Here is a 72,089-nt window from a genome sequence, read left to right on the forward strand (position 1 = left end):
CTAGCTATGTGCGGGACTTGTTCTATTAGTCCATCTATACTGACCTCCATCAGGTTGCAAACTGAATATAATTTTTTTCTGCATCTAGCTCTGAAAAAATATTTGGCCTTCTAGCAGTGTGTGGGACTTTCTCTATTAGTCCATCTATACTGACCTCCATCAGGTTGCAAATTAAAAATAATTTTTATCTGCATCTAGCTCTGAAAAAATATTTGGCCTTCTAGCAGTGTGTGGGACTTTCTCTATTAGTCCATCTATACTGACCTCCATCAGGTTGCAAATTAAAAATTATTTTTTGTCTGCATCTAGCTCTGAAAAAATATTTGGCCTTCTAGCAGTGTGTGGGACTTTCTCTATTAGTCCATCTATACTGACCTCCATCAGGTTGCAAATTCAAAATAATTTTTTGTCTGCATCTAGCTCTGAAAAAATATTTGGCCTTCTAGCAGTGTGTGGGACTTTCTCTATTAGTCCATCTATACTGACCTCCATCAGGCTGCAAATTAAAAATAATTTTTATCTGCATCTACCTCTGAAAAAATATTTGGCCTTCTAGCTGTGTGTGGGACTTGTTCTATTAGTCCATCTATGCTGGCCTCCATCAGGTTGCAAACTGAATATAATTTTTTTCTGCATCTAGCTCTGAAAAAATATTTGGCCTTCTAGCAGTGTGTGGGACTTTCTCTATTAGTCCATCTATACTGACCTCCATCAGGTTGCAAATTAAAAATAATTTTTTGTCTGCATCTAGCTCTGAAAAAATATTTGGCCTTCTAGCAGTGTGTGGGACTTTCTCTATTAGTCCATCTATACTGACCTCCATCTGGTTGCAAACTGAATATATTTTTTTTCTGCATCTAGCTCTGAAAAAATATTTGGGCTTCTAGCTGTGTGTAGGACTTGTTCTATTAGTCCATCTATACTGACCTCCATCAGGTTGCAAACTGAATACAATTTTTTTCTGCATCTACCTCTGAAAAAATATTTGGGCTTCTAGCTGTGTGTGGGACTTGTTCTATTAGTCCATCTATACTGACCTCCATCAGGTTGCAAATTGAATATAATTTTTTTCTGCATCTAACCCAGCCAATAGTTTTGGCCTAATACCACAGTTTGGCCACTCAGCTCTGCTCGGTTCCCATCCATTGTTTTTTTGTGCAAACAACTCCAGAGTTGTGAATTAGTTAACCACCAAAATGAGTGGAAAAAGGCCTGCTGCTGGTGGAAAGGGGAATAGGCGTGTTGGGAAGGGGAAAAAGGTTGTGTCCGTGGGGTAGGTGTTAAAGCAACAGTAACATCTGCAGAAGAAAGACCATCTTCCAGCCAAACTAAAATGTCTACTTCTTTTAGCGGACAACGTGATAAGAACCCTTTCTTACGGCCACGCCAATCGCTACAAATTCCAGATGAGGCACAAAAACAGCAGGTGCTTCAACGGATATCAAGTGCTCCTTTAAGTGGGCTCTCCTCCACATCAACTTCAACATCACAAATACTCCAGTCCTCAAAGGTGTCACCCCAATCGCACTTGCTTCCTCACAGCTCCCAAATCTCCAGCTGCCCGTCTGAGTATGAGGTAGAACAGATGGTTGAGTCTGCAGAGCTGTTTACTCATACTATAGCCTGGGAATCAGAGGTCGACTCCAGCGCTTCTGTGAATCCAGACGAGGAAATGATCTGCACTGATGCCCAGAATCTTTATGAGTCGGATCCAGGACCAGACGCAGAAGGTTCTGATCATAATGTAGACCCTCATTCCCAAACTGTAACTCCTGTTGGTGGAGACAATGAGGAAGACGATGATGAGACTCAAATACCTGATTGGAGCGACAACTTTAGTTTTTTGTCAGGGCAGGAACAGTTTGGCTCTGAGGACGACGGGTGTGATAACGCACAGGGTGATGATGATGAGGTTGGAGATCCCACTTACTGTCAACCCACAGTTAGCCAAGAGATGAGGTCAGCAGAGGAGGTGGAGGAAGATGCTAGTGACGACGAGGTCAGGTTGCGCCTTCCTGGACAGAGACGTAGTACTGGAAGCACGTCAACAACTGCATCCTCAAACACAACTCTGCCTCTCACCACAAGTCGTGGTGGCTCTTCAGGTCGCATGGGTGCTAAGCCTTGCATAGCCTGGGCATTTTTTCAGATCGATAAAGATGACCCAACTCGTGTTATCTGTAACATTTGTCAGCAAAAGCTAAGTAGAGGCCAAAAAATACATAGTTTGAGTACTTCATGCAAGAACCGGCACATGGACATGAAGCATAAGTTGCAGTGGGAAGCTCAGTGTGCTACAATGCGGCCTAGCCGGCCGGGCCAACCACCGTCTGCCATATCTTGTGCATCCGCGGCCTCTTCATCCTCTGTGACTGGGGGGACAGCAGTCACACCTGTTTTTGGGCGCAGACCTGCCACCTCTTTACCCGCAACAGCCAGCGTGATTGGCAGGTCATCATTTTCTTTGGAGGTGGGAACACCAGCTGGTGTTGAGCGCTGTCCGACATCGATAGCACCACCTTTGGATGAAGGCAACCTAACATGTCCGCCTGCATCTTCCTCACAGACCGGCAGTTTGCCGGGGACACCCTTATCAACCCCGTCTAAGCACAATAGCCAGCCCTCGGTCCCTCAGATGTGGACAAGTAAAAGACCATTTCCTCCTAGCCATGAGAAAGCTAAGAGGTTGAATTTCACCATCTGCAAGCTCTTGGCTACAGAAATGCTGCCTTTCCGCCTGGTGGACACAGAGGATTTTCGAGACCTTATGTCCGTCGCAGTGCCCCAGTACCAGATGCCCAGTCGGCACTACTTCTCAAAGAAAGGTGTGCCTGCGCTCCACCAGCATGTCGCACACAACATCACCGCTTCTTTGAGAAACTCTGTGTGTGACAGGGTGCATTTCACCACAGACACTTGGACGAGTAGGCATGGACAGGGGCGTTACATGTCGCTGACTGGGCACTGGGTAACTATGGTGACAGCAGGACAAGGGGCTGCTGTCCAAGTCTTGCCGTCCCCACGAGTTGTGCGTCAATCCTCTTTATGTCAAAGTTCCTCCACTGCTTCTGCCTCCTCAGCCTCCTCTCGGTCTTCCACCTGCACCCAAAGCCTGTCTGGTCATGCCACAAGCTTTCTAACTGCGCAGAAGGGATCCTGCACACCTCCTTACTATGCTGGCAGTAGGGCTCAACGTCATCAGGCGGTTTTTACTTTGAAATGTCTGGGAAATGTGAGTCACACAGCTGAGGAGTTGTGGTCAGCTCTGGAGAACCAATTTCATGAATGGTTGTCTCCACTGGACCTGAAACCAGGGAAGGCCGTGTGCGACAATGCTGCAAACCTGGGTGCGGCCCTTCGCCGGGGCAATGTCACACACGTGCCTTGTATGGCTCACGTGTTGAACCTGTCCAGCAATTTTTAGCCCACTATCCCAGACTAGATGGCCTTCTGCAGAGGGCACGGTCGCTGTGTGCTCACTTCCGCCGTTCGCATCCCGCAGCTCAGCGACTTACATCTCTACAGAAGTCGTTGGGCCTGCCACTTCACCGGCTAAAATGCGATGTGCCTACCCGGTGGAATTCAACTCTGCACATGTTGGAGCGACTGTGGCAGCACCGACAAGCCCTGGTGCAATACGTTCTGACGTATAGCCTGGGCCAACGAGATCCAGAGGTGGGGCAAATCACGCTGGAGGAGTGGTCTCAGATCAGGGACCTATGCACCCTTCTGCACAGTTTTGAAATGGCGACGAAGATGTTTAGTGCTGACGATGCCATTATCAGCATGACTATTCCGGTGATTTACATGCTGGAGCACATGTTAAACAGAATTCGGAGTCAGGTGGTGGCACAAGAGGAGGTGGAGGAAGTAGAGGAGGAGGAGTTGTATGCGGAAGGGCTAACATCTGCAAGGTCCAGACGGTCGGCAGCACCAAGGCGGCAGGCATGTGAGGGTGGGGGAGATGGTTTTACCAGGGCGCATGGTAGCAGCCAAACTAGTGAGGAAGGTGCAGGAGCCCAGGAAGAAGTGGAGGACGAACTGATGGAAGACTCATCAGATGAGGGAGACCTTGATCACATTTCTGTTGTGCGAGGTTGGGGGGAGAGGACAGAGGAAGGAAGCATGATTGTTACCTCGCCACCAACACAACAGGGACTTGGTGCTCCTGGATGCGCAACACACATGAGTGCCTTCTTGCTGCACTACCTGCAACATGACCCTCGAATTGTGAGAATTAGAAATAATCCTGACTACTGGGTTGCCACACTGTTAGATCCCCGGTACAAAAGTAAATTTGCCGAAATTATTCCTGCCATAGAAAGGGATGCACGCATGCAGGAGTATCAGCAGAGACTGTTGCAGAATCTTACATGTGCTTTTCCACAAAACACCAGTGGTGCACGCAGTGAATCTCACAGTTCCAACTTGCCAACCGTGGGACCGTCAAGTGTTCAGCACTCAAACCGTAACTGAACCACAGTATCTGCTGGTAACATCAATTTTGCGGAATCATTTCACCACTTTTTTAGCCCATCCACAGGAGACAAGAAGTCTGACACATAGTCAACGCCTAGAGACGATGGTACAGGAGTATCTCCAAGTAAACATTGAAGCCATGACTGTGTCACTGGACCCTTGCTCTTTTTGGGCTTCCAATCTGGATAAATGGCCGGAGCTAGCCACTTACGCCTTGGAGATCTTGTCATGCCCCGCAGCCAGCGTTCTGTCTGAATGTGTGTTCAGCGGTGCTGGTGGTGTGCTGACAGATAAGAGCACGCGGCTCTCCACTGATAATGTAGACAGACTCACGTTCATAAAGATGAACAAATCATGGATCCGAAATGACTTTTCTACCCCTGTGTCATCCTGGGGAGAGTAAAAGCTTGATGATTGGTTAAAATCACCCTACCAACCGTTTTAAGCTTTCAAATTACTAATCATGTTTATCTGTATCTTGGCTGGAAAATAATTTGGGCTTTGTAGCAGTGTGCAGCACTGATTCTATTAGGCCATCTATAATAAGCTCCACCAGATTTAAAATTACTAATCATGTTTATCTGTATCTTGACTGGAAAATAATTTGGGCTTTGTAGCAGTGTGCAGCACTGATCCTATTAGGCCATCTATACTAAGCTCCACCAGATTTAAAATTAATAATAATTTTTAGCTGCATCTAGCCCGGAAAATAATTTTGGGGCTCCGAGATGCGCCTTCTTGCTGCACTACCTGCAACATGACCCTCATATTGTCAGAATTCGAAGTAATCATGACTACTGGGTTGCCACACTCTTAGATCCCCCAAACTTTTTGATCAACCTTTTCATTTTAATAAAGACCAAAAAAATGGTCATTTTTGAAATTATAAGCATTAGCAGGTTATTAGAAACTGAAATCAAACAGTTTTCAACTCAAAACTTTATTCTAGGTGATGTTACATTTTCACATAGGACCCCTTGTTCGAAAGGAGCTTCTGAACTCTCTCGTCCATTGAATTTGTCAGGTTTTGGATGGTTTCTGCTTCAATTGTTTTGCATGAGGACAGAATACCCTCCCAGAGCTGTTGCTTAGATGTGAACTGCCTCCCGCCATCATAGACACTCCTTTTGATGATGCTCCAGAGGTTCTGAATGGGGTAGAGGTCAGGGGAGCATGGGGGTCACACCATAAGTTTGTCCCCTTTTATGCCCATATCAGCCAGAGATGCAGATGTTTTATGTGCAGCATGAGATGGTGCATTATCATGCAAAAAAATGATCTTGCTGTGAAATACACGGTTCTTCTTCTTGAACCATGGCAGGAAGTGCTGTTTGAGAAAATCCACATACATTATGGAGTTCATCTTTAGCGCCTTCAGGGATCCTAAAGGGGCCGACAATCTCTCTCCCCATGATTCCAGCCCAAAACATTACTCCACCTCCTCCTTGTTGGCGCTGTAGCCGTGTTTGCGTGGGGTGTCCATCAACCAGCCATCCTCCACTCCATCCATCTGGACCATCGAGCGCTGCACGGCACTCATCCGTGAACAAAACAGTTTTGAAATCAGTCTTCATGTAATGTTTGGCCCACTGGAGCCATTTCTGCTTGTGTGAAGTGGATAGAGGAGGTCGACAGGATGGCGTATGCACAGCTGCAAACCTCTGAAGGACCCTGCATCTTGTTGTTCGGGGGACGTTGGAGGCACCAGCAGCTTCAAAAACTTGTCTGCTGCTATGACAAGGCTTTTTTGCCACTGCTCTTTTAACCTGACGTAATTGCCTGTAGGAAAGAGTCCTCAATTTGCCCTTATCAGCACGCACACGTGTGTACTGTGAATCAGCTACATACTTCTTGATTGCCAAGACACTTCATCCTGATCATCGCACAATGTTGATTGTAGTCATGCCTTGACCTAAACACTCCACAATTTGTTGCTTCTCAGCAGCCGACACATCCTTTTTCTTTCCCATTTTGGCAGAAAATGTAGGCTGCTTAATAATGTGAGAGAGCCTTCTTAAGTAGTCTTGCCTTTCATTGGACACACCTGCCAAACTAATTAGCACAGGTGTCTGCAATTGCTTACAGTGATATAAAGAGCCCTGACACACATCACCATCAATGAGTTTAATTGACAAACAAACAAATTCTTCCCTTATCACTCCTAAACACTTTTTGCATAATAATTTGGAACACAGTGTACATGTGCTTTTCCACAAAACACCAGTGGTTCACGTAGTGAATCTTACAGTTCTAACTTGCCAACCGTGGTCTGAATGGAGTTGTTCAATAAAGGGCCCAAAATTAAGATAACATAGATGGGAGAGGTCTCTATGAATAGGAATTCCTAAGTATTTGATACCCTGTGAGGGCCAGGCAAAGGGAAAGTTGGACTGGATGGAATCCTATATGGATTTGGGGAGGGAGACATCGAGGGCCTCAGACTTCGCTGCATTGATTTTAAAATTTGACCATGTAACAAAGTGATCTATTTCAGCCATAACAGCATGGATGGATATATGTGATTGAGTGATATATACTAGGACATCATCAGCAAATAGAGAGCACTTGTACTCGGTGCCTCCCACCTCAATCCACCTAATATTGGGGTTATGGCGAATTGATGTGAGCAGGTGCTCCGTCACTAGGATGTATAAGAGAGGGGACAGAGGACATCCCTGCCTTGTCCCATTGGTGATTGTGAAAGGTGATGAAAATGTTCTGATGCACCCCCTGGGCCTTGGGACACCCGGAGCCGGACCCTTTTTGGTGGATGCTGGTGGTTGTAGTCTTCGTGGCGGCGACCCGGTTCCGTGGCTCAGGGTGGTCAAACCAGTGGTGGAACTATTTATGTGGTTTTGATGTTTAAATGTCCGACTACGCCACTCGTGGATTGCGGTCAGAGTGAACCGCCGCTGCAGGGCAGACCGCTGAGGCTGGTGTTGTGGGTGCAGCAGAGCGTAGCATAACTCCCCACGGGAGGAGTATAGCCTCAGGGCAGTGTATGCGGAGGATGGGGGTGATGGTGCAGGGCAGCAGCAGTAACGACACGGAGTCAGTGATGCAGTCCAGGGCCTTTACTCACAGTTCTTATTATCCAGACCACGTCTGCAGGTAACGGCTGCCCACGTCGTACTGTGCTCACCAGGTGAGGGGCTCAGACAACTCCCAGATAACTTTGGAGCGCTTCACAGGACCCCCTTTGTGTGTCCTTTGTCTGGCCTTTCTTACCAACCCTTCTGTCCGGCTGCCTCGGGCCTCCTCTTGGTAAACTTGGCGCCAGTTTCCCTGACCCTATGTGGTGCCTTCCTAGCGGGTGTAGCGAGGGGCTGCGCCACATAAAATGTCACAGCCTCCGGTTTCTAGCTGAGGGTCGTTTCCTGCCTCCACTAGTTTCGGGGACCGGTCTCCCCCTTTGGCCTGACCCCTCCACGCAGGTGGATTCGGGCGTGCGGTGGCGACTCGCCCGTCCGCACCCCTGGGATCCCTTCATTCCTCGTTCCTGGAGCCTTCTCCGCTCCTCTTCCTTCCTTCTCCCTCTTCCAGGCCTGGGCCTCTGTTACTAGGCCCGCCTCCGGAGCAGAGCTCATGCAGAGCCCCTGCTCCCTGCCACTTCTGCTCAGACTTCTCTGCACTGAACTAAGATGGTGCCCACCTTTTATACTCCCTTCTCAGTGCACCCAGGAACTGCTTCCTCCCTGCTCCTGCACTACAGGGTTCCCCTTCCTCAGTGTTCCCTCCCCCCACTCCAGCCAGGGACAGGGACTGTCGTGCCCATCTCAGAGGCATATTGGTCACCCTGCCCCACGGCAATGTGGTGTAATGCATGCAGGTGTCGGGTCCTGATCCACACTCCATCCTTACCTGAGAGTGAGATATCACACCTCTGGGTGAGGTGCAATACCTCTGTAGCAACCGAGCCCTCAGGGTGCTACAGTTCCATTTATCTTCAGCCTAGGTGACGTATTGTGATACAGGGCCGTGATTTTGGCTATAAAAGGGTCCCCTAGACCCCTACCCCAAGCTTTTTAAGAGAATCATATATGGCGTGCCAGGAGACTCTATGGAATGCTTTCTCAGCATCCAACGAGAGTATCTAATTACAAATTTTTAACTGCATCTAGCCCAGGAAATACTTTGTGCCTAGTAGCAGTGTCTGCTAGTCAGCGGATTATCCCGGCTGTTAAGCAAGCTACACCACCTGTAGTTTGGACACTTAATTTTTTCAAAGGAAATGCTTCGGGACCACGGGATACTCAGTGAAGAGCATCAGGAGGCACCCCAAGGCATAGGGGCTGGGACTGGCAGTAGGATGCCTTGCGGTGGACAGCCGAGCTCGATCCTTATAAAAGCTTTTTAACTGCAGCAGCTTTAGTGGACGCTACTGGAGCTGGAATTACGCGGCTGCTGGCATGAGACTTGCCCTCCAATAGATCCTTGTAAATGGATTTAAAGTGTATTCATTCAAATTAGAGAGACAATTTAAATTAAAAAGCTTAGAGCTGCCTCCACCACAGGGGGGCTCGCTCGACCCACCAGCGGACAGGCACCAGTATTGGGAGAGGGGGGCTGGCCGTCAGGGTTCACCGCGGCTCTGGCACAAACCCGGCGACACGGAGGTGACACGGGCAGGAGCGGACTGAACGTGTCGGCTTCTCACTTTTTGGATTTTAGAAGGGCATGACATGCCTATATCTGTGTCTCCCCCTCCTTTTACTCCTCCACCTCTTTTCTTTTCGCATGACTATATGTACTTGTCACTTTTCCATGTGTTAGTTGTGTCTTCTGAGCAGTTTGTCAGCTTTTGGACACCTTTGAAGGTGTTTTCTATGTGTTTCTATGTGTTTTTGTTTGCCTGCCATTGGTTTTAACGGTGTTCGAAGGTGTTTGACGAACAGTTCGACGAACAGTTCGGCGAACACACGGGTGTTCGACGAACCGAACCGAACTCGAACACTACGGGGGTGGCTCAACACTAATGGCCACGTCCCAACTTTTTTGAGTGCCTTGCTGCCATCAATTTCTCAAATTAAATGAAAAAATGTCTGACTTTTCTGTTCTGTGTCTTATGTTCGGCTGTGAATAAAATATATCTATAAGAGATTTCCAAATTACTGCATTCATGTTTTATTTTACAATTGACACCATGTCTAATTTTTTTGGAATTGGGGTTGTACTTCTAACAATAAATCAATTATTGTACTTGTCCATGCTCATGCTTGGCATTAGCTATGACCTAGCAAGTTACACAGGACAGCAGAATACAGTGAGGGATGACAACAGGTCAATGTGAAGATACTCACTACTTCCCTGTACACTACTTAAAGGGGTACTCCCATCTCCAAGATCCTATCCCAATATGTAGTAGATGTAATAGTAATAATATTAGCAAATACCTCCAATTAGAAATGTAGTATAGTATTTTGGATTCGCTATTTCTCTTTCCTCATGTGCAGGCATTGCAGGACCTTAGGTATCCATGGTTACGTCCGCTGATATAGTGACAGCTAGTTGCCAGAGGTCGTAACCGTGGATACCTAAGGTCCTGTATTGCCTGCACATGAGGTAAGTGGCATAGCGAATCAAAAATACTATACTACATTTCTAATTGTAGGTATTTGCTAATATTATTATTACATCTACTACATACTGGGATAGGATCTTGGGAGATGGGAATACCCCTTTAACGGCTCACCAGCACTGCTCATCCCTGATGATCAACTATAGGCACCGTGCACAGGCTCTTATTCTTCCGCGAATCTTCTCCTACAATTGAGCAAGGACTCAGGAGCTTCTAGCAGGTCGCACAGAGGACTTTCCTCTATTTTTTCACATATAAACGCAGTAGGCGGCAGGTCAGTAATTAAATATTTCTCCTGTTCATGAAAAGGAATGGCACCTACAGGGGCAATGAATGGAAAATATACATAGTTTTTATTTGCCATTTCCTATTATTGCCTTTCTGTTCCATGCCCTTTGTGAGGAGCTTGCCTTTTTCTAAAGACTATTGGACCGCGATATCCGCGGCTCTAAGAGCTGCAGACTTTTTCCAGCTCGGAACACCAGTTACGTTGATCTTATTGTTGTGTTTTATTAGAGATTTCCTTGCTGTGTTTTATTAGAGATTTGCTTGCTCGTCAGTTCAGCCTCAGGAATCAATATTTCCATTCAGTGACAGTAAGCAGAGGAAGATGTGAGGGCTGAATCTTATGTATACATAAGGCCAGACCCAAGATTGGTAATCAGGTGAAGTAATCATTCCACTACTCTGATTAGTGTCTCAGGGGCCTCAAGCCATTGTTATCCCAGTTACTAGTCCCACTGTGTGGATGGGGATAGTAGACCCAGTAGAGGTGTCACCACAGGGTGTCTCACATGCAGTCCCAGGTGATGGGGCTCGGCCTGTGGAAAATACCTCCACCAATGCACAGTTAGCTTTGGGGAGGGGGGTGTTTTCCTAGGGCTGGGCTCAATTTCGGGGGGTGGCTTGGAGTATTTAGGATACTGATTGGGAGATGGAGGTTTAGTTGGTGGCTGGAGTGGGGTACACGTGCTGCGGTCATGATATTCGTCGTCTGGAGGAACATAAGCTGTGACCACCAGCAGGAGATACCAAAAGCTTTGGGCCAACCAAAAGTTGGGAGACAGTGGGTATCACCTGGTACGGGGGCAATGGAACTACTGATCCGGATGGAGATCTTGCGGACTGAGGGCATTGTATTTTGGCCATCTACCTGGAGTTGCTGTATGACCGTGGACGGAAGAAAATAAAACTAATTGCATCATTAACCAGCCTAGGTGATTATTAAAGCCCACAACCTCAGATCTTCACACCGTCCCTTTACCCATTTGCCATTCATTGCTACTTTCATACCCTTCTTTTCTATAATTTTGTGGATTTCAATTTTTAAGTAAACAAATTAAATGCAGTATCATGGCATGCCAGCAAACCCTTAACACGTTGCAACTCACATCTCAACCTTTGAGTGGCCAGGTAGTCACACATAAGTAGGAACCCTGAGATACAAGGGGCTGCTTATGGACCCCTCCCCCCCCTCCTTTATATTGTGGACCTGATCATGAATGATGTTATAATTTGACCTGCTGAAGTGAATGCTCTGCAAATATTAGTGCCCCTAGAAACTGCAAGTCACTGGGGACTACTTTCATCCTAAAGTATGTATCTTTAGTAGGTCATACATCAAACTGCCATGGTTGAGAATGTAAACTAAAATAGGGAAGGATAGCCAGCTAAACACTGGCTGTAGTATGTGCTCAGAGACTGTTCCTGTTGTTAAAATGTAACTACCAATCTCTTTGCCTCAAATCTGAGATGTAACTAACAAGCTCTGCGCCTCAATACTGACATGTAACAGACAAGTTCTGCGCCTAAACTCTGCTGTGTAACTAACAAACTCTGTGCCTCTATGTTGACATGTAAAAGACAAGCTCTGTGCCTCAACCCCTATGTGTAACCGACAAGTTGTGTGCTTCATATCTGACAAGTAACCCACAAACTGTGTTCCTCTACTCTGATGTGTAACCATCAAGCCTTGTGCCTCAAGTTTGGCATTTAACTGACAAGCTCTTAGACTCAAACTGTCACAGCGTTAGATATCATGCCTCCTCAGCGCCGCCCTTCTCACCGGCTTCTCCTTGTGTCAGGCCAGCTCACTGAGTTTTGCCTTTGCAGCACTCCTGAGCACTGCACTGCTGCGTCTAATAATAATAATTTTTTTTTATATAGCCCCAACATATTCCATAGCACTTTACAATTAAGCGGGGACATATACAGACAATAAATTCAATACAGGGTAAGTCTAATGTGTTTGCATTTGGCATTAGGGGACTAGCTCGGTCTCTGCAGGAGTTTAACCCTGTTGTGTCCTTCAGAGATTAGGCTCCCCGGCTTATCCTGTGCCGGCTAGCTTTTTATTAAGCAGCTTTTCCCACCACTCCTGACCCGAACATTGGTTCCTAGTCAGTTTGCTCTGTTAGTTCCCTGTTGGTGCTTGTGTGTTTTCTTTCTCCCATTGTTGACCCGGCTCATGTACCTGTCCTGTCTGACCTCTCCGCTCCTGACCTCGGCTAAGTATCCTGAACTGGTGCTGCCTGCTCCGACAACGGACAGTCTGAACTCGCCTTTGTCATTGTCCTCCTGTACTTGGTACCAGCGCCTCGGACCCTCTGGTCAGCTGCTGCAGTCCCGGGGACTGCCATTGAGTGGTACCAGCTGCCCAGCCCAACCTATCCTCACCACCAGAGACTCTAGTGAAGCCCCGGTAGACACCCAGTCATGCACCTCCAGGGTAGGCCCGGTCCATGACTCATTGGGGTCCACACCAACCAGCGTCACACAGTCACTGTGTATCACTATTACACAAAAGTGATGTGTAATCGGCAATATTGTACCCTCATTAATAGACTGTAACTACTACACTGGTTTCCTCATATTCAGTAAATGCCTTCAGTTGAACCTTGCTGAGTCAATGTGATTCACTGCACCGTCCTCGAATGGGATACACACAATAAAGTGATTCTATCAAGTCAAACATACAATCATATCTATGCACAGCAGACTTTACAGCCAAAGGAATTGAAATGATTAATCTAGAGGCATATCAGGAACATTGTGATAAAATGAAATAACTTCCATTTAGTCAACGTCCATTGTTCCATCTTAGAAACACATAGGTTTTTATTATTCTAAAATATAATTTTGGACATTTAAAAGTGCAACAGTTAACGCATCTGTGGAGTACATCACAGTCAAAACACATATAACAAAGGCAGTGATACAGCTTAACATAATTGTTTTGGCAGTATTTAAGGACTATATTGTAATAAAATATACAGATTGATGTATAACATCACATTAGCTTACGTCCTTCATAACAGAGTAGGACTTTTTGACGCAAAACCCATTCAAAAGTATCGATTCTTGTTTCCTGGAGCATATGGGATTGCATTTTCCATGATAAAACAATATGGCAGTACTTTTTTCCATTACTACAACAAATAACGTTATAATAGCTGGTGGAATGTACGACGAAGTCACAATCCGAACACTGATAAATAAAAATACATTTGGTCCTCTTTTAACAGGTTCCTTGAACCATTTTCCAGTTTCTATTGTATATCAGCTGGATTGTGTTATAAGAACATGTATTCACATGTGGTTAATGGTTAGAAGGAACTATTTAATAAACTGCAAAAACGTATACAATTGATCGTATATGACATACCCATATGTGCAAAATGTGTATCACTGCTCCTCTTTATGGTCATTTTAAGGCAACACAATTTTTTTTTTTATACAGTAAAATTCATTTATTCTAGCAACCTGGTGCCCTGAAAATCTGGCAAAGAACTGCAAAACAATCTGGTAACAGTAGAATTGGTAACCAATTGTGAGACTCTCCTAAAAAAATGTAGCTGTTTTATGTCTGCATTGCACTATGACCAGTCTTGTTGGAGATTGTCTGCAAATATATGTAAGATTTATGCATGTATTGATGACTAGCTCAATAACCAAAATCAGGTCTGATTAATACTAGACTAAAGGAATTTTACTAAAGGTTCCTTATAGAGTAGATAGAAAAAAGTATAAAAAATAATACTGAAAACTGTCCTGCTGTATTTTTAAGAACCACAATAAAATTTTCAAAATATTCTCACATTTTAAAACACAAATTCTGGACATTTTTTGTTTTTTCAATAACCCCTTACTAATAGAACTATAAAGGTTCATATAATGCATTCATCATATTCATCAATTGACCTAGGATTTTTTTAAGTACCCATTAGGGTCATAAAGATTGGAGGTCTCAAACCTTTATAGTCAATGTTCCTATCTGTTGCTATACTAGCTATAGATTCCCAAACAATTGATGTAGAATAATACAGTCCACCTTAAAAAATTACATATATCTATGTAGTTAAGGGTTTAAAACACTATGCTAGAACAAATCACGATCTATTTCCGCTGTTTTTTCTACGGAGGGGGTCAATACTTTTCTGCTAAATCAAAAGTCAGTTCTGTTACATATTATTCTGCTTTAACCATTATTTAATCTGTAAGAAGTACCATATTAAGACACAAAAAACATCCACAGCTTCCCGTTAGTTAAGGTAGTCCTTAAAGTCAGTTTGATTAGAAATAATAGTATTGATGATTTCCAAAAATCATCGAGTATTAATACTGATATTTGTGTTACTTGCACAAAACAACATCAAGGATGGTGCCAATGGTGATTGGGGCATAGACTCGCCCTATTCTGCTAATATTTGCCTGTTTGAAGAAATGCATATATTCTGAGATGTCTTTTAGTCCCTTTAAGTGGTTTGAAAAGTCTTTGACAATTGTATAACAGCAGCTTCCTGGTACAAAATATAGCACATAGAAATCCCGAGTGGTCTCATGTAGTCAATCCAAATAACATGTCCATTTCTTCATTATTTACAAACATACATTGATGAAATTAAGCTGCAGTTTGGTGTCTGTTGGAATCAAGAATGCCCTTGAAGTACAAAGCCTCTGCTCTCAAGTCCGTCCACAAATGTAAAAAAAATATATATAGGAAAAATATATTGAGATGCTATGATGTACCGTTTGATAAAATGCACTGGGAAGAGTCGAGAAATGCGGCTTCTGAAACAGGCAATATGTCCTTGCTGGTACCTGTGCTCTTGATGAATGGTTGGCAAGGCAAACTGCCCAATCTCATGTTGTTCATTGCAACAAAGTGGTTTTTTTTTTAGTAAAAAAATAGAATCCCTGGACTTCACAGTCTTTTCTGTATCATTTCATGATGCGATTAGTAAAATGACTTCAGAGACATGTATCTTAAAGGAAACTGTCCTCAACTAGATCTGATGAATCTATACCAATGTCGTCCATCATCTCAATGTCTTCAATGGTCTCGTCCTCTCTCTTGACAAATGTGGAGCTGCTGGATCCTGTCTCAATTGCACTTTCATCAGATGTTTGGGAGCTGGAAAATAAAAAGAAATAAAAATAAATACTGAAATGTTTAATAAATGAACGTGATAAATCAGTTTATACATGCAACTTTATGAATCTCGATGTGTGCCTTATATGTATCTTCAAAATTCACATTTGGAATATCAGTTTGTATAAAACTTCTAGACACGTGATATATATGGCTGAATTTACCTATAAGCATAGTGGGTCTGTGCTTATGGGCGGCCCTGTGGGATTACCACTGCTGGAAATGTATATACAAAGACTATGATCAGGGTGTAGTCCTATATGATGAGAGCTAATTAGGCACTAGCTTTGGCTGCAATGCTAACACGTCTTGTGTTTTATTTTGTAAGAGCAGACAAGCATTAAAAAATCATACATGAGTTAAAGCCGCTCTTTCACCAGATTTCATATTACAAACTACATACATTACTAAATAGAGCGCTTAGACCTGATGAGGCTGATGTACTTAATTTGAAAATTCATGGTAGAATGGCTGTATTGACTGTATAATCCTCAAATTAACAAATTAAAATGCTCATTTTAATATCTGGCAGGGAAAATTTCATAAAATACCATGCAGCAGTTCTAACACTGACAATCTATGTCTACAGGCTCCAGTACTTTTGATATTGTAACATTAATCACATTTTTCTTACACAGAGGATGCATTTACTGATATGTCACACACTGCATCATTTTTAGTACATTGCACTAAGGGTATCTGATTTTTAGAACTAAAGATAATTAACAAGCGTTAGTTATGTCACTTGCTTCTTATCTTCAAATAATTGCCATAAAGAAAATATCCATCTTGAGGTGTTCTCCAACAAAATATCTGCATTATTACTAATAATAGCAAATTCTGTTATAAAATATAATATTAGTGATATTACAAGGACTGTAGGTTTGTATGTTGACTCCTACTGACACCACTATCACTGATACATGAGCTATAGCATTTTATGTGTGTATTGCACTGGTAATAGTAGATTCTGTTTGACACTATAGCAACATTTTATTCCAGTTACATATAAACTTGCATTACATCTAAATGTCTATATGTTTAAAATCAGCCACAAAATCATCCAATAACTATAGGTAAATTACCTGTGCCTGTTTCTCTTTCCGGATTCATCTTCTGAAACTGGGTCAATGTCTGGCAGGGGAATGATGTAGCCACTATCAGCACTAAGTCTCTGCTCATCAAAGCCGCTTTCTCTGTCCTTCATTTTGTGCTCATTCTTATAGGTCACTCCGATATACGAATTGTCACTGTCACTTCTCATACGAGTGACAGCAGGATGGTCACTTTTTAAGAAGTCATGAAGAACTTTCTCGTAACACTATAAAGGGTAAAAACACACAGATTACGAAGCTGCATTTTTAATGTATACAAAATTAACCTCTAACATCAAATCCTATACCACTCAACCAGTAAGCCTTGTATCTTCTTCTTAGCATCTTTCCAGTAGCGTAGCCACCAATTGACAGAGAGGTGGGTTGCACTAGGACCACTCACATGGTGGGGCCCAACCTGAATGACCGCCACTCATGACATGCCAATACAGTTAATCTCTGTGGTGGAGCAGGGAGCCATGGTCTCCCTGCTCCAACACTCTCCATTCTGTAGTTCACAGGTCACTTTAAGCTTTCTGCCTAAAAATTAGCAGGAGCAAACACCAGATGTCAAAGTCCCAGCACGGGTAGTGTGATGACTGCACCGGGATACAGACTGCGCTGGCAGACTCTCCGGGATCCAGAGTTAGGTAAGAATATAGTGTAATTTTTTTTTATTCTATCAGTCAATAATTGTAAGGCGTTGTAAGTTCATCACACTGTTTGGGGGAATTATACTGTGTTAGGTGCTGTGGGGCAATTATTCTCTGTGGTGGGGACTACTATGGGGCCATTAAAATGTGTGCATGGGGGAGTGTGGTGACATCATACTGTATGGGACCATTATACTGTGTATATGTTGGTCTGTTGGGGTACCATATTGTGAGTAGAGGGCTGTGGGGGGCATCTTATTGTGTCTGTTGGGATTGTGAGGGCCATCATACTGTATGTGAGTTGCTGTCATGGCCATCATACTGTGTGTGGGACTGTGTGATGTTCTAACTATATGTGCAGGAACTTAAGACATTATTTTAGTTTGTGGCGTACCTCGTGGGTACTATTACTGCATGTGTGGGGGCATCAGTGGATATTATAGACATTAATAAATCTATATATATCATCTAGACTGAATAGACATTATTACTGTATGTAGGAGGGATCAGGTAATGTTATAACTATATGTGTAAGAACTCAGGACATTTTGACAGTATGTGGGGAAACTCAGGGGGGCATCATTACTGTTTGCAGGAGGGAATCAGGGATCAGCATTACTTTTTTGGGGCACTCAGCTGATAATATTAAAAGTTAAGTGGGTACTAAAGAGGCATTATTACATTATGTAGCGCTGGCGTCCCTGCCCTCTGCTAGGCAGGGACGCTGCTCCCCTCACCGCTCTGCTCCGTGCCCGGCGTCCTCTCCCCGCTCTGCTGTCAGCGCGCGCTCCTTCCCGGCGTCCTCCTCCCGCTCTGCTCTCAGCGCGCGCTCCTTCCCGGCCCCTGTGCTTAGGGCGCGCGCGCGCGCGCTCCCCTCCTCTTAAAGGGGCCGCGCGCGCCGTCCTAAGGAGTCCCCGGCCAATGGCCGGAGGACTTCATCATATATAAGGCACCTCCTCCAAAATGGAGGTGCCCGAGCAATGTTGTTTGCACCTGTGTCTCACCTGTGCTTCAGCCCTCAGGTCCCGTTGCCAATTACCTGCCAGTTTCCTGCCAGTTTCCTGCTAGTTACCTGCCAGTTACCTGCCTGAGTCCTGCCTGAATACTTGTTACCTGCCTGCTTGCCTGAGGTCCGACGGTCTGCCTTACTACTCCGGTCAGTCTGTCTATGGACCAGCTTGCCCGCTCACCTGGGAGCGCTTCTCCGTTATCTGCCTGCTTGCCAGCCCGGAGGTCCCGTTGTCACGTGCGGTGACCACCAGCTATTCCAGAGACTATTGCCCGCTCACCTGGGAGCGCTTCTCCGTTACCTACCTGCCTGCCAGCCCGGAGGTTCCGCCGTCACGTGCCGTGACCACCTGCTATTCCAGAGACTCTCGCTTGCTCACCTGGGAGCACACGTCTACCATCTGCCTGCTAGCCTACCCGGAGGTTCTGCCATCACAGGTCGTACCTACCCCCTACCCAGAGACTGCCCTGATCACTTGCCGTAACTCCCTGTCCGTTCACCCAGAGACTGCCACCCGCTCCCTTACAAGGGCCGCCCCCTTGTATAGTAGCTCAGAGGTTCCGCCTCCCGGACCCGTTACAGTTTGCTCGGGCCATGGAACCCGGTGGCACCCAAGCTCCCTCGCTCACGGACCTGTGTCATGAACTGTCCCGTCAAAGGTCCCAACAGGAGTCCATCCTGGGTCACCTGCGGAATGTCAAGACTCGCCTGGACACTCTGACTGCACCACCTGCAGCCACTGCCAGTACCATGACTCGCAACCCGGCAGCTCCGCTACCCACTAATACCATGGTAACCTATCCCGGTCCCCGGCTGTCTGCACCTCCTCGCTTCGGAGGCGACTCCGTCCAGGCTCGGGGCTTCATAAATCAGTGCACCCTGCACTTTGAACTTTTGTCCCATCAGTTTAATTCCGACCGGGCCAAAATTGCCTTTATCATGTCCCATCTCACCGGGGAGGCCCTGGCCTGGCTAAATCCTCTATGGGAGAGAGGAGACCCCCTGGTGTCCAACTTGCCTGCTTTTCTCTCGGCTTTCCGGAAAGTCTTCGACGAACCCGGACGGAAGACCTCATCCGCATCCTCTCTGCTACGCCTCCGTCAGGAGGGTCTCACCGTGGGCCAATATGCCATACGGTTCCGCACTCTTGCCTCGGAGCTGGCCTGGGATAACGACGCTCTGGTATCCGTCTTCTGGGAGGGTCTGTCCGGTCGTATTAAAGATGAACTTGCTGGTCGGGACATTCCTACCTCTCTCGATGATCTAATAACCCTTGCCACCCGGATTGACCTACGGTTCCAGGAGCGTGCCAAAGAGGTCACCCGTGAGAGAAGGATTCCACGTTTAGCTCCTACTTCCCAGAAACCCGTCATTCCCTCCATCTCTCCCCAGGTACACTCTCCTGAGCCTATGCAGGTCGACCAGACCAAGATGGTCAAAACCCGTCAGGACTCACGCCGTGCTGAGGGGAGCTGCTTCTACTGTGGTAGTAAGGAGCACCGGATCCGTGCCTGCCCGGAGAGGTCGGGAAACGCCTGTGTCTAGGTTCGCTCAGAGAGGTCCACCTAGACAAGAATAAATCCTCTCCATCCCTGCTGTTGTCTGTTTCGATCATCTACGGGGAGAACCGTTATTTCGAACTAGCCCAACTTGACTCTGGAGCAGCCGGGAACTTTATTTCACAGTCCCTGGTTGAGAAATACCGCATCCCCACCAAACCTCTGGCTGTACCCTTGTCTGTCGCTGCCGTGGATGGGGGCCTCTTACCTCGCCTCATTCAACTCATCACCGAATCCATTACCCTGCAGGTGGGAATGCTGCATTCTGAAAGTATCTCCTTTCATGTTCTGCCTGGACTCTCTCACGCCCTCTTGCTAGGTCTGCCCTGGCTCCAGAGACATGCACCCGTGTTAGACTGGCAAACCGGAGAGGTCCTTCGCTGGGGACAAGACTGTCATAAAACCTGCCTTGTTCCCGTCCATCCCGTCCGTCCCTCTCCTACCCCAGCTAATCTACCTGGACTTCCGATTCCTTATTGGTCTTATGCAGATGTCTTTAATAAAAAGGAGGCAGAGACATTACCACCACATAGACCATACGACTGTCCCATCGATCTGCTACTCGGTACTACTCCTCCCCGTGGGCGTATCTATCCTTTATCCGCTGCTGAGACCCGGTCAATGTCCGAATATATTGAGGAGAATCTGGCCAGAGGATTCATCCGGAAATCTACCTCCCCGGCGGGAGCAGGCTTCTTTTTTGTCAAAAAGAAGGACGGCTCTCTCCGTCCCTGTATAGACTATAGAGGCCTAAACCTGATCACGGTGAAGAATAAGTACCCCCTTCCGCTCATTCCAGAATTATTTGATCGTCTGAGGGGGGCTAGGATCTTCACCAAATTGGACCTTCGTGGGGCGTACAACCTGGTTCGTATTCGTCAGGGGGATGAATGGAAGACGGCATTCAACACCCGGGACGGCCACTATGAATACCTGGTAATGCCCTTTGGTCTCTGTAACGCTCCTGCCGTCTTTCAAGAGTTGGTCAATGACATCTTCCGGGACCTTCTCTACTCCTGCGTAGTGGTGTACCTGGACGACATCTTGGTCTTCTCTCCGGATCTCCAGACTCACCGGAGGGACGTTCGTCAGGTCCTGCTCAGGCTAAGGCAGAACCATCTCTACGCTAAATTTGAGAAGTGCCTCTTTGAGCAGACCTCGCTTCCGTTTCTGGGCTACATTATCTCTCAGACCGGCCTACAAATGGATCCTGAGAAACTGTCTGCCATCGAGAAATGGCCCCGACCGGAGGGGTTGAAGGCCATTCAGCGATTCCTGGGCTTCGCCAACTACTACCGCCTCTTCATACCACACTTCTCTTCCCGGACGGCCCCAATTTCTGCGCTCACCCGTAAAGGTACTAATCCCAAAGAGTGGCCACCCGAAGCAGAGGAGGCCTTTCTTTCTCTTAAACAGGCCTTCTCTTCCGCCTCGGTGCTGCATCGCCCAGATGGCAACAAACAGTTCTTCCTGGAAGTTGACGCCTCCTCCTCTGGAGCCGGAGCGGTACTTACTCAAAAATCATCTTCCGGGAGGATGGTAACTTGTGGCTTCTTCTCTAAACTCTTCTCCTCCTCTGAGCGCAACTATTCCATAGGAGACCGAGAGTTATTGGCCATCAAACTGGCATTGGAGGAGTGGCGTTACCTGCTCGAGGGGGCTCTTCACCCGGTAATAATTTACACTGACCACAAGAACTTGGCTTACCTTCAGCATGCCCAGAGACTTAACCCGCGCCAAGCCCGGTGGTCCCTGTTTTTTGCTCGTTTTGATTTTGTCCTTCATTTTCGCCCGGCTGACAAAAACGTCAAGGCGGACGCCTTGTCTCGGTCCTTTCTGGTGTCTGATCTCGAGGAGGATCCGAAACATATCATCGATCCCGCCAGAGTAATGCAGGTGGCTCCCGTGAGTCTAAATCGTCTTCCTCCTGGTAAGACGTTCGTACCAGTACCTGATCGGGAGAAGATCCTACACTGGGGTCATTCGTCTAAACTAGCTGGCCACGCCGGTCAGAAAAAGACCCTCCAGCTTATTACCCGGCACTACTGGTGGCCTAACTTGCACAAGGATGTAATAGACTTTGTTTCTGCCTGTGTGTCCTGCGCCCGCAACAAAGTTCCGAGACACCTGCCGGCCGGCCGCCTCCTACCTCTGCCAGTACCTGCTGCCCCCTGGCAGCATATAGCGATGGACTTCATTACTGATCTACCCGTCTCTGCCGGTTGTACGGTCATTTGGGTGGTCGCTGACCGCTTCTCCAAGATGGCTCACTTCATTCCACTGCCAGGTCTTCCGTCTGCACCCGAGCTGGCTAAAGACTTTATCCGCCACATCTTCCGTCTTCATGGCCTGCCCCGTCACATCGTGTCGGATCGTGGGGTACAGTTCACTTCCCGTTTCTGGAGAGCCACTTGTAAATTGCTGGACGTCACCCTGGACTTCTCCTCCGCTTACCACCCACAGTCTAATGGTCAAGTGGAGCGGATCAATCAGAACCTGACCAGTTACCTTCGGCACTTCGTTAATGCCCACCATTCTGACTGGGTGGATCTCCTGCCATGGGCCGAATTCTCGTACAACAATCACGAGAGCGAGTCTTCCTCCAAATCCCCGTTTTTTGTAGTCTACGGTCAGCATCCTCGGATCCCGTTTCCCGTCTCCACCTCGGCGGACAATCCGGCTGCGGAATCTCTTGTTAACAAATTTTCCTCCATATGGGAGAGTACCCGGTCCGCACTCCTTCTGTCATCCGAGCGTATGAAAAGACACGCTGACAAAAAACGTCTGGACCCTCCTCAATTCCGCCCTGGGGATAAAGTCTGGCTCTCGTCCAAATATGTCCGGCTCAAGATCCCTTCCTATAAGTTAGGGCCTCGGTTCATCGGCCCACTGGAGGTCATCAGTCAGATCAACCCGGTGGCCTATAAATTGAAACTCCCGGCCAACTTACGGATCCCTAACTCCTTCCATGTGTCTCTCCTCAAACCTGTGGTGCTTAACTCTTTTTCCAAGTCTACAGGTACGCCTCCTGCTCCGGTTTCTGCTGAGGACGAGTTTGAGGTAGAGAACATTCTTGCCACCAAAAGGGTAAGAGGAAAGACCTTTTTTCTGGTAGATTGGAAGGGGTTTGGTCCTGAGGAGAGAACGTGGGAGCCCCGGGAGAACATCCATGCCCCTCTCATCCTAGCTAAATTTCTGTCTGGCCTAAAAAAGGGGGGGCCTAAAGGGGGGGGTACTGTAGCGCTGGCGTCCCTGCCCTCTGCTAGGCAGGGACGCTGCTCCCCTCACCGCTCTGCTCCGTGCCCGGCGTCCTCTCCCCGCTCTGCTGTCAGCGCGCGCTCCTTCCCGGCGTCCTCCTCCCGCTCTGCTCTCAGCGCGCGCTCCTTCCCGGCCCCTGTGCTTAGGGCGCGCGCGCGCGCGCTCCCCTCCTCTTAAAGGGGCCGCGCGCGCCGTCCTAAGGAGTCCCCGGCCAATGGCCGGAGGACTTCATCATATATAAGGCACCTCCTCCAAAATGGAGGTGCCCGAGCAATGTTGTTTGCACCTGTGTCTCACCTGTGCTTCAGCCCTCAGGTCCCGTTGCCAATTACCTGCCAGTTTCCTGCCAGTTTCCTGCTAGTTACCTGCCAGTTACCTGCCTGAGTCCTGCCTGAATACTTGTTACCTGCCTGCTTGCCTGAGGTCCGACGGTCTGCCTTACTACTCCGGTCAGTCTGTCTATGGACCAGCTTGCCCGCTCACCTGGGAGCGCTTCTCCGTTATCTGCCTGCTTGCCAGCCCGGAGGTCCCGTTGTCACGTGCGGTGACCACCAGCTATTCCAGAGACTATTGCCCGCTCACCTGGGAGCGCTTCTCCGTTATCTACCTGCCTGCCAGCCCGGAGGTTCCGCCGTCACGTGCCGTGACCACCTGCTATTCCAGAGACTCTCGCTTGCTCACCTGGGAGCACACGTCTACCATCTGCCTGCTAGCCTTCCCGGAGGTTCTGCCATCACAGGTCGTACCTACCCCCTACCCAGAGACTGCCCTGATCACTTGCCGTAACTCCCTGTCCGTTCACCCAGAGACTGCCACCCGCTCCCTTACAAGGGCCGCCCCCTTGTATAGTAGCTCAGAGGTTCCGCCTCCCGGACCCGTTACACATTATAGTATTGTAACTGTCAAAGAGCCACACAGGAGGCATTATTACATTGTAGGGGGCAAAATGCAAGCACTATTACTTTCTAGAGAACTCATAGAGGGCATTAATATATTCTAGGAAGCAATTTTACCTTTCAGAAGGCACAAAGGGGGCGTTTTACAATGTAAGGGGCACAGCGATGTGCATTACTATGTCAGGCACTAGGAGAAGTACTGTTGCCATGCCAGATAGCAAGTCTAGTAATAGGAACAAATACCAAAGCAGCGGCTCAGCATTGGGGTGATAGAAAGATGGAGTGTTCGTGTTGATTGGGAATAGATGGAGATGGTGATGGAAATATGAGAAGGCAAATGTGTCTTTATTGTAAACTCTTCAATGAGTCATGACTGGACAAAATTATCATGTTGGTCTGGGCCAGAAGGAAAAGACAGGAAGGTGAACAATTCCATCATAACGAACATCACCTGTAGGTTACTATCTATAACTAGACATTGGTAGATTGATCTTATTAATGTAGGTTATTCAGGCCAAGCTATTATGTTTGATTTGTATCATATGCTACACTAAGATGCATACCAAATCTCGGACAATACATTAGTTCGGGAAAACATAAAAAGTATTATGTAACACTATGTAATATACATATTTTGTAACACTATAATATGTACCTTTAGTCATCATCCAGTCCCAGCCTAATGAAAGGATCAGGTGTAATATGGGCTGGCCAAATTGCCCCAAGGTTCCCAATGTCTATAGCCAGATTATGAAGTTATTTTTCCTAGTTTAGCTTACCAAACATCATTTACAGAGTAGCATACCTCAAAAATTCTCGAATTGCACATTCACAACATATGTCAATGACATAGAAATGATGAAACCCCAGGCCCAATAGTCGTCCAAGCACTACATTTGCTTTGCCTTTGATTGGTGTAAAGGACAATATAAAAACATTATCCATGGGATATATTATTACCTTTTTGTATTCCCCAGGGAGGAGACTTTCAACTATTTCACTCAAATGATAAAAAGAGGGTCTCTTCTCGGGCTCACTGTTCCAGCACTTCACCATAATTTCATACCTACAGATACAGAAGAACCTTATTGTAGAGACTTATAATCATCACAGGACTATGAGCGGCCAGCCTGGTATTCGGTGGAAGCCTCTACTTACACTTCATGAGTAGCGTGATCAGGTTTTGTCATTCTGTAGCCACTTTTAATCTTGTTATAGAAAGTGGAGTCTACAACCATCCCTGGGTATGGTGTGCCACCTATAAGTAAAGGGCATTGTAAAGGCTTTTATGCAAGTGTGTGATCAGTTGTAAAACATATTTAGAAAAGCTTCACTGAAGAAAAAGTCACACAATGAGATGTAGGTCACTTTGGATAAATTTGCCCCAACAACTTATCATACCGTGGCATAAACAAGCAAAAACACAATCTTCTTACATGTATCATCACTATTTACTCACCAAGAGAGAATATTTCCCAAAGCAGAATACCAAATGACCACACGTCACTCAGAGTTGTGTAAAGGTTATCGAAAATACTTTCTGGTGCCATCCATTTCACCGGGAGGAAAGTCTGTGCAGGAGAAGACATCATGAACTTAATGTCACACAGAGAACACCAACTGTTTGTACACAAATATTTCAGTTTTATGACCAGATCCTATAAACTTTGGGAGTGGTTCTGTACAAGAGTTTTAATGCCATGAATGATTTAGGGTCTGCAGATGAATGACATGTAATTTACTGTACTTTGAACTATATATACCCATCATTTCTGCTCTAAAATGAAATGTGGTCATAGTAATGATACTGTTCCCTCTATGTTACATCGTAAATGATGGGTAGACATGATACATACACTGCCCTTTGATACATAATTGGAATCATGCATGATGTCTCTGGCTAGACCAAAGTCACAGATCTTCACAATTTTCCCTTGTGCCAGCAGTACGTTGCGAGCTGCCAAGTCACGATGTACGCACTGCGGAGGCATAAGCAACATACAGCGAGATTAAGGACTTTATATTACAAGGTACATAGAGGATTTCACTCTGTGCACTGTACTTACATTCTTAGATGCTAAAAACTCCATCCCGCGGGCAACTTGGTATGTGAAACTGAGTAAATCCAGAAGAGTCAGGCCCTCGAATCCATCATCCGACAGGAGGTTTTTCACTTCTATAGAAAGGAAAGATAAAGGTGGTGAACACAATTTTTGTAGAGTGAAGCTTTTTAATCTGTCACTCTTACATCTATCTATCCATCTATCACTCACTTATATCTATGTATCTATCTATATTTGTCACTTTCTCATATCAGTATCTATCAATCTCTTTATCTATCTTTTCTGTTACTCTCTTATATCTATCTATCAATCTATTTGTCACTTTCAAATCTATCATCTATCTATTATCTATCTATCGTCTATCAATCTATCCATTACCTATCTATTATCTATCTATCATCTATTTATTATTTATCTATCATCTATCTATCATCTATCTATATATCATCTATCACCTATTTATTATCTATCTATCTATCTATTATCTATGTATTATCTATCACCTATTTATCATCTATCTATTATCTATCTATCATCTATCTATCTATTCATTATCTATCTAATATCTATCATCTATATATTATCTATCTATTATCAATCTATTATCTTTCTATCTATTATCTATCTATTATATATCTATCACCTATTTATCATCTATTATCTATCTATTATCTATCGATCATCTATCTGTCTATCATCTATTATCTATCTATCTATCTTCCTTTTTTATCTGTAATTCTCTCATATTTATGTAACCAAAAAAGGAGGGCTTATGCACATGTTGATTATCTATCTATCTATCTATCTATCTATCACCTATTTATCATCTATCTATCTATTATCTATGTATTATCTATCCCCTATTTATCACCTATCTATTATCTATCTATTATCTATTATCTATCATCTGTCTATCTATTCATTATCTATCTATTATTTATCATCTATCTATTATCTATCTATCACCTATTTATCATCTATCTATTATCTATTTATTATCTATCATCTGTCTGTCTATTCATTATCTATCTATTATTTATCATCTATCTATTATCTATCTATTACCTATCTATCATCTATCTATCACCTATTTATCATCTATCTATTATCTATCTATTATCTATCATCTGTCTGTCTATTCATTATCTATCTATTATCTATCATCTATCTATTATCTATCTATTATCTATTGTCTATATATCTATTCATTATCTATCTATTATCTATCTATTATCTATCTATCACCTATTTATCATCTATCTATTATCTATTTATTATCTATCTATCTATTATCTATCTATCATTTACCTATCTGTCATCTATTATCTATCTATCTTCCTTTTTTTTCTGTAATTCTCTCATATTTATGTAACCAAAAAAGGAGGGCTTATGCACATGTTGCATTGCACTTTATGGGCTACCAAAGAGTCTGTCTTTTTGTACATTAACTTTTGGAGTGCACCCCTCCTTTTTTTGGTTAGTTATTTATGTTTTTTTGGCAATCTTCTAAAGGTGTGCATTAGGCAACATATTACTAATGCTGCTTCATTTTTTCTATTTTTATGTATCTATCTATCTATCTATCTAGAAAAAAGAGACAAAAAGCAGCACTAGCAAGCAGTTAACAAAGTATGGGTGCCAAGTCCTCCAGGCATATACCAATCCTCAACATAGAATAAAAAATGAAGACAGTACTCCTCTTTAGAAAAATATAAATGGTGATTTAATAGCCCATGTGGGCTTTAGGCAATGTTTCAGCTCCAAGTGTGAGCCTTTCTCAAGCTTTTATCTATCTATCTATCTATCTATCTATCTATCTATCTATCTATCTTTCTATCTATCTTCTTCAAAATATAAAACATATACATTTATGTTCATCTCTATAGAGTTTACCTGAGATAGGTTTCTTCTTGTAAGATGCAGGCCGATCATACAGAGATCTTTGAATGTCAGAATATTTGGAAGCCTCGTTCATCTCTAACATGGGCACATATTGGGTGGTGTCCGCCTGCTTCATGTCCATATAGTCCCCATTGTTTTCAAAAGATAAAATCACATAGCTAAAATGTAAAGAAATGATTTAATATACTTTTGAGATGCTCACCAGTATTGAAGGGCTCATACAGAGATATTGCATAGAACAAGAGGAGTCAATTCCTATCTATCAGGTCCCAGATTTCCCGTTTTCACTGACTTAACATTTAATGTTGGGAGAAATCTGAGAAGCCACAATGTAGTGAAAAATGCTCACAGTGAAGCCAACATATATTAATAGGGTTCGGCTCATATCTTACCTCCTTGTGCTCTCATCAACAGGGTTCAAACTAAAGATATCAAGATCTTTCTTTGGCTTTTCTGGGTGTATAGTTTGGAAATTATCCCGATTCTTGTGCAGGTAATTCACCAGATCTCCATAAAAGCAGTATTCAGTAATGATGTAAATAGGTCCTGTAATATAATGAGTCACATGCTATAAATATTACTTGTATTAGAACATTAGCTATTATGGAAGATAACACACCGATAATTGTATCACTACATCAACATTCATGGGAGTTTTGTTTCTGTCTTCGTAACAAGGCAACAGTCAATGGACAGCATTGGGGACCTAGAGGGACTAATACAGGGGGAGACATGGGAGAAGGCAATGGTGGGATGGTAGGGCAATAAAGGAAATGTAAGAAGTTCTTTCCATCTGGCCAATGACCGGTTGGGAGGACAAGATTTTAAAACAGGGGAGCAAGACCTAGATCAGCCTTCCTCCCATGTCTACTATGAGAAGTTACCACCTGCATGTACAGTACAGACCAAAAGTTTAGACACACCTTCTCATTTAAAGATTTTTCTGTATTTTCATGACTATGAAAATTGTACATTCACACTGAAGGCATCAAAACTATGAATTAACACATGTGGAATTATATACTTAACAAAAAAGTGTGAAACAACTGAAAATATGCCTTATATTCTAGGTTCTTCAAAGTAGCCACCTTATGCTTTGATGACTGCTTTGCACACTCTTGGCATTCTCTTGATGAGCTTCAAGAGGTAGTCACCGGAAATGGTCTTCCAACAATCTTGAAGGAGTTCCCAGAGATGCTTAGCACTTGTTGGCCCTTTTGCCTTCACTATGCGGTCCAGCTCACCCCAAACCATCTCGATTGGATTCAGGTCTGGTGACTATGGAGGCCAGGTCATCTGGCGTAGCACCCCATCACTCTACTTCTTGGTCAAATAGCCCTTACACAGCCTGAAGGTGTGTTTGGGGTCATTGTCCTGTTGAAAAATAAATGATGGTCCAACTAAACGCAAACCGGATGGAATAGCATGCCGCTGCAAGATGCTGTGGTAGCCATGCTGGTTCAGTATGCCTTCAATTTTGAATAAATCCCCAACAGTGTCAACAGCAAAGCACCCCCACACCATCACACCTCCTCCTCCATGCTTCACGGTGGGAACCAGGCATGTAGAGTTCATCTGTTCACCTTTTCTGCGTCGCACAAAGACACGGTGGTTAGAACCAAAGATCTCAAATTTGGACTCATCAGACCAAAGCACAGATTTCCACTGGTCTAATGTCCATTCCTTGTGTTCTTTAGCCCAAACAAGTTTCTTCTGCTTGGTGCCTGTCCTTAGCAGTGGTTTCCTAACTGCTATTTTACCATGAAGGCCTGCTGCACAAAGTCTCCTCTTAACAGTTGTTGTAGAGATGTGTCTGCTGCTAGAACTCTGTGTGGCATTGACCTGGTCTCTAATCTGAGCTGCTATTAACCTGCGATTTCTGAGGCTGGTGACTCGGATAAACTTATCCTCAGAAGCAGAGGTGACTCTTGGTCTTCCTTTCCTGGGGCGGTCCTCATGTGAGCCAGTTTCTTTGTAGCGCTTGTTGGTTTTTGCAACTGCACTTGGGGACACTGTCAAAGTTTTCCCAATTTTTCAGACTGACTGACCTTCATTTCTTAAAGTAATGATGGCCACTCGTTTTTCTTTACTTAGCTGCTTTTTTCTTGCCATAATACAAATTCTAACAGTCTATTCAGTAGGACTATCAGCTGTGTATCCACCAGACTTGTGCATAACACAACTGATGGTCCCAACCCCATTTATAAGGCAAGAAATCCCACTTATTAAACCTGACAGGGCACACCTGCGAAGTGAAAACCATTTCGGTGACTACCTCTTGAAGCTCATCAAGAGAATGCCAAGAGTGTGCAAAGCAGTCATCAAAGCAAAAGGTGGCTACTTTGAAGAACCTAGAATATAAGACATATTTCAGTTGTTTCACACTTTTTTTGTTAAGTATATAATTCCACATGTGTTAATTCATAGTTTTGTTGCCTTCAGTGTGAATGTACAATTTTCATAGTCATGAAAATACAGAAAAATCATTAAATGAGAAGGTGTGTCCAAACTTTTGGTCTGTACTGTATGTGTCATGACCCAGACGTCAGAAATTGGAGTTGATGTGAATCAATTTGCAGTTCCCGGTTAGATTACTGACATGGTCCTTGGACAGGAACCCTATGAACCGCCTCTTACTTTAAGGCATCCACATCTCTTCTTTTAATTAGCGGTTAATCTAGAGAGCATAGGATGACATCAGGTAAGAGGCGGTTCTCAGGGCTCCATCCAGCGACCACGGACGTGACCACTGGTTTGGGTCCTGTGATTCGATTTGCACCAAGTGAACTAGCCATAAAAAATGTTGGCGGTAAATGTATCAAGGCTGTATCAAGGCTTTTGCTCTACTTTTCTGTTGTCAAAAAGTTGCAAATTATGCCTCACTCCAGTTTTGCAAGAAAAATTACGAGTTTTAGCTTATTTTCCACCACTCTTGGCATATTTGAAAAGTGAGAGTGGTTAGCGATGCCAATAAGCTGTAAGCCAAATTCTTGATTTGCAACTTTAAAAAAAATCCCAAAAAAGGTCACAACTCTCATTCCAGTAGGGTGTAGTGAGTAAAGAAGCACCAAATTAATTTTGTGATACTTTGATAAATTTGGCGCAAATAAAAGCAACGCAGCCCCAAGCAAAACTGATTTTTATAATTATTCTCATGATGAAACTCCTCCATGAAGAGTTTATGCAGGCGGTACCGTCATTACTTACCTGACTTAGTACAAGCTCCCAACAAGTTCACTATGTTCAGATGAGCGCCGAGATGTGTCATAATCTTGAGTTCAGACATAAGAGCTTGCTTCTCACTTGATCTAGCAGTCGCTGTTGAGAAAAGTAGAAATCAATAAAGTTAAACTAACTCCAAAATAATTTGGCTAACGACCCTATTTCTCAAACTGAGCCTGATAGGCATAAATGAGGCTGTGAGGTTACATTCGGGAAACCTGCGGAGATGTAAATCCATTCTAATATGAATAGTAAAATAGAAAGATAGATAGATAGATAGATAGATAGATAGATAGATAGATAGATAGATAGATAGATATGGAATAGATAGATACTAGATAGATAGATAGATAGATAGATAGATAGATAGATAGATAGATAGATATGGAATAGATAGATAATAGATAGATACTAGATAGATATTGTAGATAGATACTAGATAGATACTGTAGATAGATAATAGATAGATAGATAGATAATAGATAGATAGACAGACAGATAGATATGGAAAAGATAGATAGATAGCTAGATAGATATTGTAGATAGATAATAGATACTAGATAGATATTGTAGATAGATAATAGATACTAGATAGATATTGTAGATAGATAATAGATAGATACTGTAGATAGATAATAGATAGAAAGATAGATAGATAGGTAGATAGATAGATAGATAGATAATAGGTAGATAGATAATAGATAGATTGACAGACAGATAGATAGATAGATAGATGGATCAGTAGATAGATAATAGATAGACAGATTAATGGATCAATAGATAGATAGTTAATAGATAGATGGATAGGTAGATAATAGATGGATCAATAGATATTACTGTAGATAGATTAATATTAGATAAATTGATGTGACATAGAGTTGATAAATATACAATGTACACATACGTTTCAGCATTTTAACAGCTACTTTCATCACAGGCTGTGAACGGCTAAGTCCATATGCAGTGCCTTCTACTACTTTGCCAAAGGCACCAGATCCGAGGATTCGGCCTGCATAAGATTAAATCATGTACGTTAATTCACACTAGAAAATCACATGTAAAGCTACTGATGGTAAAATTTAATTTCATTATTAAAAAATTCTTTCTTACCGAGAACAAGTCCATCTCTTTGAAATTCCCATCGGGAATCATAGGGAAGCTGCATTGGGTCTACATATATATATTCATGACCATCAGGGCTTATTGACTCTATGACTCTCCATCTAATTTCATACCTTGGTTTCTGAAAAATAAAACATTTTATGTTTAATATCTAATAATACCAACTGCACAATAGACAGATAGATAGATAATATAGATAGATAATAGATAGAATTATAGATAGATAGATACTTTAGATATGTAGATAGATAGATAATAGATAGATAAATACTGTAGATAGATAGAATTATAGATAGATTGATAGATAGATAGATAGATAGATAGATAGATAGATAGATACTGTAGATATATAGATAGATAATGGATAGATAGATAGATAATAGATAGAATTATTGATAGATATGAGATAGATAGATAGATAGATAGATAGATAGATAGATAGATAGATAGATAGATAGATATGAGATAGATAGATAGATAATGGATAGATAGATAGATCGAAAGATAGATAGATAGATAGACCGATCTGTTATGATATTGTAGCCAAACACGTGTCTCTTACCTGTTTCCATATAATGACAAGGACTATGAGTGAGATGATGACTATCACCAGCAATACCAGCACTGCAGCAGCTACAGTAAGTTCTGATCGCAAAGCTTCAAAGCAAATAAATAATAGATTAACCTGCAATTCAGTTCAATAGACAAAATTAAAGTAGAAACTAAAACCAACATAGTAAAGAAATTTAAAGGAGATCGGTCTCCAATACAGCTTCATACTTTGATAAATATATTTAACACCTGATGAACCTGGTGTACTTAGTTGGAAAATCCACGCCAGAAATAATTTAAAATTCTTTCCAGCAAAACTGTTAGAGAGCTCATGAGTCCAAGTGTATTCAGTCTGCACCTACATAGTCTGACTGACAGCTGTAGCACGAACTGAGCAGCGTGAGATCTCAGCAGCAGGAGGGACACACAATCAGACCATGTGTGTGGAGATTCAATACACTTGGGACTCCCCAACTTTTCGTTCTTGCTGGACCCTAAGATTACAAAGCCATTCTGGCATTGATTTTTCATAGTAAGTACTCCAGCCTCTTTGGGTCTAAGGTATAATTAATAATATAGCATTATAGTAGTATTATCTAGCTGTGTGACCATTTTTAGGACCCGGTCCTGCTCAGTCCTTATTCACATAGGACATCACTATGACGCAGGGTAAGCTTTTAATAATAGAGGTTAGGACCATTCCGAACTTGGGTACACCTTGACATTGGTGTGATGGATTTTACACTTTTTTTTTAAATCAAAAACTGTGTTTACTAAGTACCCAATGTTATTTATACGCACTATTGCTTTTACTTATTTACTTACAGCAGGGTATTTATTTATTTATTTATTTTGTTTCTCTCTTGGGTTTTGTCTATTATAGTAGTATTGTAACGGTGAATAACTCATGTCAAGCCTTCTTTTTTTTCTTTTATATTGTATAACATGTCTGGAGGTAAGGATACGTTACTCATACTGTATATGATTTATACCACAGTGAGTATAAGACAGAAATTTGTATAAAATACTATTTACAAAACAGAGTAATTGGTAAATGACTTACAGGGTGCAACCAACTTCAGCTCCCTTGCAACAGCAGCGAGTTCATTCTTTGCTGTGCACCGGATTGCCACTGTTTCCTCCACTTTCTTGAAGTTCACTTGGCTTTTGACTAAGTTGTCATTGTCCTGATGAGTCTCCATTGTGATCTCCGAACCATTGGTTACCAGAATGGACCAAAAGGAATCATTATTGCACCTGTAATACATAATATATTGTTACAAATGTACAGTTCCCCATAATATAAATATCATTGGCTTAATCTATAAAAATCTGAATATTTACTTTTTTATGTCTTTGCAAACCAACCATTCCACATCAGGAACAGGCATTCCCTTAGCCAGACATTCTACAGCCTGGTGACCCGTTGATCCGTGGTGATCATCCGCCAACTGCAATATCAATGCTGGAACTAGAACATTTGGAAATAAGAAAGTTTAAAAGTTTCAGTTTTATTTTTTTTTTTTTACTCTAAGATTTTCTATTTTTAAAAAATTCACCTTTAATCTGCAATTCAAACGAGTGAGTTTTAATTTCGGCATCATTTTGAGCCACAAGTGTGTAAAGCCCGCTGTCTTCTTCCTTGGCACGTATGAGTTGTAACATGGTTATGTATCTGTGTAAAATAAGAATTAGATTGAATTGTAATCATTTACTTATAGTTTTATCATGTCCGTTTTGAGCCTAAGGATAGTTTCATACAGAAAAGTGCACTTGGCAACATACAACTACAGTAGAAGACTTTGGCCTATCCATCATCGTAAGATATTTCAATGGCACTCACCATAATTTTTTAGGTTCTTTATTTTAATTCAGCATATACAGGTACGAATAAGGACCTCCGCTTCAGCTTGGCACACAATGTTTCGCATACATGAATGCTTTCTCAAGGCCTCATGAGGGAGCTGGGAGCGCCGGTCCTCTTTTGTACCTGAACATGCTGAATTGAAATAAACAATCTAAAAGTTTATGGTGAATGCAACTAAAATATCTTTTGATGATGGATGTATGGATTATCATATGAGCGGAGAACCACAAGAGAGAGCGTGATACAAATGCAGGCGGATAATTCCTGGGGTATCACACTAATATATGCTGATTATGAACCACGGAGCGGAGGCGCTGGTCAGATTCTAACTAATTAAGAAGACTCTACCTTATTTTTGGGATCCTCTTGGAAATGGAGAACTGGATCAGGAGCGGACACAAACAGAAGAGGCTCATTTACAAGAACAATATATGGGCCCTTTGCAGTCCAATAACTCATCATAATGCAGAATTCCACCTACTTTGGAGGTGAAATGGGCCCCTTTACCTCTTGGGCCCCGCTTCAGCCTCATAGATTACACCAATTGCATGTCTTTTCCAGAACTGGATGACTTCCTAGTTTGCTAGTTGCCACAAAAACTATCCCTATCTAAGTTCTATATAATGTCATGGTTGCAGCTCTGCAGATGCTGCAAAACAACAACTCCCAGAAAGTTGTGAGTTGCAGTTTTGCAACATTTGTTGAGCCATAAGTGAGGAAAAAATTGATATAATGTATGTCAATTAGGAACCTCCTTATTAGAATAAATACATTACATGTGTTGCATTGTGTAAAGCAGAGTAATCAGGTCAGTACATAAAAATCTCTAAACTTACTGGGCTTCCTCTGTGGGCATTGTGCTGGTGGTGATCTCTGTCAGACTCTTATTAAGTGTTATGTTGTCTTTTAACCAGTATATTTTGGGGATTGGATAAGCATGAACATCCACCGAGAAACTTTTCACTTCATGAAGGTTGACGAATTCCAATAATCCAAAATTGGGGTTCAGGTCTATAAAACCTTTATCTGGAATTGCAGAAAATAAAATCAATGTTATATCATTTACAATAGCCAATATTCCCCAAAAATAATAATAAATTCCATTGTAGAATAAAAAATATTTCTTTCAACATCCAAATCATGAGGACTATAATAATTATTGGCTCGTAGAAAAGCATCAAAAAAATCAATAATGAAGGATAAAAGTGTACTTCAGCAAAATTGATCAAAATGTATGGTGCACACCTTAAACTTTTCACTAAACTTTAATCCGTAGATATTACCATATTCATCCAACATTCAGTTGAGAATGATGACATGTATATGATTATTGGATTGATTACAATGTTTGTCAGTTTCATCCAATCATTTATCGCTGGTTTAACAAATTGTTACAGAATTTATCACAGATAAGCATTGCTTTCTTTTGCTCAAGGATATTATCACCTCTTACTTACCATGAACCGTGATGTTGACTTTTTTCACCTCTATAATGTCCTCATCTATAGCACTGGTGACCACGCACTCGTATTCCCCAGAATCCATGACTGTTGCATTTTGTATGGTAAGAGTATATTCCAGCCTCACCTCAGGAATCTTGGTTTCTTCAACTTTCTTTATACCAACTCCTCGCTGCAATCGCAGGAAACATTAATTAATTTATACCTTTTAGCCTTATTTTTTACATAGATATCCAAATGCCCTGCTGAAGAAAATGATAAAACTCTGTCTACCTGCAGTCATCACTAGGAGGCACTCACTGTATTTAGAAATACCCAGCTACTATTGAGCTCAACAGAACAGAAATCGTAAAAACCATAGTGGTGTCAATGGGAAAATTGGAATCAGGGAGCAATACCTATCCTTTAAAGGGAACCTGTCATGTAAAACAATGCTATTAACATGCAGATATGGGGTTAATCTGCAGGTTAATAGCGCTCTGACATCGTGCGGTGCCGGCACTGACAGACCCGGTGCCAGGAGGAAATGATCTTTATTCTCCCTGGCAGCATTCGGCTTCCAGCTATAGGGATGGCGCCGTCACCATTCTGTGTATAGAGAGTTTCAGCTGTAACTGCGCCCCCGGCACTGACTGGCAGCCAGCTCTAATGACTGGCTATCAGTCAGTGCCGGGGGCGCGGTTACAGCCGCTGCTCTCTGTACACATAGCGCTGATTAAAACTGTGCCAGCACTGCCTCAGTGACTGAAAGAGCAAGCAAGGCCGCTGGTGGGAATAAAGTTCATTTCCTCCTGGCAGCGGGGCTCTCAGTGTCAGCATCACACGGTGTACGAACGCTACTAAGCTGCAGATTAACCCGATATCTGCAGGTAACAAGTGTTATTTTACATGACAGGTTCCATTTAAGCTCCAGTATGAAAGACTCCCCTAACCTTACATCATGACTTACCTGCTGTCCTGGATAGTTCCACTGGAATTCAACAACTTCATTTTCTAGGACAACACAGGAAACAATGATGGTTTCTCCTGATCTGAACACTCTCTTTGTTGCCTGCATTTCCACACTTAGGTTTTCATTTACTGTAAGAAAACAAGAATAACCTTATTATACTTCAGCAATAAAGAGACAAACTATGAACATTTCTTTCTTCTTCCATTATCTGCAGATAAATAGCCAAGGAGTGAAAAAGTTTTTCCAATTATAGTATGTAATGATGAAAAGGGTCCAAACCATAGGAGAGACCTTATCGATTATCCTCCGACTTATATTTTATTATGGAGACCAAGGACATAGTTTATACCTGCTTTGTCCCTTGCTTTGAGACTATAACTTGTCTGGCTGCTTATAGGTCTTTCAATTTCATATTTAGAATATAGACAGTACCTGGAAACATAGTATCTAATAAGAGGGGAAGGTTACTTTTTCTGCAGCCCTAAAACTATTCCGCTCTTTTGGGGTAAATCACTCCCAGTCCATTCACATTCCAAAAAATGATCTGGGACATACATCTTGTACATGAGACCAGACATTAAGTATTACGTCTCTGGCATTGACAACAATTTTTAAAAAGTAGCAGAATCTTTTATATATCTCTTTTTTTTTTTTAACAACTTGAATTGGAGGAGAAGTGTCTTTAAAAGCTGTAGGAGACATTGTAATGTTAAGCTATACTTTAGTACACAAGGAAAATTAAACACTTTGCCCACAAAAATCATTTTTTATAAATTGTGTACATTGTAACAGTGTTTAAAGTTAATTATTTACATTTCGATTATATGTTTGAGTTCCGATCCCTCGTGTCAGAAAAGAAATGAGCAAATCTTCCAAACTTTGTTTCAGGCAGATTCTTCCAAAATTAGTTTTGGGCAGATTCGCTCAATTCAGCTTTCAGAATTGATTCAGTCCAAATCTAAAGTACTTCAATTGCCATGAAAAGATGTTTACTATGCTCTGAATGTTGCTCAACACCCTCAAAGTATAATAAAGGGAGGCAAGGGAAGGGCATAAAAACTAACATGGCTTCTTACACCACCTCAGCTCCCCAGTCTTCCTCTCTTGTCTTTGGCACTTTCTGCTTGGAGGACAGATGACTTGTGTCATCCTCAACTTGACCGTGCAAGGCCAGTCATTGGCCTCAGCCTTGGAAAAATTGAAGACTGAAGCAAAGGATCAAGGAGCAGTAGCAGCAGTGAAAACAGTGTAAGGAGTCAGGTGAGGCATAGGACAGGTGAGTTTAAAATGTTTTTTTTATTTAACCCCTTCCTGGGCCTTAAAAGTATTCAGCAAAATGGTTACCATGAGAGTCAAATTCCAAAAATTTGGGGTTCTGAAGAACCTGATATTTTTGGGAAATTCCAAGCTAATGCAATTTGTTACACATCAATTTGCTCATCTCCATGACAGATCATATGATTATAGTCCATATAGCTCCAAAAGTTCTCTTAAGGGCTGCGGTCGACATATCTACTATTTATTTAGTGGATTTTATGCAAGTATAAGTACGTTTGTAGATGCTGTATATACCTTTCCAGGTCTGCACTATAAAGTCTTCGGTTTTGATGAATGTGCCATTGATTGTTGTCTCACAGACATAGGCACCCGATGGGAAGAACCCCAGAAAGCCTTGCTTGCTATCATAGACAGCATTTACAATCTTGTTTTCATCTGTGTTCCTCAAAGTCACTTGGACATTGGGATCGGTGATCCGGCATGCAATAGTTGCAATTTCACCTTCTGGTACAAAAATGAAGTGGTCCAACATGCCAGATCGGACAAAGGGCACTGCAGGATCTGTAAAAACACAAGCAGATTAGTACATTGCATACTGGCTGTCTGAGCCAGGTCTGCCCCTTATACACATTTCTGTTTTTCCTCATTTTGGAGAATAAACCAACCTGGAACATAAACATATAAGTCTGTGCCCTGGTTCTCTTCAGCTTGGACGTCAGTATAATAACAGGTGTAGTTTCCAGTATGATGGGCGGAAGCGTTCTTCACTTCTAGCACAGACACAAATAAGCCACTGTTGTTTTCTTCGCTGTGAATTTCCACATCCTCCGAGACGGGATATTCCCAGCTTAATTCACTGTCCCCAGTGCACTTTATGGAGAAGGAATCACCCAACCGTATGACTGATATGTTAGTTGATGTTGAGATTGCAGGTAAGGAAAGTTGACCACAGATAAGCCACGGACCTAAAATACAAACCAAGAAATGGTAAGTTTAACCCTCAAGATTCAATTTATGGGTAATCTATGACAAAAAAGCAAACACAAAGCTGTAATATATGAAAAGTGAATCCTAATCACGGCTTCATTTCCTTTAGTATAGATGTAGTGGAGATGAATTTATTCTAATTGTATTTGTGAATTGTAAAAAATGCAGTAAGTTTACAAAATAGAAGACATATAGGTATATACAGCACTTACCGATAATTAGGACACATCCCAAAATAAGGGACGTCCTTGTGGCTGATGCCATTATTTTTGGAAACTGCAATAAATGAAAAGAAAAAGATGATAAGTACATGTGATTGCATCGACCTGTAATATATATTTAAAGGGGTTGTCCGGCCTAAGGGTACAAGTCTGAAGTCACTCCAAGTGACTTATCACCACCTGCTGTGAGGATTTTCCAGCGCCAGCATTGGCAACTGCAAGTATGTGATTTGCATATATGCGGTCACGTGCCGACTAGACATGTATGCAACCTGTAAGTGTATTGAGCAAGGCCTGACAGAGTCTAGTTGGAATGTGGCCGGTGAGTATGCAAATTGCATGCTTGTGGTCAAATGACTGCCTGCTCCCGACGTCAGTGACGCGCCCCCTGGGCCATATTCTTTATGGGAATATCCGGAGCCGGATCAGATGGGAGTTGTAGTCTTCCGAGTGGCTATGACCCGGTCCGTGCCCAGGGTGTCAAACTCAGTTGTATGTGGCAGTCCTACAGATGTTATTAAGTTCTTAATGTCGACTACGCCACCCGTTGTATTGCGGTCACTATGGCCGCCGCTGCAGCAGGGTCCGCTGAGGCTGATGGTATTGGTGCAGCTTTTGATAGTATAACCCCCAACGGGTGGGGTATAGCCTCAGGGGGTCAGGTGCAGAGGATGGGGGTTGTGGTGGTGCAGCATAGGTGTTAAAGGAAGACAGAGTCGGGTTATGCAGTTAAGGGTATTTACTCACTGCTGATGTTCCGGTCACTCCAGCTTCAAGTGACCTCCCGAGCCGTGCTGCATCCACCAGGTCCTGGATCCAGCCAACCCCCAAGCGAGTCCGGAGCGTGACCCTGAGCTCTCCTTCTGTCCTTTCTCTGGCCGTCCCCACTATTGATCCACCCAGGTCCAGCTCCCTCGGGCCTTCTGTTGGGAGACCCTTGGCCTTGGGTTCCCTGACCCTCCACGTGGTATGCCTTCGTGGTGGATATGGTGGGTGGCCGTGGCAGACGCTGCCCACGGCCTCCGGTCTCTGGCTGGGGTGTGTTTTTGCCCCCACCAGCTTGGGTTCCGGTACCCTGATGCCGACTCTTCACCCGTTGATTGGATTTGGGTTCTTAGAGTCCTTTCTTCTGTTTCCCCCTCTGGGTCTCTCTTTCTTCTCCTCTCTCACTCTGGCTCAGGCTGCTCTGCTCCTCTGCTTCTTACTTCTCTGCAAAGACTGACTGACTGACCCTGTTCTTTGATGGTGCCCACCTTATATACACCCTCTATGTGTGAGCTCAGGTGACCAGCACCCAATGAGCTCCTATCTTTACCCAGGCTGCTCCCCCTATCTGCCCCTACACTACTTGGGATGTACCACCCCCCTCCCACTCCAGCCAGGAACAGACTCGGTCGTACCTGCACATTTCTAAGTGGGAGTACCGTCGGTCTGCTCCTCGGAAATGGGATGTGTGTAGTGCATGCAGCCTACCGAGCTCAGATCCACACTCCATCCTTACCCGGGAGTGGAATATCACACCTCTGGGTTGAGGTGCAATACCCCTGTAGCAGCCGAATCCTCAGGGTGCTACATTCCCCCCTGGTAAATCACAGCACGTCCTCGGGCTGTAAGACATAACACCAAAACATACAAATTTTTGCATAACATATAAAACATATAAAACAATATATATATATATATCAATATAAAACATTCTCGTCGCCTCTGGCTCCTCCTCCGGTCACTGTGCAACGTGTGACCGGGTAAAGTGCGACAGTCTCTCTGGAAAACTGGTTTTCCTATAAAACCGGTAGGGGGCGCTTTAGGACGCGCAACTATATACAGGGGATATGGCCGCTCTCAGTCCTCGGCCAGGTATTAGGGAGGAATGACCGCTCTCAGTCCTCGGTCAGTGGGATTAAGGGAAAAACGGGTAACAGTTCACACATGCTGGTCCCAACGGGGACTATATTAGCAACAGTTACAGTTTCAGTTTCAGTTTACGGTTTCAGTTTCAGTTTCAGTTTACGGTGCCCCGACGGGCAACTATATACAGCTTCTGCTTCGCTGTCCTTAGCGACGGCGTCCTCCTGCTCTTGCTTTTTGGTTACCTTTGGCTCTAGTTTCAGATTCAGACCCGTCCGGGCACGTATGCTGGGCGAACAGGTCTTCTCCCAGATGCGGCACTCTTGGTCTTATGGGCGCGGTGGTGGTGGCGCCCGGGATGCCCGGGCCTTGCGGCCAGGCCTGGGGTATCTGGAAGGTAAAGGGCACCGTAAGGACGGCGGCGCCCTGGGCTACTTGGCCCTGCGACCAGGCCGGGGGCTCCGCGGAGGTAGGGGGCGCTGTTGGTATTGCGGCGCCCGGGGGTACTAGGCCTTGCGACCAGGCTGGTGGTACTTCCTGCTTGGTCACGCTCGGGGTCGAGGCGTGTGACGTCACAGGGGTCGCGGCTCCCGTTTGAGGCCTAGTCTGCGGCGGTGACGTTGCAGCGACGGGCACGGCAGGATAGACTTTGGGCTCTGCGACGGAGAGCTGGGGCAGGTACGCGGTTTCCCGGTTTGGGGTATAGACGTCCCCTTTACCTGCCTCCACTCGTTCGGCTCCCTTCTCGGCGCCGTCTCCGGCCTTCAATCCTCCCGCGCCATCCTCAGAGGCGGTCTGTTTCCTCGTCTCGGGTGGCGTGCTCCGCTGACAGGTCTCGGTCTGCTGGGCCATCTCACGGCTCCACTCCGCCAACGTCTCTCGCTGCACCCGGGCCATCCTCCTTGCGAGGCCCTCCAGAGCGGTCTGTGCACACTCCCGGTCTCGGGGGAGCTGTGCTAGGACCTCCACTAGGCCTAGTGGGGTCGTTGTTTCCAGCAGGCTCCTGACCAACGGGTCGGTGCTGCTCTGCTCTCCTACAGTCGTCTCCAGCAGGCTCCTGGCCAGCGGGCCGGTGCTGCTCTGCTCTCCCTCCTCGGTTTCTAGCAGGCTCCTGGCCAACGGGCCGGTGCTGCTCTGCTTTCTCGCCATCTCCGGGTAAGCTCCTCCGATATTCTTCTCCAGGCTTCTTGCCTCCGTGTGCGCTCGCTCCAGACTGCTCCAGGCGGCACCCATCTTTGTTCTCTTCTTTCGTCTCCTCCCACTTCGAGGGCGGTCCCGGGGCCACTTGGTGACTGTCAGCTCCAGGGGCTGTTCTTTCACGCTGACAGACACCTCTAGCATCACAGTCTCTGTTGGTGGGGGCGGTTTCCACTTTTGGCGCCATTTTCGGTCCTGGCCCACGATGGGAGGTGGTCTCTCGCCACCCTCTAGCACGCCCATAATGGCGTCCGCTCTTCCAAGGCGGGAAACCTTTGGAAATGGCGGGAATCGCTTCCCCTTGGCGGGAAACTCTGCAGATGGCGGGAAAACGCTGTTAATGGCGGACAACCGGCTGGAATCGACTGGTGATGGGGTCCGATGGCGGGGACCCTCCGGAACCGGCAGGAGACTTCTTTTTGAGGTAAACTTGCACTTTTCTTCAGGCACGCAGTACCCAGTTGTTGTGGGCACGTAATCCTGCCGACTACGCCAAAGTTGACGCGCCCCCTGGGCCATATTCTTTATGGGAATATCCGGAGCCGGATCAGATGGGAGTTGTAGTCTTCCGAGTGGCTATGACCCGGTCCGTGCCCAGGGTGTCAAACTCAGTTGTATGTGGCAGTCCTACAGATGTTATTAAGTTCTTAATGTCGACTACGCCACCCGTTGTATTGCGGTCACTATGGCCGCCGCTGCAGCAGGGTCCGCTGAGGCTGATGGTATTGGTGCAGCTTTTGATAGTATAACCCCCAACGGGTGGGGTATAGCCTCAGGGGGTCAGGTGCAGAGGATGGGGGTTGTGGTGGTGCAGCATAGGTGTTAAAGGAAGACAGAGTCGGGTTATGCAGTTAAGGGTATTTACTCACTGCTGATGTTCCGGTCACTCCAGCTTCAAGTGACCTCCCGAGCCGTGCTGCATCCACCAGGTCCTGGATCCAGCCAACCCCCAAGCGAGTCCGGAGCGTGACCCTGAGCTCTCCTTCTGTCCTTTCTCTGGCCGTCCCCACTATTGATCCACCCAGGTCCAGCTCCCTCGGGCCTTCTGTTGGGAGACCCTTGGCCTTGGGTTCCCTGACCCTCCACGTGGTATGCCTTCGTGGTGGATATGGTGGGTGGCCGTGGCAGACGCTGCCCACGGCCTCCGGTCTCTGGCTGGGGTGTGTTTTTGCCCCCACCAGCTTGGGTTCCGGTACCCTGATGCCGACTCTTCACCCGTTGATTGGATTTGGGTTCTTAGAGTCCTTTCTTCTGTTTCCCCCTCTGGGTCTCTCTTTCTTCTCCTCTCTCACTCTGGCTCAGGCTGCTCTGCTCCTCTGCTTCTTACTTCTCTGCAAAGACTGACTGACTGACCCTGTTCTTTGATGGTGCCCACCTTATATACACCCTCTATGTGTGAGCTCAGGTGACCAGCACCCAATGAGCTCCTATCTTTACCCAGGCTGCTCCCCCTATCTGCCCCTACACTACTTGGGATGTACCACCCCCCTCCCACTCCAGCCAGGAACAGACTCGGTCGTACCTGCACATTTCTAAGTGGGAGTACCGTCGGTCTGCTCCTCGGAAATGGGATGTGTGTAGTGCATGCAGCCTACCGAGCTCAGATCCACACTCCATCCTTACCCGGGAGTGGAATATCACACCTCTGGGTTGAGGTGCAATACCCCTGTAGCAGCCGAATCCTCAGGGTGCTACATTAGCACCGGAGAATCCTCACAGTGTGCAGTGCATGCGATGTGAGGATTCACAAGTCTGCAGTCACATACAATGACTCAAGATTTGTAGCTTATGGCCGGACAACCCCTTTAAGGTAATATTCACTGATGACAGTATTAGCTTCTGGGCTTTGGCAGTCCCTATGGCTCGGCATTTGTGAAATTCTGGGTTCTATGTTGAGTATCACACTACTTGTCTGCTATTGTGTGTTTATTATTACAGATGTAACAAGATACCATTCATCAATCACCAGTAAGTATAGCCCTTGAATCTCTTTTCTAGCAAGTTTCTTGCTTCTTAAAGGGAACCTGTCACAAAATTCATGTTGCCCAAACTATAGACACCATTAATCAGAGCCTGGCTGGACGAATGCAGCCAGGTATATTTATCTCTGAAACGATTTCAGAGAAAATATTGTTAGAAGATCCGTCCAGGGACCTTTGTCAGAAACGACACTAGTCAGGTGCTGCGCCAGACCAACTTCTCCCAGAGCCGCTCCAGGTGATTGACAGATGAGAGATCTGTCAATCACTCGGAGCTGCACTCGGAAAAGTCGGCCAGGGGCGGTTCCAGACTAGTCTCATCAATTACTATGGTCCCTGGATCTTCTAATTATATTTTCTCTGAAACGCCTGAGCAAATTTCAGAGAAGAATACACCTGGCTTCGCGTGTCAGATTCCATTTAAGGCCTACATCACACACACTATTTTTTTTAGCATTTGTTTTTGTAAAAACCACCATGCATTAAAAGCATTTTTTGTAGCTTTTTTTTTAAATTTGTTACATTTAAAAAAAGCTATATTTGGAAGAAGCAGAGTTTAAAAAAAATGCATCTGGTCCTCAAAATGCATGTATGCAGTTCCTTTTATGTTTCACCGCAGGCTTTAAAATAACATCAAAGGCCTCAAAGTTCTTGAACAAAAAAAATCCATTCAAACACAAAAACTTCATGAAAAAACACAATGCTTTAAGGGTAAGTGCACATGTTAAGTATTTGGTGCAGAAATTTCTGCACCATTTCTGCATTTCTTGACAGGGAAAACGCACGTCTTTGATGCTTTTTTTCTTGCGTTTTTTGTGCAGATTTTCACCACTTATTAGTATGGGTGAAATCTGCTGCAAAAATGCTGAAAGAATTGACATCCTGCAGATTTAAATCTACAAGTCAGAAATAAGCAACGTGTGCATGAGACTTCGGGATTCTCATTCACTTTGCTGGCATCAGGAAACCTTACAGGCTTTCTGACAAATCTGCACTGACAAAACGCAGCAAAAATACAAAGTGTGCACCTAGCCCAACAGTCAAATCCATCAGTGAGCTGGTCTGATAGTAGGGACCGTAACCTTTATACCTCTCTTCTCCTGAGTAAGCAAAACTTTGATGTGGTCATAACTCAGCTCAGAAATTATTTATCAGAAGATGGATAGTTGCTACAAACTCTGCCATTAGATGAGCTCACTGACTGATTCACATTTAACTACTTTTGCAGTTTGCTATGTACAGTGATACATAGAGGCTGTAGAAATTAAATGGTCCACAAATTTAATGAAAAGCTAAAGCAAAATTAAGTTTTAGCCAAAAAATATATTTTTTAAGGGAAAATGAAGTAGCAGGCTTTGTAATATAATGGCATGATGGATCAGTGGTTTGACCTGCAGCCTTGCAGCACAGGGGTCCTGGGTTCAAATCCCACAAAGGACAACATCTGCAAGGAGTTTGTATGTATCTCCCCGTGTTTGCATGGGTTTTCTCCATTTTCTCCCACACACCAAAGACATGCTGATAGGGAATGTAGATTATGAGCCCTGATGGAGACAGTGATGATGATGTCTGTAAAGCGCTGTGGAATTAATGGCGCTATATAAACAATGCATAATAAATAACATTAATACTTTATTCCAAAGTTTATAACAGTTTTCCATTAATGCTTATGGGAATACTTAAAGTTTACATGCTTGGGTCATCAACCCCCACGTAATGACAGAAAAGTGTTTTATTTTAACTTTCCATGGACATGATGAGTGTGACCAAAAGGATGCAGCTAACCAGATTGTATACACTGTATGTAGTATAACTAGAAGCATTATTAATATGCTGTCATGTGTAAGCAGGATGCCATGCTCTGTGCTGTCTTTTACATGAGGGGGTCTCAGACCTGGAATAATCATTGTAGAGTCCTCCTGAGAGGAGAATAAACCTCTAACCTTTACATTTTCAATTTTTCAATTTCATATATGTACTTTTTTGTTACTGTGATGCTTTTAGATAGCAGCACAATGATCACTGTCCATATATCAGTTTTCTAAGTCCCTTCTGCATGTCTTGGAGTAAGGGGAGAAATCTGGTTGTGACATGGGGAGGACGTACAGTACAAAGTCCATGGAGCCGTATCCAATAACATATTGTGCCACATTGCCCCTCTTTATCACATTAAGTGAAATCAGTCTAAATTAACCAAAAATAATAGGATCAAAATCTAAAGTAAGAAATGGTAGTTAAAGGGGCACTGAGTAGTTGCCGCCATGGGGTAAGATAACCTCCCGGCTTCAAAGAAGCCCCATGCTGGTCTGTCTCCCTCTTATCACATTCTGGCTGCTCTTTATCAACAAAGCAAAATCCTTTATCTAGAAAAAGCCTGGGCACAACTGATCAGATAAAAAATAATTACTGAACTGTAATAATAACACAAATCAAGATCCGGTTACAAGAATTGTTATACATTGTCAATGTATCATCCATATTCCTCTGCCTACGTCATACTGGTGTAAAATACTGACCAAATACGGAATGTCTGAACGTGGCCTATCGCATTCCTTCAGCAACAAATTTCTAAATTTAAACTATGTATATTATATGTATATAGTTTACTATTAGAACCACAATACGAATCATAGAGGCATATGAATAAGAACACAGTTTGAAGAGCGGCAGACAGCATGCTGTTTAAAGCATCTTTTTAACATGTTCTCTTTTTAATCATGTTTAAATAAATTTCTAGTTTTTAATTATTTCCCTGGATTTTGTGCTGGATAATCTCTCTTTCCTGACACTATACCGATGTAATACCGATGCGGTCTACTGTGATGTACTAAACATTTATTTTTTTCTCTGTTAAAATTCCTAAAATTAACCAAAGTGACAAAATTTCTTTGTATGATATATATATTCAAAAGTTTTTATACCCTGGGCACTGATCTTGGAGGAAAAAAATGTCATGGAAAACTTTTTAAAGCCAATTGCAGCTGTCCTCACACTAACCACTAGAGGTCACTGTTACACACATGATAATGCAGATAATGCAGATGTTCCAGAGCTGGTTGCCAGTGTCTCTGCAGGTTGGCACAACTACAAGCATCAGGACACAGCGCCAAGAGTCTACTGCTTCCTTATTCATATTGTTTATTCTAAAACGACTGAATTGTGCCACTTTCCAAATACAACGCCATATGCTGAGTAAATTAATTAATTTAAAAAAAAATGTAATTATGATGCAAACATAACAGGGTGAAATATTATTACACAGATTTATTTATTGTATTCCTATACGAAAGGCACTTATAAGACATGTTACATTTAGAAGGATTTTTATTTGTGGCTGGTGCACTGCTTGAATCAAATTACAGGTGCTATGCCAGACTATGTAATTCTTTTCTGTATATATGTATATATATCTATATATTTGCATATATATATATATATATATATATATATATAGATATATATATAGATATGTATATGTACATATATATTATAATACAAGTCAATATTATATAACGAGTCACTTATCATTATATTTGCACTGAACACATAAAATATACACTGGTTTTACATTTCATTATTTAAAAGGGTTTTCCCATGAACGAAAGTTGATTTTAATCAATAGATCTTGGAATAATAATAAGTTCCACAATTGGATGTGTTTAAATAAAATGTTCCTGTGCTGAGATAATCTTATAAGTGTGCCCCTGCTGTGTACTGTGTAATGGCTGTGTCTGACCGTACAGGAACATGGTCTGATCATACCACATCTCCTGGGCAGGGGAGGACGCAAAAGAGTATACAGACATTACAGCAGGGGATCACAGCTGATTATTTTTGTGAGGTAAAACATTTCTCTGCCTGTTTTAAAACAATGCTTTACTTCAAAGAAATAACCAGCTGTGATCCCCTGCTGTTCTGTCTGTATACTCTTTTGCTCGCCCCCCACCCCGCCCAGGAGCTGTGGTATGATCAGACCATGTTCCTGTACGGTCAGACACAGCCATTACACAGCACACAGCAGGGGCACATTTATAAGATTATCTCAGCACAGGAACATTTTATTTAAATATATTAAATTGTGGAACTTATTATTATTCAAAGATCTGTTGATTAAAATGAACTTTTATTCATGGGAAAACCCCTTTAAACTTCAGGGACCAATGCAAAATAATGAGGCTGTTCACACTGCAATTGTTTCCATTACGACTGTGACTGATGGACGTCCTAAGACTCTGTTCACACATGCGGTGGAGGCTCCGTTCAGCACATTGTACTGTTTTGCACTATGTGGAATACAGATTTATTGCATAACGGATGCAAACAAAAGCAGAAAGTCCCCATTGACCATAGTGGTGTCTGTCTGATTTTCAGCGTGTGTTTGTTTTTTTAACAGAAAAAAAAACATAAGATGCTGATAGGAAAAATCTAAATAGAATCTCTGCATTGTGGATTTTAGCATTGTAGCAAACTATATATTCAAAAAAAGTTTGAAATCCATTTTAAGAAAAAGACAGATCCAAGACTAAAATGTTTTTGTACAACAGATACAAATTGACATTAAATTTTAGTTAGCAGTTTGGACTTTTCTGTTATCCAAGAACAGATCCCAGGGGATTTTATTTGCGTTTTATTGATGCTTTATCACATAGAAATGGAAACAAGTGCACATTTCTATGGGTTGCTTTTGGATTTTCAGAAAAAATAAATGCAAGCAGTTAGAAGAAGGTAAAAGCAAGTGTGAACAGACACTAAACATATTGCAGTTTTGTGGGTAATATCCTACCAATTATTTAGTTCTAACCAGAGCTGTGTACCCATAATAATCTATTTTATACCACATTTGTGCCCTATGCCTATACAGTTCTCCACATCTGCTGTTTACTCAAACTGTAAATAAAATCCCTGAAAAAATAAGTAATTGTGCAAACAGCGGTAGTAAAAATGTAATGACATGAGTATACTGACATATACCAGATGGATATATGTCAGATCAACAATGATAATGATAGTGTATGGAAATGTTATTTATAACGCGATACATGGACAGAAAACATAGTGTTAATGATTAGGGTTACCACTCACGACATCTCTATCTTAAGTTGGGTTTAGATGAGCAGATGAAAAGCATCCAGAAAAAAATGATGATTTTCCATCCGTATTCTTATTTATATGCAGTGAATATGTCACCCATGTGTCCATGTGTACATTATTTACAGATGATATCTATTAAAATTTAAAAGGCCAAATACTGTTTTCTATGTTATTAATTGCAATGGATCGTTAAAAAAACGGATGCCATATGAATGGTGTCCATAAAACATTTTTTTTTTATACACATTGAGTTTAATGGGCAAGTCTGATTGGAAAAATGGATCAAACATGAATTTTTTACACGCAGACCAACATTCCTTGCGTGAAAACGTTTATGTAACTAACGACTTATTCACACCTCCAGGTTTTTTCACATACGCAAGAAAAAATGATACAAGTGTCATCAGTGTTTTGCATCGCAGTTTCATCGATGTTTGGTCTGTGTCAGTTTTCACCATCAGAGTTTCATCAGTGACTTTCATGTATGAAAAAAATAAATAGCTTGCAAATCTTTTCCTACAAATTACAATGTTAATTCCAGGCAGCACACAGACTGTACACCGATGCCATCCGTGTGGGGTCCGTGATTTTCACAGATTTGTAGACTTGTAATAGTATTTTTCATCTGTGATGCTGGTAAAAAACAGACATATCTCCAATATTTTGCAGGGACATTGGTCTGCAAAAATCACTGACTTGTGAACAGCCCCTTGGAGTATAATGGCTCACACCACAGTAAAAATCTATACGTCGTTTTGATTCATAGCACTCGTCCCCATGTTATTTAATGAGGCCGCACACGTCCAAGGAAAAAAATCACAGCATACACAATTTACTTCTGATTCTCGGATCGCACTCGACAATTCAAGTCTATGGGTCCGTGGGACATTCGAGTGCGGGCCCATTTTCACAGACAGACTAAATGGAGAAAGTGGAGAAACTTTTTTTTTCTCCATCTCCAAGAAAATCAAATCACACTATGATCAAACTCTGAACAAAGTCTGATCAAAGTATGATTAGCATAATTGGCCCGATTTTCTCAGCTGAGATAACCGGTCGTGTGACACTAACGTGAAAGGTATGTGATGTATCCATGAAAATCAAAGACAGAGCACATACATCAAACACAGACGTCTAAACTACTGTAACTACATTATTGACTTGCATCGGTCCAGGCTCTGTCCGTATGCTATACGTTTTGTGTTCGCACAGCACACACAAACACTCCTGATCAAGCAGCATTAGAAATTTGTAACTATAAAGAATACTGGAAAGAATTCATACAAACTGATACATTTCTCGTCAGTTTGATTAATTGTACAAAAAGCAAAACATCCACTTGAACCCAAGTTTACATGTGTTACGGTTGTATCCTTAATTTATGAACACCATGGAAAAAGAGAAAGGATTTGACCCCAAATCGGAATCTTAACCGGTCACCTGGGACTTGCGAAGTCTGAAGACGCTACAAAATAAATGGATTGAGCAGAGGCAGTAAAGAACAGGACATTGTCCTGCTTCTTGAAGTTTCTCCCAGCTGAGAAAACATGGGGAAGCGGAATTCATTCTCCAGGTGTCTGTTTACTGCCAGGCTGGTATGAACTAAAGTCAAAGTACTCCTAATAAATCAAGTCATCTCAATGACACTATTTCAGTTTCCTACTTTAATTAATAATAATTTTTATTTCTATAGCGCCAACATATTCCACAGCACTTTAGAATTCAGAAGGGACATGTACAGGTAATAAAGACATCACAGAGTAAGGCTTTATTCACACATCAGTATCTGTATGCCAAAACTAGGAGTGTCTCCAAAACACAGAACAGGTGTTAATCTTTCAATTATAGTTGTTCTCTGTAAATTATAATTCTGGTTTTGGCATACAAACACGGATGCAAAATACTGACCCAAAACTGATGTGTGATTAAGCCCCAATATATAGTTCAACAGAGACCAAAATGCATGAAGCCCTGCACGCAAGCTTCCAATCCATGAATTATTAGATATTTGCTCAGTAAATTACTTACTTGGGAATACTACAAAATACCCTACAAGAACCATTACTATAGAAAAAATAAAAGGGCACTAAAAGACTTGTAGCAACTAGCAGAAAAGTGTTGGTAATAAACTGAAACATGTAAAGAAATGTTTAAGTAAATAAATAAAAACAATTACCGGGTACATATAAAATCAAACTAAATATTTATAAAATGTCATATAAACTATATATAATATATCTTCAGATAATATAAATAAATACTAGTAATATGTGACTGCAATACATATGTAAAAACAATGAGTATTAAAAAAAATAGAATAAAAAAAACAACTACCTGCTGTACAATAAAGGCAAACTTCACCTCCATGACCACTAGGTGGCGGCATAACCCTGTGTAAGATGCTATCAGCAGGGTGTTAAAGTTTGCGCACAGTTCTCTCCAGGGAACTTTTGTGCTCTGGCTCCAGCGTTATCCAGCACATCCGCCAGGCACCACCCTGACTTATAGCTGTGCCTCACTTTATCATTGTGTTAAGCTGCCCACACAACTGTTGGGTAATTTGTTTTTCTTATTTTTTCCCTTTATCAAGAACTACTGTTTATCTCATATGAAGCCAAAATGTCCATCATTATCCATTTCATTCAGTTGTTCTTATCACCAACAAGATACAAAAAAAAGTTGAGAATTGTACCCCCTATTCTGTAAAATAGGCAATTTCCTGGTATTTAATGTTCCACCAACACCTTGCAATATAAACAAGAATTATTCCCAACCTCCCTTTTCTGGAGAACCCAAATTTAAGTAGAGCCAGTCCTGGCGAATGCAGCCCCCTCCCCCTCTGTAGTGTGGCACATCTGGAAGAAGGGGGAGTAAATTGGACCCTCTCATAATGTTTTCCATACCCCAGATCTGGCGTCTCCTTCTAGATCAGTCTGCTGCAATGTCCAGAGCCAATTTTAATGCAGTCAATTTGTTTACGCAAAAGTTTCCATTTGCGACACCCAAAAAGTTAAACAAAAATGTCTAATAATTAGTGATCTTACTGATTGCACCAGCTCAGTATTATTATCAGCAATGACCATATAAACCCAGTTAGAATCATATATAAGTATTGTATTATACCTGCCAGATAAAAATACTGAATACACTGATTTCTTCCTTCCTTTCATCCATCATCTTACATTATCATCATGGCTCCATTTTACTACATATTTAAGAGGTATAAACACAGTTTAGGAACTTTAGGTACTCCATTCTTCCCCTCCCCGCCAAAAAGGTATATTCTGAAACTAGTTGTTCTGGACCCATCTTACTTCTTTCTCCAAATTTGCTACCTGTGGTCCAATATCAATCAATTATTGTGACTTAATACGACCACCCAGTTAATTAGGGTCTTCGCATCCCATTTCATCTAATTCTATCCCCATCCCCAGTGTCTGGTCACAATACACATATCCAGATGTAGCAGGACTTAATTTGTTTAACATATTATGTGATGGGTGAAAAGTCACTTATGGTAATGTCACCTATGGTAATGCAGAAGTGTTATTTGCTCTATCATGTAAAACCAGAGCTAATGCAGGGTGATATGGCAATGGGATGAACCACATGATAAACTCAGTTCTGCTACAACTCTGTAAAGAGAGAAATGTCTTGCTATATTAGTATATTAGTATTTGCACAGACAAAACAATGTGAAGAGGAGAGCAAGGCAATGTATAGATCTGGAGTAAGAGGTGTGAATGGAAGCAATGTCCTGCTGCTCCCAGTCCCATAACAGGTCTCAGCTGCAGACAGATGTTCTGTGTCTTGTTGGAACCTTTATATAGAACTCAAAGAGGCTCCTAAAATGCGCTTATCTTATCTTTCCCTCTTCTCTGGGAGTAATGCAATAGACAGGATAGCTCTAGATTAGGCTGGGAATAGATGCAGGTAATGGAAGTCACTAAAGTGATGACAACATGACAACTATGGACTTTTCTTCCAGGGAAAGTTTTGGGAATAACTTGGAGCCTCCAGCCTAGAAGATCCATGATTGACTATTACAAGTTCCAAACAAATCACCATAAAAAGCTTTAAAGACTAGTTATTGACAGTGCATTATGATCTTTATTTTTCCCTTAAAGGACACTATTCTGGTTCCACCAACTTTCCAAGTTCTTAGCTCTAGTGGACTTTACATGAAATATCATAGTCAGTTTAGCAATGTTTCTTGGATGATAATCTACAGAAGGAGCATCCAACAATGTTCTGCATAGCGCACACCAGCCAACTAGCCTGGCCCATTTCTATAGGGTTCCTGCCAAACCGAGCACAATTGTAAAAGCCTGATCCATTGGTAAACCTTCCCCACAGATCAGCCACTTCATTGCTGCATGCATGTAAACAGCCATTCCCACCATTTCATAGCATTAATAATCTCCATGATAAGAGGAGATAGCAACTAAGGATTCCCTACTAGAAATTTAGATGTGGCAAAAAAATGGAGGTTGCAGTTAATAGCTTTGGTGGGATCTGAAAATACCATGCATGGACCAGTTAATTCCTTTCAAGTCCTCTAATTCGTGTAAAGAAATAAAGAAATAAACATGGCAAGAAGATGCAAACAAATGGTGGTTGGAGACCTGAACGACACTACACCAAGTACAAGGGTAAAGAAGTAAAGTCACAAGATCATTGGGAGGAAATCTGGATGGAAACTTTACAAAAGAAATATCTTCCCATGGGGAAACATTATGGAACAGTCTTACCTTAGGGCTAAGGTGGAGTTTCTCATTGCACACCACAGAATCCCATATTGCTGATATATCCCCTAATAGTTGGTGCTTTCCCTGATGGATGGTTTATAAGAGATATAAAAAAAAGAAGTTGGAAACAATCCTCAAAATAAAAAAAAAGTTGCAATCCAGTTCTGAATTCCAGAAATCCACGTTCCAAAAACTATGCAGGGAGCCTTTCCTTCACAATGTGGTTGTCATTAGCCGCAAATCGCTTATGCCCCAAAGTAGAATGTGCATGCAAGCCTTAAAGAAGAACCATCCACAGAACCCCCGGGCAGATGTAGTCCTTCCTGAGACCTTCACCAGCATGAAATCATCTTCTTAGCTCCAGCAAAGCAATTGCTCATTGTACATCCAGAGGAACCACATAAGAAAGTTGATCCTTGCACAGAAGACTTTCTGTAGACATCTCAGCAGCATCAGCCATCATCCAACCCAAGTAGCAGATCCAAAGTTAGACTGAAAAAAAAACCTTTCTGGTCCTTCGTGTCTTAAACTTTACACTTGGTAAAAGGGCAACGAGGTTAACCCATTGTTCTACCTAATGTCAGAGCCTCAGAAGTTTAATAAACTTAGCTATAAAGCTGTAGGTCGATTATAAGGTTCCATACTAACAACCCCTGGAGCTAATTGTATCATGTACTTATGTCTAGCACATGTATGATTGCAGAAGAGAAATACCTTTCATGCAAACTGTATGATTATAATGTGTGCATATTGATAAAAAGCTACCTTACCTTTTCAGTATATGATATATGTCAATATGAAATCTACTGTGCATAAAATGAGTATAATTCCAGAGAATCCTGTGGATCACCCTCCTCTAGATTGCACTGTAATAGACTGGAGTTTAGAGTCTTGCAATTGATCCAATGCTATAGCCCATCCTTCAAAAAAAAAAAAATCATCCTGAGAGATGTCAGAAAAGCAAGACCTCCTCTTTATAGAAAAAGTTACTCCCCCTGTAGACTAGCTGACTTTCCTATACACAAACACATCCCCTTACAAAAGCCTTGCTATAAACAAGCTGCTCTTAGTACTATGTGGATGGAGGGGCTTTACCATAAACAATGGTGGCTGCATTCACAGCTCGTACAAAGGGTTAAAACTAATTCTTGTTACTTTTTGTAGTAAAAAAAAAATCTACAAATTACACACATTAAAAACTGATTATAGCTATAAGGCCACATTCACATGTTCAGTATTTGGTCTGTATTTAACATCAGTAGTTGCAAGCCAAAATCAGGAGTGGAACAATCAGAGGAAAAGTATAATAGAAACGCGTCACCACTTCTGGATTTATCACCCACTCCTGATTTTGGCTTACAAATACTGAGATAAAATACTGCCGGAATAATGAACGTCTGAACATTGCCTTACAATTCCAATCACTATAAAGAATTGCATTTAGTGCAGCGGCAAGCACAAACCCATCAGTTTGAAATTTGAATCCAAATCCAACTTTCCTGTTTTGATAGGCAGGGGGCGCCATTGCTCCAAAATTGTGAAAGTGCAAGCAGACAAAGGATAATTGTAAACATGTGTTTGAAAAAAAATCTGTAAAGTTTGGACACAGCATTTTAATACATGCTTTTGGATGTAACCTGTAAGACATAAAAAGGTTTCAGACCCATAGTTGTGCTCTGTGCATAATGTTACCTATGGGGTGTTGTTGTGGAATAGCATTTCTTGCATACATAATATTTTATTATTTTTGTGTTTTTTATTTTTTTGCATTATGCAAACTTCTAGAATTCAGGGAGATTTAGATTATTATAAAAATACATAATAAAGCGAATTGAGTGAACTCTGGATGTGCTGAATATATATGTTTAGTTTTTCCTAGATGGCTAGTATATAGCCTCCAGCTTTTTTTGCTTACTCTCCACTAATATATCTTCAGCTTGGGTGACTGCAGAAACACACTATTGCTTCCATATGCTTTTTCAGGAAATCATTGGAGGCTAATGTATGAATAGATTTCACTTTGGAATGCTAACAGGATACCGTACTCTTTCTAAACAATGTGCACGAACGTGGCATTGCGGCTTGTGTGAATGGTGCATTACTACATACAGGAGAAAAGTAGTAATTTAACTGTTTAACAATTACCAGTGACTGCGGAAAACCCACAGACAATACCTAATGATGCTGAAATAGTTGTGGCAAATGACAAGATCCGCACTGCTACGGGTTTATCTATAGTTTTACAAATTAGTGTCCCCTCATCGAGACCTATACATGTAAACAATGTCCACATGCTAATGTCAGTATCACCAGCGTTCGAATTAGTACAAGAAGAAAAAAAGGCCTCGATCCAAGATAAGGAAAAATCACAGATAGATGATGAGAATTAAATTAATTCCTTTTTTTGTAACACATTTTGGGATGTGTGCACCTTCTTCAGACTGGCTGATTAAGTAGTACCAATTCTGAGCCTGGTGCTCCCCGCAAGTGAGAACCGAGTGCAGTCTGCTGGCACCACAGGTAATCTTCCTATAAGGGCAGGTTCACATGACTGTATAAAAAATCTTTCAGAAATCTGGGACGATTCTTTTCTCACTTGTCCGTTTTTTACAGCAACAGCTTTTAATCATTTACAAGACCATTTACAGTTTCCTATGTTACAGAAGTGCAATGCATCCTTCGAAAACAGATGATTTACTTTGGCATCCAATTTTTTTCTTGCACCCATAGACCTGAATTAGTGAGTCTCATCTGATTTATGGAGGAAAATGGTGCATTCTTCTCTTCTTTTCACATGGTGATTCGGTCAGTGAAAATATATAATTCATCTGCACTGCATCATTGAATAACATTGGACAGAGTGCTGTCAGTTTTTTTCACCGATAGGACTCGGACTGAAAATACAGTCGTGTGCACAAGCCCTAATACAGGTGCATCTCACTAAATTAGAATATCATCTAAAATATAATTCATTTCAGTTCTTCAATACAAAAAGTGAAACTCATATATTATATAGAGTCATTAGAAACAGAGTGATCTATTTCAAGTGTTTATTTCTGTTAATGTTGATGATTATGGCTTACAGCCAGTGAAAACACAAAAGTCATTATCTCAGTAAATTAAAATAATTAACAAAAAACACCTGCAAAGGCTTCCTAAGCGTTTAAAAAGGTCCCTTAGTCTGTTTCAGTAGGCTCCACAATCATGGGGAAGACTTCTGACTTGACAGATATCCAGAAGGCAGTCATTGACACACTCCACAAGGTCCCAGAGTTCTAGTTTTCATTTGGAAATCAAGGTCCCAGAGTCTGGAGGAAGAGTGGATAGGAAAACAATCCAAGCTGCTTGAGGTCTAGTGTGAAGTTACCATAATTAGTGATGGTTTGGGGAGCCATGTCATCTGCTGGTGTAGGTCCAACATGTGTACTAAACATGACACACTGCCTATATTAATTGAACTGTACTTTTTGATTTCAGCAATTCCCTACTAAGTATCATCAGTGGGGAACAATAATTTATACATATTCAAGATGAACTTGATTGAGGAAAGCACTTGGACTTGCTACAGTGTTCAATGATTTGAGAATTTTTATTCATGTCCTATTTTGAATACGATGATGTACTAGATGCTTGTCATGAATGAGATCCAGGCAAGGACTCCTTTTGCATTTTCCTGTATGTATGACATATATCAATGGCTGGCTGTTTATAGGGGGCTCGCTGGATCCTAACTATGTTTTGCAGATTTGAACAACCCATTTTGATCATGTTTTCATAAAAACCTCCTACAGAAATGCGAGAGAAATCACCACTTATGATATTTTTTGTTCCCTTGTGGGATATTACATAAAGTATAATCTTAAAAGAGCCAACCCCAGTTGTACATGGACCTTGGAGCAGTAGATTCGCAATGAGACTGTCTCCTCCACCATCTGCTTGACAAATGTAGAGCGCACTTTTAGGGTAGGTTCACGCGACCTTTTCCTCAACATCCAAGAAAAACGATCTGATTATTCTGATCAGAGCTTGATCAGAGTGGCATCAGTCTTTCTAGGACATGGAGTAGAAAAAAAATAAAAGCTTCTCCTCCCTCTCCATCCGGTCAGTCTGTGAAAATCACACTGCACTTGGATGTCCGACTTTTTTCGCGGAGTCATCGACATGCATTGCTGATTTTGATCTGACACACGGATCAAAATAAGACATGTCTCCGATCTTTTCCGAGGACCACTTGGTCTGAAGGTTCTAATATATCTTGAATCTTTAAAATGTTAAATTGTTAACATTCAGTAGCATTTTTCACCATCGCTATAAGCAATCGCTTTCCAATAATCAAAAATAAACAATTCTGCTTTCCCTGATATATAAAGATATTCATGCACTGATATTAACTCTTAATTTAAGGGGTTTTTTTTAATGCCGGTTGTACCATCACATGAGGGAAAATGGCTGTTTCTGAACAATGCAATTAACAGATGTAGTTCGCAATGAATTTACAATATGTTACAAAATCATTTGACAGATGTTCATTTGACACAGATATTATCAATGTACATGATTATTTGCACATTATGGTTACTGTACACATAAAACAAATCTGCTACTGATCAAAGTGAAAGAATACTTGATCATGCCCAAACCTCGAGAGAGAGATATTTTTTAATTCATGTTCATTAATGGGATTCGTGTGTGGCCACAATTGTAAATCTGTGCGCTGGAGTTCTTGATTATGGGGTACACACTCTGGAGAACTGCATTAGCTTTTCCTGTATCTAATCTAAGTCCAAAGCAGTTTTTAGTAGTCACTAGTTGTCACCAGAATTACTATTTTGAAAAAAATAAATATTTAGTATATTTTTATGGAATTCTCCTGTCTCTACCGGGTGGCGCTGTGCTTTTGATGTCGGCAACACTAGTCCTGTGCTCTCTGGCACATGTAGTACCATCTGGGAGCTCTGAAGTTCATTTCTGTTTGTGTTGCCCCCAGCTGTTTAGCCTGGGTGGGACTGCAAGCTATTTAAAGGGAATGTCTGATGCCTTCAATGCCCTTTATAAATATCTGTTTTTCAGTCTTAACGACTTTTGTAATTTGATTTATTATAAAATACCCTACCATTCTCCCTACCAGCTAAAATCCTATATCTGTGTTATTTTTACTTCCTGTGATGTTTCGTTTGAGGAACAGTATGTCACAGATGGAGGACCCTGAAGTCACTTCTCTGCAGCTTCTATATCCCCCACTGGAACAGGACATCATCAGGGGCAGCACAGCAGTCACTTACCACAGCTTCTTTCAGCACAGTCCCGTGATTATATCCTGTTTCGGAGGTGTGGTGATGGAGAAGTGATCGCATCTTCAGGTTCTGGTGCCACAGTCCCTGCCTTTGATATCACCACCTCTTTCCCTCAAATGAGATGTCATCAAGGTGCAGTGTCAGAAGCAGGTTAAAAAGCAGTGTCCTGCAGCTTTTATCACCACCCTCAAAAAACTTGCAGGGGGGCAAGGTGTCACTCACCCTGCCTCTATCACCAACCCCTAATGACATCTCATTTCAAGGAAAGGGGCAGTGGAGTTAGAAGCAATTTTATTACGATGATGACTGAAGATGCAGGCAGCGGTGACAGAAGTGTGGTGGTAGCCACTAAAGATGCGGGTGGTGGGGATAGAAGAAGTGTGGTGGTGGCCACTGAAGCAGGGTTGCCAACTATCCAGAAATTCCAGAACAGTCCGTAAAAGTAGGTCAATTTTTTGACCTGTCAGTAAAATTATTTTAAAGGCATCAGTGATTTTTTTAATGCTGATAAACGTATACAGATTATGTTGATGGTAATTATCATTATTTTACATTTCAAAGTGAATGTAATTAATTTCTTCATATCCGAATTCTGGGCTGTAGATATGCATCACTTCTAATCACAATGATTTATTATGGTTTTCCAATGAGTCCATAAAAAACATTGGAAAAGAAGAAAATAGAAGCATCAGCTCACCCTCTGGAGTTCCTGGAGCACGGATAACCAGCTGAGCGGGAGATAATCATAGAATTCAGCGTCAGGTAACTCTTTAAAATCCAAGTCTTTAATGAAAACAATTCATATAAAAACAATCTAACATGTAGCATGATGTCACAACCCCACAGGGGGTCTGGCCAACAGACACGTTTCGAACCTAGTGGTACTTAGTCATTACAAACCTGAGTGGTTGTGACATCATGCTACATGTTAGATTGCTTTTATATTAATTGTTTTCATTAAAGACTTGGATGTTACCGAGTTACCTGACGCTTGATTCACTCCTCCTCTCCATAAAAAACATTGTCTTTATTTTTTTCATCCCCTCCCACTATGGGCTAGTCCTAAACATTAACACTAACTCTCCCTACTGTCAGGCAGAATACAACATTGTCACTAATAATGTGTGTCACAATACACTTGACAACAATTTGCTTGTCTTCAAGGGGGAACATGAGCAGTATGTCTATCTCATTACACTGGCTCTGGTGAACTCCTGTGTGTCTTAACTACTTTATTTCCAATAGATATTCCTCATTCTAACCTCGGCTCATTCACTGACCTTTCTTCTACCTGACAATTTTGTCCCTATGAATACTGGTTCTGATTTGGCTATTTGACTATTCTTCCTGCCAGCCTACACCACTGTCCTGCAGCTACTTTGAGGGCTTAGTCCAGGTTCAATATACAAGTCTATATTCTTGTACAGGGTTTAAAGGGTGAAGGCCAAGGATCTCGTGGGACCTGATAGTCTGAATATTCAGCGCAAAGCCTGTCTGTGGTTGCCATTTTCCGTGCTGCTAGGCAATCACTAACATTGTCCCTTGTCCATTGTCAGTAAAAATGGACAATAAAAATTTGACTGTATACATGTATTTATTGCTGTCTCTATAATCGTCTATATGTGATGCAATGCATTGGGTTAATAATGTAATACTAATTGCCATTACTATTTTTTTCTGTTGTACCTCAATTCAAAAAGATATACACTGTGTTATGATCCTAGGTGACGCAAATGGTTCGTGGACCCACTGTGCCACAGACTGGACTTACCCTGGCCTTGGTGTTCACTGGAGCCTAAAGGGGTGAGGTCAGGCTTGTGCGGCAGGTAGCTGCCAGGTGCCACTCCAGGGCGATGTCCAGCAGTAGCTGCTGACCCCAAAGGACAGAGAAGTTACTTCAGATTCTCAATAGGGCAGGTTCACACTGTGCAGACAGGACAGCCACTGGGACAGGTTCAGGCTGTGCCGACAGGATGGCCACATGGACAGGTTCAGAGTTCTGACCTGGGTATTCAGCCCCCAAGGGTGGCAAAGAGGTACTGCCAGGGTACAGATACCGCAGACGCGGTTTTGGGATTCGAACACTGCCAAAATGGTCACAGGAAACAAGGACTAACTATGGCGGACTAACGAGACACAGAATACAGGATACTATAACAGACTAGGGACGAGGGACCTGGCAACATACAGTTTCACACCCCAACCACCTAACACAGAACTATAAGGGTTGCTCAGGCACCTCCCTATTGAGGAGCATGCCTTTTATACAAGATGTCTCCCAGCTATTAGTTGGGAGACACCTTAAAGGTGATAGACTTTAACTACATGCCTCCCAGCTGTAAGTTGGAGGCATTTACCATGTGCGCACGCTGCCCTTCAAAGATCAGGGGAGCCAGGGGCGGACACTGACTGCTTGGGACCCCAGTGCAAGAAATGTGTCTGGGCCCCCGACCTTTTATGGCGACAAAGCTACAGATGTATATATAGCAAGACACACATATATACCTCTTACATAGCCTCCTTTATTATGTATATTGCCGTCCCTTATTACACAGTGCCCTCTCTTGTTATGTACAGCACCGTCCCTTACATTTCGGATTATCTATAGCGCCCTGCTCTTTATTATATACCGTCTTCTCTTGTTAGATATAAAATGCAATGACGACTGATAGAGCATGGGAAAGATGAAACTATATAAGTAAGGACGGCGCTATACATAATAAGTGAGTACACCATATACTAAGGGACTGTGCTATAAATAATAAGGCTACATTCCTGTATCTGTGTGCAGGGTCGGTGTGCTGCCCGCTTTTACAGACGCATTGAGCATGTCCTATTCTAATCCTCAAAATCAAATCAGAACAGGACAGTCTCTGACCCTCACAGACCTCATTCTCAGATCCGTGATTTTCATGGATGTGTGAATGGATCTATAAAACTCTACGAGTCCGTGACCCATCTAATAAAAAAATTTGGCAGCACACGGACATTTCACACAAATGTGAGAATGCAGCCTAAGGGATTTTACAGACAACATTATCACTCCAAGTCTTATAGTGCAGATACAGAATAATATTTACATCCAGGCACTTACCGCTAACGTCTCATCTGATCAGAGCCGGTTTCTGCTGCTTCTTCTCCATCTTGTCAGACCTTCATGTTGACATCTCCCAGCCACGACTCGTCTTGTCACGATGATCTCCAGCCTAGAAAATAACAAGGTCACATATATTGTATATATACATGTGTCTCCCACGCACTGCGCCCCTGAATACAGATATGTACCCCCCCTTCATTAATATACTAATAGCCACTTAGTAATCAAAATACAAAGTGATAAGCAACACTGTGCCCCCCATTAACTATAATCTCCACTGGCCAATAATATAAATTATTCAGTCTCTGTGACTCTCCCCAATTAACTGTAAGGCTATGTGCACACGGAAAATATACAAGGCTTCACAGTATAAGCAAAGTGAAACCCCCATCATTGCTCTCTCCCAGCACCCCATCATTGCTCTCTCCCAGCACCCCCCATCATTGCTCTCTCCCAGCACCCCCCATCATTGCTCTCTCCCAGCACCCACAACATTGCTCTCTCCCAGACCCCCCATCATTGCTCTCTCCCAGCACCCCCATCATTGCTCTCTCCCAGCAACCCCCATCATTGCTCTCTCCGAGCACCCTCATCATTGCTCTCCCCATCCCCACCATCCTCATCATTGCTCTCCCCATCCTCATCATTATGCTCCCCATCCCCACCATTTTCATCATTGCTCTCCCCATCCTCACCATCCCCATCACTGCTCTCCCCATCCTCATCATTGCTCTCCCCATCGCCACCATCCCCATCATTGCTCTCCCCCACCTCCCCTCATTCTCCTGTTCCTCTCCCCAGCATTTCAGTATATAAAAGAAATAAAAAAAAAAAAAACACAACTTACCTCCTAGCACGCTCCCCCATAGCATCCTCCTCATTGCCAGCAACTTTCTCCCTGACCCAGGCGCGCACTGCATGATGACGTTATCAAGCTGCATGAGCCTGTGTCAGGGAGGAAGCGCTGGGCAGGAAGCAGAGGAAGGATCCCTCTAGCTCCGCTGCCATTTTCCTCCTGTCAGCAGCGGAGCTGGAGGGATCGCTCCCTGCCCGCCGCATATGATGAGGGCAATCTGGCCACGGGCCCCCTGGAGCCTGGGGCTCCGGGAAGCAGGCCAGATTGCCCCCAATGCTAGCAAGGGCCCCCTTGCACCGCCAGGCCCCTGTGCAGTGGCACCGGCTGCACCGGCGTTATGTCCGCCCCTGTCGGGAGCACTAGGCATGCCAACGAGGCACAGTGTGGCGTGCACACAAGGAAGTAATAGGAGGTAGGGCAAGCCGGGGGACCTGCAGAGAGCCAGGGAGGTGAGTAAGCTGGCTTCCCTGCATAGAGGGAGAAGGGGACACCATGCAGAGGCAATGGCACGGCACATTGTTCAACACTGAAATTGCAAAACCAAGAAGGAAAGGTTATGGAATTATGAAAATGATAGGATGGATAGACATATTAATGATATGCAAATTATGAAAAAAATGGATACAATATTTTGAAAACATCTTGATTTATTCAGCTCTCCCCAGCGCATAAGGTATGCGCTCCATGCACAGAAATCCCAGCACTTACAGCCTTGGCTATTATCAAAGATATTAGTTTCACTTGGCTGAGGATGCAATGCACCTGGGGAGGCAAATTATCAAGAGCCACTGCTGGCAGCTACTTTTTCAATTGCCAACCAATGATGTCCCAGATGTGCTTGATGGGAGAGAAGTAAGGAGAAGCTGCATAGCATGGTAACACATTTAGGCCATGCACGCTGCACATAGGAGCACGAGTAACATGCGTCCTGCCATTGTCATGCTGGAAAATGGCTCCTGGGACACTTTGGAAAAATGTCCGTTCCACTGGTTCCTCAAATAAAATATTGTAACACATAGCTGTTAGTGTACTTTGAATGAAGAATACAGGGGTATATCTATTGTAAATTATGCCACCCTACCCCATAATCCCAGGAGTAGATTTGTGTGACATTCCCTCGCAAAGGCCTCTTTATGGCGTTGCGGTTTGAAGAATGGCACATAGTGATCTGTTCTGTACTGTAAGTGAAATTGGATGTCACATACCGGCATCAAACAGTGTCTACATAAACTATCAGAAGGTGTTTGCACGACATTGTCCTACAAGCCAGATGTCCAACTACAGGAGTTCTATTGAACTCATGCCGCTGCTCTCAAAGACTATCACGTGCAGAAAAGAATGAAGATCTAGGACCACTGACTAGTCCAATGCTTTTCTCCGTCCTGATACCCATGATGGTCAGGTCTCTCCCTATATACACAAATAAGTAGAGACCTAACAGTTAACTGGAGCAGGCTGGGGAGAAGTTGGCTGGATACCGGCTTTTCAAAGTGTGCTGCCAGTGATTGAGTCACGCTGCCTGTAGTTTGGGCAGCATGAATCTAATGTCAGGTTCTCTTTAATAGTTTTATGCTGATAAAAGTTTTAGAATATGACTGTAGAATGGGTAGGGAACGTGTTTGTGAAAAAGTTAGTTTTGACCCTTCTACGATCTTGTACAGCCATCTGGATGTCTCGCTAAACTGCAGGTAAATATGTTCTAACTCTGGTGTATTTTCTGTAATTTTTGATTACAAGTATTGTGAAAAAGAGATAAGTGTCTATGTTGAGGGAGCGAGAAAAAGAGAGAGAGATAGGAGGCAACCTTCGAAGCACATGAGTACTGAATAATACTGTATTCAATATTCAGATTCACATGGATGAGAGTAGGTCTTAAAAGGAGACAGCTACTACGTCTGAGTGTCCACCTCCAGTAGATGTACACGCCCGAAAATGATGCACATCGGAGCGAACGTTCACTCTGTCGGCACCATTATAGTCTATGGCCTCTTTGCCGCGTACGCCCGAATCCCGTTTTGCAGGGGATTCAGATGTAAGCCCCGATGGACACACTGGGAAAGCACCCTAATTGGCTGTAATCATCAAGCATTTAATGTTTTTGCAACCACCAAGAATTTGTGCCACTGTTCCACTGTTACGGTGTGCAATCCAAAGATGCCAAGCAGTTAAAAATAAAAGTAACCTGACCATTCTTCAGTGGTCTTCCACTCTCAAGACCTTATAATATACAGTGCATTGTGAAAGTATTTGGCCCCCTTGAACTTTTCTACCTTTTGCCACATTGCTGGCTTCAAACATAAAGATATAAAATTCTAATTTTTGGGGGAAGAATCAACAACAAGTGGGACACAATCGTGAAGTGTAACGAAATTTATTGGATATTTTAAACTTTTTTAACAAATTCAAAACTGAAAAGTGGGGCGTGCAATATTATTCGGCCCCCTTGAGTTAATACTTTGTAGCACCACCTTTTGCTGCGATTACAGCTGCAAGTCGCTTGGGGTATGTCTCTATCAGTTTTGCACATCGAGAGGCTGAAATTCTAGCCCATTCTTCCTTGCAAAACAGCTCGAGCTCATTGAGGTTGGATGGAGGGCGTTTGTGAACAGCAGTTTTCAGCTCTTTCCACAGATTCTCAATTGGATTCAAGTCTGGACTTTGACTTGGCCATTCTAACACCTGGATATGTTTATTTTTGAACCATTCCATTGTAGATTTTGCTTTATGTTTGGGATCATTGTCTTGTTGGAAGATAAATTTCCATCCCAGTCTCAGGTCTTTTGCAGACTCCAACAGGTTTTCTTCCAGAATGTTCCTGTATTTGGCTCCATCCATCTTCCCATCAATTTTAACCATCTTCCCTGTCCCTGCTGAAGAAAAGCAGGCCCAAACCATGATGCTGCCACCACCATGTTTGACAGTGGGAATGGTGTTTTGAGGGTGATGAGCTGCGTTGCTTTTACGCCAAACATATCGTTTTGCATTGTGGCCAAAAAGTTTGATTTTGGTTTCATCTGACCAAAGCACCTTATTCCACATGTTTGGTGTGTCTCCCAGGTGGCTTGTGGCAAACTTCAAACAAGACTTTTTATGGATATCTTTGAGAAATGGCTTTCTTCTTGCCACTCTTCCATAAAGGCCAGATTTGTGCAGTGTACGACTGATTGTTGTCCTATGGACAGACTCTCCCACCTCAGCTGTAGATCTCTGCAGTTCATCCAGAGTGATCATGGGCCCTTTGTCTGCATCTCTGATCAGTCTTCTCCTTGTTCGAGATGAAAGTTTAGAGGGACGGCCGGGTCTTGGTAGATTTTCAGTGGTCTGATACTCCTTCCATTTCAATATGATCGCTTGCACAGTGCTCCTTGGGATGTTTAAAACTTGGGAAATCTTTTTGTATCCAAATCCGGCTTTAAACTTCGCCACAACAGTATCTCAGACCTGCCTGGTGTGTTCCTTGGTCTTCATGATGCTCTCTGCACTTGAAACAGAACCCTGAGACTATCGCAGTGCAGGTGCATTTATACGAGACTTGATTACACACAGGTGGATTCTATTTATCATTACCAGTCACTTAGGACAACATTGGATCATTCAGAGATCCTCACTGAACTTCTGGAGTGAGTTTGCTGCACTGAAAGTAAAGGGGCGAATAATATTGCACGCCCCACTTTTCATTTTTTATTTTAAAAAAGTTTAAAATATCCAATAAATTTTGTTCCACTTCACGATTGTGTCCCACTTGTTGTTGATTCTTCCCCCAAAAAATTGAATTTTATATCTTTATCTTTGAAGCCAGAAATGTGGCAAAAGGTAGAAAAGTTCAAGGGGGACAAATACTTTCACAATGCACTGTAAGTCAAAGGGAAGGCTCAAAAGACATCCAGAAGACATTTAGGCATCTTTTTGAATGTTTTGCCAGTGTTTTGCTTCAAAAAATATTAGTTTTTTCTTTATTGTTGAATGAAGTCACAAAAATATCTGGAAAAAAACTGTACAAATAAGTGTCACAAAAACACTGGAAAATATATATATAAAAAAGTGTTGGTGGTAAAAAAAGAATAAAAAAAATTCTCATTAAACAGCCAAAAAAATGCTAAAGATGACGCTTCATGAAAAAAAAGTGGGCACTTCCTGAAGCATCTTCCTCCTGAAAAACTCAATGGATTTGAGTGCCTGAAAAATACGTTGTTTGCTCATAACCTAAGACTTTTAATGCTGCCAAACCTCATTTCTTTAACAAGTCATCTTCTTCTCAATGCTATAATTTTTATGCCCTCATGAATCACAGCGCCATATCCATCCAACAACCAGCATATATGAAAAATTACAGAAAAACTCCTCTTGTCACTTAACCGGGAGTCTTTCATTTTGTATTGTCAAGATATGATGTGCGTAATAAAAACTGGCACTCTGATTGAAAACCTGGAAGAGACACTTGATTATCAGCTATCTATCAGTGTTAACATAGAGTTGTGCATTCATATATTTCATTTTCTGGCTTGTGGATAGTGAGTTACTGGATAATGGATTCCATACATTTAAAACACTACAGAAAAAAAATCTTAACAAATTAAATTTTTCTTATAGAAGAGCACCATGAACCACCAGTCATGTTGTTCATTTAGGGTCACATTGACTTTGAAAATTAGAATTCGCTGGTGGTCGTTTGATCCATTAAAGATTACCCACAGATTTATATACAAATTTTGTACAAATTAAAAGCTGTAATGTGATTATTTGTTATGGGGATCAAAGAAAGTTTTTCTTTTAGAAGTTTTCATACATATCCCCTAAAGTATTTTTAGTATATTAACCATGAGTGGGGTACCACAAGGCTCCACACTGGTCCCAGTGTTGTTCAACATTTTTATAAATGATCTAGATAAGGTGAACTTAAGGTAAAATAATCAAATTTGCAGACAATGCAAAGCTAGGAGGGATAGCTAACACTAGAGAAGACAGAGAAAAGATTCAGAAGGAACTAGATAAGCTTGAACAATGGGCAGTGACTAATAGAATGGCATTTAACAGGGTGAAATGCAAGATTCTACATCTGGGTAAGGAAAACCAAAATGACATCTACAGAATGGGAGGAATAGAACTAAGCAACAGCATGTGTGAAAAAGACTTGGGTATACTAATAGATCACAGACTGCACATGACATGAGTCAACAGTGTGATGCAGCAAAAAAGGCAAACACGGTTCTGGGATGTATTAAGAGAAGCGTCTAGATCACGTGAAGTATTATCCCCCTCTACTCCTCATTGGTCAGACCACATATGGAATACTGTGTCCATTCTGGGCACCACATTTAAAAAAGACATCGAAAAACTAGAGCAAGTTCAGAGAACAGCTACCAGGATGGTGAACAGGCTGCATATTATGTCCTATGAGGAACAGTTAAAGGATCTGGAAATGTTTAGCTTGCAAAAAAGAAGCCTAAGAGGAGACTTAATAGTTGTCTACAAATATCTGAAGGGATATCACAGTGTAGAGGGATCATCCTTAGTCTCATTTGCACATGGAAACACGAGAAGCAATAGAATGAAATTGAAAGGGAGAATATACAGATTAAATATTAGAAAAAACTTTTTGACAGTGAGGGTGGTCAATGAGTGGAACAGGCTGCCACGAGAGGTGATGAGTTCTCCTTCAGTGGAAGTCCTGCATTGAGCAGGGGGTTGAACACGGGGACTCTCGAGGTCCCTTCCAACTCTAACATTCTATGATTCTATGATCACTGTAGAAATTAGACAGGTTCAGTCCAAACCCATTAGACTAAAGTCGGCCAAACCCAACAATATCGCGGGATCAACTGATAGTACAATGTGTAGGGGGTAGTGTTGGTGTAAGTCAATTCACACATCCCAATCCATTGGCTACCAACAGTTTTTTATGGCTGCTGGATTCGAGAGAGAAAACGGCCTCTTAACTGATAGCATTCATGGCTCTTCTGTTGATTGGTGCGACATCACATGGGCATCAAAAGAAAGAGCCGTGGGTGCCATCAGGTAAGAGGCCACTCTCCTGATCCTTTTCAGCGGACCAACAGACCACTAGCCAATGGACTGAAACTTTTGAATTGATTCACACCAACTCTATTATGGAGCCTCCCTTCCTTCCTCCAAAAGATGATGGTAGGAGCAATAAGGCTTGGACAAATTAAGTTTACATGGCCAACCCTTTGTTATTCAGGAAATCACCCACTGCCAGTGTCTTTATCCACTCTCCTCTTTGAAGACACATTTACATTCAGCCAGGCCAAACGTTCATGTGTATTGGGAAGTTGGGAGAGATAGATAATGACTAAACAAGTGCTTAGCCGTCAGCTATCCTGTGTCCAGCTGGTCATACACATTAGATAGCTGAGGAAGGATCATTTGGTTGATAGTTATCTCTCCTGACTCTGTCATATACAGAAATGCTCAGTTCAAGCTGAGAGTTCCTATGTTCTCTATGAGACAGCCGCCGCCAGTACAGTCGAGCAACCACCGTACACATTAGATCCCTTCAAAATCTCATAATTCAGTTAAGGCATTGTGGCCAATAAACATAGCTACTGATAACGTATAACTCTCCTTTATATGTAATCCATATTTATGTAGGTTATATTAAACAGAAATTTTGGCTTTGCAATTAACATAATTAAGACTGGTCCCCAGCAAAAGGTCTTTAAGATCCCCAAGGCAGGAAATGGCTGAGTGGTCTAATGGAATGTCCTGTCACTGCCGGCTAATTGTGTATAATAGAGGTTACCTGGAGGAGTAATACCCCTGCTAGATTAAATTAGCACATCTGAGCTTAAAATCAGGCTTTAAAGTGATATTAGCACCCCATGTCTGTGCATCACACCAGGAGGGATGAGCCTGGTAGGCAAATAAGTAGACATTACCATTTGAAACAGTCTTTTCTTGGAGGGAAGCAAGATAGGAGCCTGTGCTGTTAGCAATTATCTGATTACTAGAAAGTCCAATTTCAAATGTTCAAGTATTTATGGGAAAATAAAGCATGAAATCCTAGGTCTCCTCTCTTGCTTAATAATACCTTACAGACTGGATAAAAATAAGAAAATTGGTAGAAAATCCGCTTATAAAGAGTCACATTTCATGAGCTTATGTGGTGCATAGAGCGCTGCAACTGGAGTGTGACCCAATATAGTTAAGCAAACAAGTTGGAGGCTGATGGCGAGGGGCATGCAGCGGTATTGCGCTATGTTTGTTTGGACAAGGCAAAAAAGGGCTAAGGTGACGGTATGCACATTATATATAATGTGTAATGTGGCCAGATGGGAGTTGTAATAGAGGACACTTGTGAAAAATGAAGCACAACCAAGTGATCTGTTTATGTGTAAGGCCGTGTTCACACGTTCAGTATTCAATCAGTATCTTACATCAGTATTTGTAAGCCAAAACCAGGGTTAAAACTAATTCTTGTTACTTTTTTGTAGTATGTGATGATAAGGTGTAGTAAAAAAATGCATGTAAAATTAAAAAAAATCTACACAATACACACATTAAAAAACTGATTATAACTATAAGGCCACGTTCACATGTTCAGTATTTGGTCAGTATTTTACATCAGTATTTGCAAGGCAAAACCAGGAGTGGAACACTCAGAGGAAAAGTAGAAACTCGTCACCACTTCTGCATTTTTCACCAACTCCTGATTTTGGCTTACAAATACTGATGTAAAATACTGACCAAATACTGAACATGTGAACGTGGCCTTATTGACCACATTTTATGTCTTGTCTCTCAAAAACAAATACTCTCTTTATTTACTCCCCCATTCATTTGTCAACAAGTGCAATATAAAGGACCTCAGTTTTGCCCCAGGTAAAACATATTTTTATAATTATCTAATATTAACCAGGCTCCATACCATATGGAAATGGAAATCAAGAAAGTGCAGTTCAGGGTTCTGCCACAGGTGGCACTGCTGAGTGATAAATTATAAATTCCTTGGACTTGTCTTTAATCACTTCATTTACTGTTCTAACGTGTTTCTTTACTTAAGGTTTACTGTACATAAACTTTTACCAGGTAACAAACATATTTCTTCCTGTATCCTGCTGTGTAAATGCTTGATTAAGTAAAACAGCAAATAAAATAAAAATAAATATAATCCGGATGAAGAATCTAGCAGCCAAATGCCAGCGGTCCAATTACTGGATTAGGTGGTGAGATTGAATTAAAAATCTCAAAAGCTTCTTTTTACCATGGAAATGTCAACAAATAATCTTAGCTATTCTAATTCCCTGTATACTGGAAGCAAGAAGCGGGAGCATAATTTACTGTGGAATGTCAAAATTCATTCCTGAAGACAAGGACAATTATTTGGAGCCATTCTTGGGATCACTGAGTGCAATGAGCAAGGGATTCGTAGGAAGATA

At 42.6% G+C, this 72,089-nt stretch overlaps 1 protein-coding gene across 2 annotated transcripts; it reads right to left on the minus strand.

The window, feature by feature from the left end:
- Nucleotides 1–13,146: 13,146 nt before the first annotated feature.
- On the minus strand, nucleotides 13,147–55,369 carry PDGFRA (platelet derived growth factor receptor alpha). 2 transcript variants are annotated; one of them, XM_073645487.1, is made up of 23 exons: nucleotides 55,217–55,369; nucleotides 39,575–39,638; nucleotides 39,041–39,340; nucleotides 38,670–38,936; nucleotides 37,095–37,225; nucleotides 36,143–36,317; nucleotides 35,522–35,711; nucleotides 34,378–34,493; nucleotides 34,163–34,289; nucleotides 33,882–34,075; nucleotides 32,829–32,923; nucleotides 32,255–32,387; nucleotides 32,049–32,153; nucleotides 31,130–31,240; nucleotides 28,315–28,468; nucleotides 27,914–28,080; nucleotides 26,024–26,133; nucleotides 25,814–25,936; nucleotides 25,417–25,528; nucleotides 25,116–25,215; nucleotides 24,918–25,023; nucleotides 16,574–16,809; nucleotides 13,147–15,470 (listed from the first exon to the last, which is right to left on the minus strand). In XM_073645487.1, exons 2-23 carry the CDS (start codon nucleotides 39,624–39,626, stop codon nucleotides 15,323–15,325), a joined length of 3,252 nt encoding a protein of 1,083 aa, XP_073501588.1. In that variant the 5' UTR covers nucleotides 39,627–39,638; nucleotides 55,217–55,369; the 3' UTR covers nucleotides 13,147–15,322. The 2 variants fall into 2 exon arrangements, with proteins under 2 accessions (XP_073501588.1, XP_073501589.1); XM_073645488.1 differs by lacking the exon at nucleotides 55,217–55,369 and adding an exon at nucleotides 54,450–54,531.
- Nucleotides 55,370–72,089: the final 16,720 nt, after the last annotated feature.

The sequence above is a fragment of the Phyllobates terribilis genome, unplaced genomic scaffold, assembly GCF_046119375.1.
Source record: "Phyllobates terribilis strain yellow unplaced genomic scaffold, ASM4611937v1 Scaffold_1__5_contigs__length_1240528914, whole genome shotgun sequence".
Lineage (NCBI taxonomy): Eukaryota > Metazoa > Chordata > Amphibia > Anura > Dendrobatidae > Phyllobates > Phyllobates terribilis.

Coding starts and splice junctions, on each gene's coding strand:
- PDGFRA (XM_073645487.1), bottom strand. CDS start 39,626: ATGGCATCAGCCACAAGGACGTCCCTTATTTTGGGATGTGTCCTAATT. Junction 32,924..33,881: donor GCTGAAGTTGGTTGCACCCT/GTAAGTCATTTA, acceptor TTTGCTTTGAAG/CTTTGCGATCAGAACTTACT. Junction 31,241..32,048: donor AGCTGTTAAAATGCTGAAAC/GTATGTGTACAT, acceptor TTTTCTCAACAG/CGACTGCTAGATCAAGTGAG.